The sequence below is a fragment of the Sebastes umbrosus genome, chromosome 14 (assembly GCF_015220745.1).
Source record: "Sebastes umbrosus isolate fSebUmb1 chromosome 14, fSebUmb1.pri, whole genome shotgun sequence".
NCBI lineage: Eukaryota > Metazoa > Chordata > Actinopteri > Perciformes > Sebastidae > Sebastes > Sebastes umbrosus.
The window spans coordinates 14,825,786-14,886,733 of record NC_051282.1 but is presented as its reverse complement, the minus strand read 5'-3'; the positions used below and the strand labels follow the sequence as shown (position 1 = coordinate 14,886,733).

The following is a 60,948-nucleotide window of genomic DNA, read 5'->3' as shown; positions in this document are numbered from 1 at the left end:
AACATGTCTAATAATTATTTTGCGATCTTGCCTGAACCTCAACGTTCGCAATACCTTAATAAGTTAATGTTAATCGTCGTCATGCCCCTCCAACACGTTCTCACTCCCAACTCGTCAAATACCATCGCTTAGTCAGTGCCCCTCGGCATCGGAGACCGACGCACGGGGTACCCCTCCTGCGTTACTTTTGGACGGACCAGGGACGGCGTGTCAATATACGCTCGTTACATGCATAATGTCCTTTCAAAATAAACTTCCATTTTTACCTGAAGTTAGGTTTAGGCAACACAACCACTTCGGTAGGGTTAGGAAACGGTCGTGGTTGACGTTAACTTCACTGACTAGCGACTCACAGGACTCAGACACTGACGATACCGACGAGTCACGTGACTAACGACTGATGTGACAAAATAATTTGTTACTTTTAGTTTCACACCGGACACGAACACGGTCTCCTGATTGAAAGTCTTGTGTTTGTTTGACCCATCCACCGTCCCTCTCACCCGCCCTGAACGGACTCTCACCCTATTAATACTACGTCACTTGCTTCGACCGTTGAATAACGCCGCGGTTGGGTTTACATTGGAGTTATTTGAAAGCCCAGTTTGTCACATACTGTTGCTAAAGGGTGCGTCGGTATCCGATGCCGAGGGGCACTGACCAAGCGGTGGTATTTGACAATTTGACTTGCAAACATGGATGTACTTTAAACAAAGCAGATGTCAATGTTTTATGAGGAAGGAAACGCATCCAGTACATTTGTTAGACCTCAATGGGAAACACTGAATATAAACACAGTGTTTGTTAGAGAAAGACTCCACAGAGCACCTTCTGAGTGAATTTTCTTACCGGTTATTCCTGCATGAAGCCCAGTGTGTTGTAACTGTTTCAGTCAGCAGAGTGATAGATATTGTCCCATAACCACAATGTTGCCATTATGTGCCTTTTTTCAAATAATCTGCAACTGCAATTGCATTTTGAACTCGTGTTGAACAAATCTTACAGTTGTTTAACAGTTGTCAAATGGCTAGAGGCAAACATTCACACTCATAAAGTGCACTATTAGAGTAGCAGAAAGAGCAACAGACTGATCTGTGTTTTGCTCTCAGGAAGTGAAGCTTTGGAATGAAATATGAAAACCATCCCAAAGCTGCTGAGGACTGAAAGAGCACGCTGTCATTCAAACATTTTGTCGTTATGCTCCAGTTTTCACCAACAGGATCAACACAGATGAAAAAAACAGACATGTAGCTTTTAATAATAACTCTTAACACTAGTTTTCACATTCAGCGTCATAAATAGGGCTTGGCCTGTATAACAGTGCTATGTGTAGTATTTTGTGTTTGTCAAGAGGTTTTCCAGATCATGCTCCTTCCTCGTTCCCAACTTCTCTACCTCTGAATCAGTCTCTGTTTGTTTTGAAGAACCAGAGGAAGGATTAGAGACAATAATGGATCAAACTCAGTCAGTAAGCTGCGGTTCTTCTAATGGTCACAAGATGCTGGTTAAAAAGAAGTGACGCATGTTCCTGTAGTTTACTAACCATATTCGTATCTCCATCAAAACTTAGTTTTACCTAAACAGTTGGTTACTCTCTGTTATCCATGATATCCACCCACGCTCCCCTCTAATGTCAACTTTCTAACTTTTTCTGTGTAATCTGCGTCTAAAATATATCTATGACATAAAAACAAACATATTCCACCTGTTACAAATACAAAGTTTAATTAAAAAACAATAAAACACACCCAACTAAGTTCAGTACTCTGAGGGGTTTTGCTGCTATAGTACAGCCTTAAAGGACCAGACACACAAACCCAACATCAAAAAACCAGCAGCGATGAAGGCCGCCAGTTGCGTCGCATCACGTCGCCTTTGTCTTGGCCAAAAAATTGCATTTGAACACACCGCAATGACTACAGCCGACGGACGTTTTACGCCTGCGTGAGATGAAATAACCCTCCACACCAGCAGGCAGCGGTAGTCTGTATTCATCGTTCAAAAAGGGAAACTGGAAGACCGAGGACGGCGGATATACAAGCCGTTGCTATGATACGTACATGAAAAAAAAACATTTTCCGACCATTTTCATATCACTCTCACTCACCACTTAGCTTCAATCCAGATGACCATGTTGTTGTGAGAATATCTGTGTATTAGAATGATCAGATGAGATGAAGATGAAAAATGAGAAGAGCCTTCTGTGTTTTTCCTCTTGACTTTACTCGTTGGCTTGCTTTCCTCACTTCCGTTTCTCTTCTCGAGCACTGATTCGTTTAAGCTGAACAGCCAATCAGAGTGATTTCTCTCACCGACGATCTCCGCTGCCGACTCAACATGCTGAATCTGCCAAAAAACCTCCAACACTGGTAGACTAGAGCCAACGGTGCAGAACACACCGCAAAAACTAGGCCGACAGACGCTCACCAACGGCTCCCAACTGTCGGCCAGCGTTTTTTTCTGTGTGATTAATCCGCAAGTCGATATATTTTTTCAAACTGTTGTTGCAAATATTACGCTGCGAAAAGCGAAATTTTTTCAGAACAAAGTAAATTTTTTTGACCGCAAATAAAAGCATCAACCAACCACGTTGTGCGGAACGGGTTGAGTTGCGTCTATATTTATGAAACAACAACACGGAGGTTCCATGGTCCGAACCAGGATGGCAAACTTTTTTACTCATTTCAACCTTGACAAAGGCGGCGGAGACCAGATCGTCTTATTCCGTCCTGACCTTTCACAATAAAAGCCCTAGACATATTATAATCCCAAGTGAGTGTTTTGTGTTGTTTATGCGTCATGCCCCCGGTGTGTAAAGACCTTTACTTGCACACTAGCAGCTTATAGAGAGGTGAAGTCCCGTCCCTTCCGGTGGACCACCATGGGACCTTATTTCTTAAATAAGTTCCCATGGTGGTCCACCGGAAGGGGCGTGACTTCACCTCTCTATGGAGGCTGATGGTAAACTTAAGGTACAGTGGATATTCCTGTGTAACCGACATTTTAATGGTTCTCTACTTGTGTTGCTGTCACTTTTCAGAAGCCACCATTATTTTGTAATTGCCACTTCTGGCCATAAAGGTTCCAGTGGCCCACTTGAATATGTCACAACTGATAATATCGATGTTGAAAATACTACACATAGCACTTTGAAATATGCTGGAGAACATCTGCTTTCTGTCCACGAAGATCTCAGAGTCAAAGATCTCAGTCTGTTTTTCACACTTTATATTGATTATCATTTAATATATAAATAACACATTCGTCTAATTTTATTAATTTCACTGACTCTGTCTTTTCTCATCAAGATAATAATCTTCTTCAAACAGAAAATAAGAGCTGCTGTGCTTTTGAGTTCGATGGCAGAACCAGTTCAGACCTAAAGGAGCAGTTTGCCCGGTCGATGCTCAGCACTGCTCCTCCCCCAGCGAGTCTGTGTTCTCTCCCAGGTCTATGGAGGCTGACGTCGCTCTCATCTTGCCCCGTCCGGGACCCGGACCCGGACCCGGTCCCGGACCGGGACCCGGGCCCCCGACGACGAGCCCAGCCCTGCCTCCGCCGTGGCCGGGGTAGACCTCCACAGAGCTGGAGATGGACTGGAGGGAGCGGTCCCGAAAGTAGTGGAAAGCCTCCTGGTCCAGGTAGTTCTGCTCCTCGCGCAGGCCCTGCTCAAACAGCTTACGTTTGTGTCTGAACTCGATCACCGTCTTGGTATAGGAGTTGAGGGTGGTGACGGAGGCCGCCATGCAGCAGGTGAAGGAACCCCAGGCCATGCTGGTTGGAGAGAGACAGGGAGGGGAAAAAAAGAAGAAGAAGAAGAAGAAGAAGAAGAAGCAGTGAATATACGGACATATGTGGTGCTCTATGGATGGCTGTTGGTCGCTCCACCACTTTGGTCCAGAATGAAATATCTTTACAGAAATTTGTGACGGATATTCATGTCCCCCAGAAAATTAATCTTGATGACTAATATTTTGTTTCTTCATTTCCTTCAGGCGGTCATTGTTGTGAAATAAATATCACATCAAATTTCACATTTATTTGTTCATTTATTTCTATATATATTTATTTCTGTATTTAAAATATATATTTATTTATTTTTGCATATAAATGGTCTTTTCTGTATATTTATTTATTTATTTTTATTCTTTTATTTTTCCTATTTCTTTTCCCTATTGCTTTTGTTTTTCCCTTATTGCTTTACCAATTCCTTGCAGGGCCAAGCTGTCGTTGGAGAGTTTTTGGCCGATTCAGCATGTTGAATCGGCGACGGAGCTCGTCGGTGAGAGAAGTCACTCTGATTGGCTGTTCAGTTCAAACAAATCAGTGCACGAAAAGAGAAACGGAAGTGAGGAAAGCAAGCCAACGAGTAAAGTCAAGAGGAAGAAGGCTCTTCTCATTTTTCATCTTCATCTCATCTCATCTCTGGCCGTCGGCTGTAGTCTTTGCGGTGTGTTTGAGTTCAACTTCTCGGCCTTCATCGCCGCTAGTTCTTTGATATCGGCTTGGTGTGTCTTGGCCTTTAGAGGTGGGCTGCACCTTTGACTCGAGAGAAAGCTTTTATGATCAAGGTCCTTAAATACCAAGCACTCCTAAATACCATCTCAGAGCTGGTTACAGCTACAGTAGACTACTTGTTTTCATATTTGACAGCTAAGGGACACACTCACAGGTTGGTCGTTAGACGGCTTCAACAGCTTGGGATGCCAAAAAAGGGGGCTTAACGGTCCATGATTTTGTAAATGCTCCTTTAATAGATGTGTCCTTGTATCATTCTTCTCTATACAGACATAAATAAATAGTTAAAATCTGTGCTTGTGTGTGTGTGTGTGTGTGTGTGTGTGTGTGTGTGTGTGTGTGCGTGTGTGTGTGTGTGTTTGTGTGGGTGTGTGGGGGTGGACTTACCAGAAGGACCAGCCGTAGTCCCAGCTGTGAGGCCTCCAGTCTTCAGGACCCAGACTGACTGTAATCTGGAACACCTGAGTGTACATCATGTGGGCCACCATACCCAGAAGACCTGCAACACACACACACACAATTTGCACTGACTTGCTTCTCTGTGAATCTGTGCATATATACCTAAATTAAACTCCCCTTTTGCCTGGAAGAGACTAGCAGTTAGGATAGGATGAGTGACAGTAAGCAGATGGCTTGGTGTACAGATCTCAACAAATAATTGCAACAGAATTTGTTATGAACTAGAGCAGTGCCCGTTCAAAATGTGCCTGTTCAGAACGGGCCTATTGCTTGGCCTGGGGTATTGCTGCTGGCAGCTTTCTTGAGAACCTCTCATCCAAACAACTTCACACTGGACTGTGCGCGTCCATCCTGAGCAATACACCTGCCAAGTGTGAGGTTGATCAAATGAACGGTTGTCGAGAAAATTACTAATAAATATGTCCCGTAGATCTCCGATTTCTCTTTCTTTATCTCTTCTTGAATGTACTGTAGAGAGTGACGGTAATATTGAAGCAAGCGACGCGTAATGCACTACTAATAAATATGACACTGCTCTTCCTTGGGTACTCAGCAATATACCCGCCAAGTGTGAAGTTGTTTGCATAAACGGTTGTCGAGAAAATCAAAGGACAGATAGATAGAGAATCCTTCCTTTTAATTAGATATGCATGATCCCAAGATGATGATCCCCAACTTGTCCTCCAGCGTCATCATCAGGTCAAAAGGATCCCTTCACCATGGAAAAGCATCTTAAAAACGAATAACTGGATTTCCATAACTGGTGCTATAGATACTCGTGTTCCCCAGAGGATGAATCACCCTATGACCTTTCCTCTAGCGCCATCATCAGGACGTTTTAACCCCACTAATCTCACGGCTCTAAAACAGTGCAGCTGCATCCTCAGTGGGCACTCAATAATCTGCCAGGATAATTAGCATTAACTAAACAACAGTAAATCACTTCACACCTAAGTTACAGCTCAGCATGTTATCAGTAATAAATCAGAAGATATGTAACTATAATAATTAGTCATTATACAGAACCAATTGATTTAACGTGAGACATGCGATCAATTAGAGATAGGGACGCAATCACTCACAAACATACAGCTAATCAAAACAATGTAAATGAGAGAGAATGACATTAATGCAGAGATGATACATCACCACCTTTCTCTGTGTGTGTGTGTGTGTGTGTGTGTGTGTGTGATAGGTTACAGCCACGTGTCTGTGTTTGTAATCAGTGTGTGTCAGTGTGCAGCAGTAAATAAAACTCAGCTGCTCCAGATTTATAGTTCACCATAAAGAGAGCAGCATTTCTCCTCGCAACCTTGACAACGTGACGACGGAGATTTCTAAGAAACGTGTGTGTGTGCGTGTGCGTGTGTGTGTGTGTGTGTGTGTGTGTGTCACATGACAGTAAGCGCTCGAGGTCCTTCATCTGCTTTACTGTATGTTTGGCTGTCAGTTAAACTACAAAATAAATGTCACAGTTATCCATTAGAATTACTGTTAAATTACAGTTACTAATCAAAACGTCTGTGATTACAAACATCCGAATATATTCTTTTCAGTAAAAAGCTTATATGTATAATACAATATTTTGTTGCTTTGCATCTTTTCGCTGTGCAGGAACGCCTTCTTTTGGCATATTTCTGGTAGGGCTGTCAAAGTTAATACAATAACAACAAGTTTTTTTGTTGTAGCCGGCTCAATTTTAAAGCTAGAGTGAAGATACTGGCATCGCATGAAACTAAAAACCTAACAAATCCATTGGTACCAACCACGTCATACTAGCTTGTCGTGAAGAAGGTTAAATAATGCTCCAAACTTACGCAAAATTTTGGTGAGGAAAAACTGGCATGGCCATTTTCAAAGTGGTCCCTTAACCTCTGACCTCGAGATAAGTGAATGAAAATGGGTTCTATGGGTACCCACGAGTCTCCCCTTTACAGACATGCCCACTTTATGATAATCACATGCAGTTTGGGGCAAGTCATAGTCAAGTCAGCCCACTGACACACTGACAGCTGTTGTTGCCTGTTGGGCTGCAGTTTGCCATGTTATGATTTGAGCATATTGTTTTATGCTAAATGCAGTACCTGTGAGGGTTTCTGGACAATATTTGTCATTGTTTTGTGTTGTTAAATGATTTCCAATAATAAATATATATATTTGCATAAAGCAGCATATTTTTCCACTGCCATGTTGATAAGAAATGTGTGATTCATTTGCAATTAATCGCGATTAACTATGGACAATCATGCAATTAATTGCGATTAAATATTCGAATTGAGTGACAGCCCTAATTTCCGGACAACACGTGTCAGCATAGCCGTTGAGACCAATTTGACGAACGCCAAAGTGTGAAAAACAGTTCCTCAAATGGCCACTTGAGGGCTTGAAGCGAGTCAATCCCCATTGACCGCCATGTTAAAATGCCCACTTTACAGCAAAAATAATCGTGTTGACTGCCTGGTACAAAAAAATTGTTTTGGTCTCTATAGCTTATTTCCCCGTTCATGGGAATCTATTTTCAAGCCATATGTGCTGTAGTGTGACGGGTAAAGAACAGTAAATGTGCTTTAAAAAGAGTCAGCGGTCAGTTGATGACGTCTTCAGAGAGAAGAGCATCACGGTGGACACAGAGCCAACTTCTTGTGTAAGAGGTTTAACATGAGCTGGCAGAAAAAGTCCTGCAATCCTACACAGCGAAGGCTTCCAGGGGATAACCTCTGACCTGGACGACCTCTCACAAATCTGCAACAGTCTTCCTCCTCCTGATCCTCAGCAGGGCTCTCCTCAATGTGGAAGTGTGTTGGAGAAGAAAGAGGAGAGGAGGAAATAGTCTGAACAGGTTTTGTGTGTCTTATCGGGTGTCCCGTCTTACCGGACAGCACGGTGAAGACGGCGGCGAAGGCGTTGAGTTTGAGTCCGTCGATGACGTTGCTGGAGTGGAAGAGCTCGAGACACATGAGGCTGAAGCCGACCACCAGCAGCAGGATGTAGAGCACCTCGGACACCACCGACAACCACAACACACCTGCAACACACAACACAACTCAGTTATACTCACAGAGTGATTGGAAATACGAACATTAACGCATAAATCAAACCTCTGTCTTGCTTGTACAAGTAGGTTTTTCTAAAGCAGACATTTAATCGCATTATGACAAATAACAACTAACATTACATTTATGATAGATAGATAGATAGATAGATAGATAGATAGATAGATTCTTTCCCCTTACTGCGTAACGGATCATTGAGAGATCACAGCAGAGATTAAAATAAAGAAACAATGTTCAGCATTACAGCTTACTTTAAAATGAACATGTTCTCAAATGAAATCTTAAGTAGGAGTGTGTGTGTGGGACAGGAGAGGAAATACATCAAACCGAATGCAGCAATGACTTGTGGGATAGCGCTCCTCCTATTCTGACTATATTTTCCCTTTCTGCTCTCCCGCTGATACAGAAGATCACAAAAAAAGCAACACAAAGTTGTGTTGAAAGAGCTCCTGGACTCTGGAGGGTTGCGACTTGTCAAACATCTGAAGCTTTTCCACGCGGCGCTCAGGGAGGAAAACCACCGAGACCGGCTGAAGAACCACCAGGCCAAATCTGTTTCAGAGACTGCAGGAGGTCGTTTGACAAATTATGGTTCATACTTAGGAGAAAAACACAATATGTCCTAAATTTTGCTGAGGAAAAACTGCCATTTTCAAAGGAGTCCCTTGACCACTGACCTCCAGATATGTGAATGAAAATGGGTTCTATGGGTACCCACGAGTCTCCACTTTACAGATATGCCCACTTTATGATAATCACATGCAGTTTGGGGCAAGTCATAGTCAAGTCAGCACACTGACACACTGACAGCTGTTGTTGCCTGTTGGGCTGCAGTTTGTCATGTTATGATTTGAGCATATTTTGTATGCTAAATGCAGTACCTGTGAGGGTTTCTGGACAATATTTGTCATTGTTTTGTGTTGTTAACTGATTTCCAATAATAAATATATACATACATTTGCATAAAGCAAACATATTTGTCCACTCCCATGTTGATAAGAGTGTTAAATACTTGAAAAATCTTCCTTCAAGGTAAATTCTGAACAGATACAAAATAAAGTGATTAATTTGCAATTAATCGTGATTAAGTATGGACAGTCATGCGATTAATTGCAATTACATATTTGAATCAATTGACAGCCATAAATGCATCATGTTTTGCATATTAAATGTGCTCTACAAGTAAACTTGCCTTGTTGTAACTTTTTCTCTAATAAAACGTCCGTGTCGACCTTCACTCCAGCTGCTCTCGTGCAGAGAAGGATGTGGATATTAGATTTCCATTTTTGTTGTATTTTTCGTCCTCCAGGCACAAACTGAGGGCGGGGACGTTGAATTGTTCCTCCATTTATTCTGAAACTACTGATGAGACTCTGATGAATCATCTCCTTTGCAGACAGGACGCGACACTCAGAGCTCAACACAAGGTGAAGTATTTGTTTCTGATTGGGGAATGGGAAGGTGTGTTTGATATCAACACCTGCTTGTTTGACACATACTGATTGGCTCTTTGCTGTGCCGGAGCCCTCCGGTCATACAGGGCAAAAAAAAAAAAAAAATCCCATCAGAGCAAAGAGAGACATTATGCAGGATGATGAACAAGTTTTACAGCCTACTGTACTTCTTCACGCTCTGGAAATGTGAACATTTTTAAAGCAGAGAGGAGCTGCCCTCAGGATCCACTCTCACCACTCAGACTCTTTCAGAAAGGCAGAAGCTCCTCTTGGATCGTCGAGGCTCACAACTCAGAATTAAACAGGATTATCTGCTCTGCTGCTCTGTGCCACATCCAGGCTGAGTTTTCAGTGGAGCTACAGGATCCCTGAACAGACAAAACTGATCACTAATTTTGTTTCACACTTCTCTCTAGGCAAGCTTATTTCTGTATTCAGAGCATAAGACATTGAGTGTAATAACAGAATATATAATGGTGGATTGCTAGAAGAAGAAAAATATGGTGCAGCCTCCAAAAATTGAATTAAAAGCAATGGCAAAGAGATGACAAATTAATCTCAAGCGTTTGTTCCAGACTTGTGCAGCTTCATCAGGTTGTGTTTTAATTCTAGGGATAATAAGCAGACCAGTGACAGATAATGTGAGATGTCTGGAGGGTTAATGTTGTAAAGATGTAAAGCAAGAAAAACAAAATAAAAGCATTAATCCACATTGGCAGAGCCAGAGTTTCCAAACTCAGGATTTCTGTATAAAATAGCATTACAGGCATGTTAAGGGGATTAAATCCATCTCTAAACTTGTGTTTAAAGTTCTTCCTAAGTTCCTAAGACTAAATACCAACTAGTTTCAAATTGGTGATTTAATAAATTAACCTGCATCATTAAAACTTACAATTACAGTTAATCTCGACAACACGTTCTCACTCCCAACTTGACCAGTAACGCTATCCCTCTTGCGTTACTTTTGGACAGACCGGGGACGGCGTGTCAATAGACTCTTGTTACATGCCAAGTGCCCTTTCAAAATAAACTTCCACTTTCACAGGAAGTTAGGTTTAGGCAACACAACCACTTAGGTATGGTTAGGAAACGGTTGTGGTTGATGTTAATTTCACTGACTAGCGACTTACGTGACTCAGACGATACTAATGACTGCCGTGACAAAACAAGTTTATGTTCCTTTTAGTTTCACACGGACCACGAACAGTGGTCTTGTGGTTGAAAGTCCTGCTTGTCACGCTATTACTACTACGTCACTCGCTCCGACTGTCGAATAACGTTGTAACGCGTTTACATTGGAGTTAAAAGGGTGCCTTCGCACGTTGGTATCTGATGCAGAGAGGCGCTGCCCAATCGGCAGTATTTGACAAGTTGGGAGTGAGAACGGGTTGATCTCGAAGATCTCCGGTTAGTTCTCTTTGGCGACACCTATGGCGATAAGCGGTAATTGCAGGTGTGTATTACTTCCCAGAGATCAAACAGTGTGCCAGCACCACAGACAGTTCGTAATACTGTAAACACAAGTAGCCTCATTTGGCAACAGATAGTGACTTAACAGACTGACATCTTTGAGATTATTACTTTAATAAGTAGCTAAGTATATCTTAGCTAAAGACTTTAGTAATTCGTACTTTGGTTGCTAAGAAACATCTGTAGAGCCATCCAATCAGAAGCAATCAAAACAGAAAGTCACTGTGGCGTCACAAGAATTTAAATTTGTTCAAAGCATTGGACAAAGTAGTTCAACTTTTTGACCCGATGATGGCCATACATGAAAAGTCCGGGGATCATCAACGTGCACAAAGACCGTGAATCTCTGCACCAAAATGCAACGTAATCCATCCAACAGTTACTGGGGCATAGGGAGCTCAAATGTACAGCGAGACTGTGAATGCAGCGTGAAAACAGACTTCCAAATGAAAGCAGACAGACAGTAAGAGGGAGCGGCGATGGATCTGAAACAGAAAAATCTCTTTCATGATACGATACAACAAAGTTGGGAGAAGAGATGGAAGAAACCAGTGAAACATGAAGCAGGAGAGAAGAAAGGATGAGCAGAAACCTTTGGGGGGCATCAGTGATAAAAGCAGCACTAACCACTTTACGATGCCAAGGTGCAAAATTAATGTGACGGCTGCTCAGATCATCTGAAGGAGAAACTACAGACCTGCAGCTGAAACCTTCAGGATGACAAACACTGAGCAGCGTTTCCTCATGATGTTGTTTTCTTTAAGAACATGTTCTGCCGCTGGCGGGTCTCTATGGATGGCTCTGTCGGTCCGTCCAGACTGAAATATCTCAACAACTATTGTTGAAATGTGCTTCATCATTCATGTTCCTCTCGGGATGACTTGTAATAACTTTGGTGATCCTCTCACTTTTCATTTAGCGCCATCATCAGGTCAAAACTTTAATGTGTCCAATACTTTGGTTTATGACCAAATACCTGCAGACAGGTACATCCAATAATGACATTCAATCAGCTTCAGCTGGACTCTGTGTTTACTGATAATCAGCAAATGTTAGCACTGTCATATCAATCCAATTTTTTACAACACGCTTAGTCAATACTTTATTAATGCCAATAAAGCAAATTTGAATTTGAAAGAAAGGATGACCTGCAGCAAAGATCTTGTTCCAGGTTTGAACCTGTGACTCTGCAAGTTACATGAAAGACATCTTTTACACCACTGACTATCAGGACGTCTATACACTATAGACATTATACCGGTGAATAGGGTAAATATTTTAACTACAGTAATAGATATCTCCATGAAACTACCCCAGTTGATTGCTTACATTAAGACAATGATCGTTTTGTATTACAAGTTTTCTGAAATTGTATGTGCATATGCAATATGCAAATGAGGCATTATCTTATGAAATATGTGCTAATTTGCATACATTTCCAGGACAGAAATGTGAACATTGGATGAAGCCAGGTTCAAAATTCTTGTTTCATTTTGTTGACATATATTAGAGTCAAAGGTTTTTTACAGAGGGGATTATGGATATCTCTTTTTATCACTCCATAAATCAGAAAATAGTTTTTAGGGATAAAATGTTCTATAAATCAACCTATGAATGATAAATGAACAAACCCCTCAGTAAAAACCTTCAGAATATAGATAGGAATGAAACTGGACAGTTTGGTGGATGTAAGTGCTGCTGAAGTGGAGGTTGATGGAGAAAACAGCCTTTAAAGATATGTATTGTTGGTGAATAAAAGATTTAACTAATATCAGCAAAAATTTCTCCAGTTGATTACTGACATTAAGATACTGATTTTTTTGTATTTCTGAAATGTTATGTTTAAATATGCAAATGACGCATTATCTAATGTTAACTTTTGGTGAATTTATCAGAAATCTACACACCCAAATAGACAAAGTAGTAAAAATAAACACCTAAATGTGTATTTTGGATGTTTTCTTTCTACTAGTCTGAAATTAGACATATTATGGATGCAAAATGGCCCAACATCTCTAAAATGATCAGTGTATGAAAATGTTATTGCCTGTAGTGTATCCTCTTAATAATCAAGCTTTTGAGTGAAGTATCACTCTGAAACACCAACATCACTCTCTGGTTTCTTGTTAGCTTCACCTTTAACTTCCAGCCAGTCGATGGAAACAAATTCCAGCGGTATAAGATGCCTTTAAGGGAATCTCACAATGCAACAATATTGACCAAAATCATGTTCTCCCCTGTTTCTGGTCTTATTGAATATGTATCAGAGTGAGACTTCATTAAACAGCAAATAAAACGTGTTTTGAGGGGCTGATAACAGGAAGCAAGGAGCTCATCAGACCGAGAGGCTCAAATAATTACATCTTTAATTACTCTCAGAGTGTGTGTGTGTGTGTGTGTGTGTGTGTGTGTGTGTGTGTGTGTGTGTGTGCGTGCGTGTGCGTGTGTGCGTGTGTGCGTGTGTGTGTGTGTGTGTGTGTGTGTGTGTTTAGCAGTGTGTCAGTGGTGTATGATGTTCTCTTATACATTTTTGACTCCATCTTTCAGAGTTTCTCAAAACATTTCCATGTTGAGAACATATTTATTCAGATTCAGACCCAAAGGAAACCTCAGTGACACGATTATTGATTAACTGATTAAGTGCTGGATGTAGTGCGAAAAATTAAATCAGAAGAATCATTTTAATTCACTTAAATAAGTTCTAGTGAATTAAATCAGGGCTGCAACTAATGATTTATGTCACTACGTATTAATATTTTAATTCATTTTGAAAAATGTCAAAGAAGGAAAAAGAAAGCCCAAACTATAACTCCTCGAATTGCTTCATTTCACCCCATTATAAAAACTCAAAGAGATTCAATGACAGAAAAAAAGAAAACTTGATAAATGAGAAGGAAAACCATGAATCAGGTCTTCAGACTGTCTTAGATTAATTTCCTAATTAGCTAATCGTATTAGCTCTAGATGAAATAACAGGGAAATGAGTTAATGCCGTGTCAGATACAAGCTGATTTAATGTCGTACTGGTTTTTATTGAATTAGATTTAGTTTTCTGGGTGACTTCCAACTTTAGTTTTTCTGATCACAGATGCACCAACATGAAGACATTAAACACTTATTTTGTTACTGTGATCTCTAGTTTGTGTTCAGTCAACATGTCAGCTGTCGTATTGATAAAGAGATACAATTGCTGCCACTTCTTCCTCTCGTTTGCCTCCACCTGCAGTCCAGTCGCCAAGGAAACATGCTGGCATTGTACGTTTCTGCAAACCATGGTGTAGTATATCAAGCGACTGTTATTGGAGGTTACATCGTATAATAACGAGTATAACAAGCAAGAAGGTCTGCTAAGGGCGATTGTTGATTTTTTAGTAGTGACAGTTGTTACGTTACATTGTTACATTACATTGTTACATTATATTGTTACGTTACATTGTCAAGTTACGCTGTTACATTGTTACGTTAGGTTGTTATATTATGTTGTTACGTTATGTTACATTGTTACATTACACTGTTACATTATATTGTTATGTTACATTGTCAAGTTACGCTGTTACATTGTTACGTTAGGTTGTTATATTATGTTGTTACGTTATGTTACATTGTTACATTACATTGTTACATTACATTGTTATGTTACATTGTTAAGTTACGCTGTTACATTGTTTAGTGAGGTTGTTACATTACGTTGTTCCGTTACGTTGTTACGTCATGTTACGCTATGTTACGTTATGTTATGTTATGTTACGTTGTTACGTTACATTGTTACGTTATGCTGTTACGTTACGTTACGTTATGTTACAAACGTTGTAACATTAATATTTTAACACAAACTATGATGTTTTTCTAACCTTAAGAAGTAGTTTTGTTGCCTGTAAGCCTAACCAATTGTTTCAAAACATTAACCATGTGTCATTGTGCAATTCTGCAAGCGTGATACAAGTCTGAAACATATTTTTGGTTTAGAAACATCGACATTCAGCGTATCCGTGGTTTGCAGAAACGTAAAATGCCAGCATTATTTCTGGCAACTGGGCTGCCACATGTGTTCGCTCCACAATGGATGGATACATCTTTGGTTTGATTTTGGATTATCTGATAATCATTTTAACTAAATTTTAGTGCTGACACAAAAGTTTTCCATCTTGTTTTGAAAATCAGATTAACTCAAAGTTTGGTGAGAAGAGAAGCTGAGGTAAAAGTGATTGTTTATGGTGAGAATCTACAAGCCAGGGCCTCTACACACCGGGGGCATGATGAATAAATGACATGGAAATGCAAAATACTTGACTGCGAATATTGGGAATATTGGGCTACTTAAGTACTAAGAAAATTACACAGAGTTTGGTTGGTGGCTAGTCATGCATTTTTCAGGTGGGTCTAGTTCTGCGGGGGGACTTTGCACTCATGACCACAGCACTTCTAAAATTCTATCTATGACTCTCTGAGTGTTTTCATGTAATCAAATTGGATTTTCTTGTTTGTTTTTTGTTGTTTAACTTTTCATTAAGAACAAACTTGGATCTGACTGAGGAGCAGTTGTGTGTTATAAAACACAGCAGTGAGCATGTAGGGCTCAAAGGAAGGCAGATTAACATATTGCATCCTTGTGAGAGGCAAGGTCGCCCCGCTCGATACATCATATCATCCGCCACTGCTCTTCTTCCAGATGGCATTAACAGATGAAACCATCATTTCATTATTAACTACCTGCTCGGCATGAAACAGCGAATTAGAGGCTACGCCCACCTGCACCAAAATATTCCCTTTCTTCTGGACGCTCAAATATTCCTTTTAAGAGCTGCATAATATAAACACCAAGAGCTGTCAGAAATAAGCTGCTCTTATCTGCAGTTAGGAGGAGATGTTCTCTCATTATCCAGCTCCTAATACATACAAATTTATTCTGTCTGTTTTACATTAAGGATCATATTAAAAAACAAACAAAGAGAAGATGTAATAAAGGCCAAAGCAAACAGCTTTTTTAAAAACATTAAAGAGGTCCTATTATGCTTTGTGCTCTTTCCCTTTCCTTTGTGCATGAAAAAGGGTCTGCAAAGTTACAAAGCCCAAAGTCTTTGCCAAAGGGAGTTACTCTCCCCCACAGAAACCCTGCTCCTGAACTGCCTGAAACGCCTGGCTTGAAGTCCCGCCTTTTCTTCTGTAACATGCTGACAAAGTCCTTGTAGGGAGGAGGTCAGGGAGGACGGACGGGTCAAACAAACACAGGACTTTCACCCAGAAGACCGCTTATCAAGTGAAACTAAAATTCAATACATTGAGTTATTTTAAGGACTGGAGTTATTTTAAGATACGCACATAACTACATTAGAACGTAACCATGTCACGTATACGTCACGTAGGCTACTTATTTTAACCCAAACCATGATTTTTTCCTAAACGTAACCAAGCAGTTCTTTTTCACCATGTCAAAAAGAATGGTCATACAGTATATGTCGTTTTAGGAGTCATTGGCAAACAACCTGTTCCGTTGTTTATATAAGAGGACATGCTGCCAATGAAAGACTTTATGTAAAGGAGGTAAATTGTTGTTCTGTATATTGATGATGGAAACACAACGATTTTCTTGTGACAACTCTGGGAAATTGGCTTAAACTCTGGATGTGAACATAAAGCGTCATCCTAATTTTAGTGAGGTAACAGGTCCCTATAACTTCCATAAATCAAACCTGACAACACACCGGAAAAGACTGAGCTTGTTTCATATCAATTAATCCATGTCACTTTTACTTCTACTCCCTCCTCCGTCAGTATAATCACAATGAAGGCTTTACGATGCTTCAGACGAAGAGCTTCTGAAACCACCGTTCTGATGACGGAATCAGAGTCTACGTGAGAACGTTCGATCCTCTTATTGGTCTTATTGAGACCACATTCTCTAAAGGGTCTCGGTGGTTGTTTTGGGCTGTGCCTGAGTATGATTGCTGTGTTCAGATCTGCCCAAACATTTGTATTGTATCAAGGGGGAAACCAAACACGAGTCCGATTCAACCGGACTAAATAACTCCCAGAAACACTTTTGGACGACGTGTTGAACAAACTAGTTTGTTTAAAGAATACTGAGGCCTTAAGGTGACATCATCTTCTCTTTGTCCTCTAAGATGAGGACAAACAGGAAAGCAGCAGCGGACTGATCCTGTATAGTCTGGACAGTTGGTGGTTCAGAGACTGTTCTCACCAGAAAACCGACAGCATTAGTTGTTTCTTCAAATGCCGAAGATGGAAACTGTCCTTCCAAATGCCCAAAACGACATGTTTTGGTTCAAGTGACAAAGACATCTTGCGGCTTTAGGAAGTATGAGTTATGAGGTCGGGTTGGAAGGATGGGTCAACAAAGCATTCAACTTTAACCCCTTACTATTCCGTCCTCTTTTTTAGAGAGGTAGGAGTGGAGGACAGGGGATGTTGAGGGGTAGATAAATAGTCAACAATAGAGCTGGGAACCTGAAGATTAATTTGAGATGCAGCTCATCACTGTGTCAAGTTGTTCTAGTTATTAATGAGAAATAAAAATTATCGAATAAATGAATGAATCAATTAAAAAAAATTGTGTATAAGTAAGTGCATAAGAGCGTAGAACATGATAATAAGTATATGATGGTCATTCCCATGCTCTATTATGTCTCATAAGTTGTTGCAGCAATTTTTGAGTTGAAACCATTTCTTACACAGATTTGGTGTTAAATTTAACATTTTTTACCACTCGAGAATTGATAAAAATGATCAATAATCCCTCCAAAATACCACATTAAGACACCAAGACCTTGAGGAACACTGTAGAAAAAGCCATGCTGTGATTTGGTATCAAAAACTTTTAACATTTGGAGATTTCTGCAAGAATTGCATTTTTCGGCAATTAGATGGCAAGCACTTCTGTTTTGGAAACTGCTCAGAAACCCCCTTATTGTCAATCTAGCTAAGAAAGCCATCCATCCTCTGAATGCTCTAGGTCTCTAGTTTGTGGCTGTAAAGTTTCATGAGGCTGTGATTATCCTAGAGGTCACCACAGGTCATTGTATACAGTGAGGTCAAGTTTCATAAAAATGTTCTCACTACAATGAAATGGCAACTATGGGGACTAACATCATCACACATGAATACAGTTGGGCTCATTGGATCCATAAGAGTCTCAGCTTTACAGTGATACCCAATTCATGTAAATCTTTCTAAACCTAATCAAAGTCATTGTGTTGAAAAATGACCTATTCTTAAGTTTTCCTGACAAGTGCCACTTTGACTGAACAAACTAAAACTGCTGTCTGTCAACAAAGCATGTCAATTTCTTTAATCATGGCCACCATCTTTCGCTGACCTTCCCCATAGTTTGTTTATAACCACAATCTGTCCTTGAAATCGTCCATCTTCTCACTTTAAACTCATTTCTTGTTGGAGCGGATCACCATGACCTTGGTTTCAATTACACGTCACACCATTTTCTTTATAATTAGACGTCCTTCTTACAGCCAGACACAAAACTACAGTACCCACGACTGAATCTAGATCTGTCTGATCTCTAGAATATTTAAAAAGAAAGCTTCATGTGAACTCTGTGTTACAGAAGAGAATCCAAAATCAAACAATGAGAAGATGTGTGTATATATTTTTTAGTTTTTTTGAGTTCCTAACGAACAGGTGGGGAGCGGTGGGGAGTGGCGGCGAGGCCTAATGACGGACATTACTCACCTCTCTCCGACGCCGGGGCCAGATCAATGAAGCTCCGACACTTCTCACCTGAGAGAGGGGAGACGGAGGGGGGAGGAAGAGAGGGATGCAAAGAGGAAACGAGGTGAAGAGCACAAGGTGAAATGAAGCAGAGAGGGAGGATGAGAAAAGAGAGGGAGGGGAGGAAGGAAGGTAGAGAGGATGAGGTGATTAATGAGAAGGAGAAAAGGATGAAAATGAATGCACAAGGTGGAGAGAAAAGGAAGAAAGGAGCGTTAGTGTCAGTGCGTCAAACCGATAATAGTAGCTAATAATGTGTCAGGCTAGTAGACAGGGACACAATGAGTCATTCAGTATCAACACAGGAGTTTGTCAGTGTCTCCTTTACTGACTTTATGTGACGATAGCGTCTTCAGCCATGACGCCAGAATAACTGGACAGATGATAATAGAAGTTGGTTAGCAGTCGTTTGGTCGTTCTACCACTTTGGTCCAGACTGAAATATGTCAACAACTATGGGATGGATTGCCATGAAAGTTTGTTCAAACATTCATGTTCCCCAGAGGACGAATCCATCTTACTTTGGTGATCCTCTGACTTTTCATCTAGCGCCACTATGAGGTTGACATTTGTGGTTTTGAATGAAATGTCTCAAGAACTATTGAATGGACTGCCAGGTCAACATTTTCATTCCCAAAAAACACAAGTCTTTCATCCTGGAGACTGCCGTTTGTGTCCCGTGCATCATGTTTCACTTTCACGTTACAATCAGCTGTTCATTCGTGTCCCGTGTTCACAACGTCAAGTCACATTTAGGCCCCAATCAGACAGTCTGGGGGGGGCTTTTTGTAATCTTTTTCAATGACAGTAAAGCGTTTTGCACACTGCTTTTGCGTTGGTGAGCGCCTCGTGTTTTTACATTAGCGCCCTGAATGCACTGAGTTGAAAAAAATTCAACTCAGATTCACCCCATAATAAAATTTGCCAAGAAATGATCAAGACATTAGAATTACCTTAAAATATCTGGTAGCATTAGTTACGTTACAGTAACCGTGTCACAGTGTTTATATTTAGTGGGTTCATCAAACTTTATATCCACACCTGTAACACACTCCACAGTTGTATTTAATAGTGACTTCATGCTATTTTTAGTACAATATTCATGTAGGGAGTGTTTTGCATAATGCATTATCATCTTGGCTTTCATTCCATATTTCCCGGCACGCTCCGCCTGCAGAGAGTTGATCGGAGCTCGGAGGGACCTTGCAGGTCACAGATCAGCGGCTACAACACGAGCCATAACTCAGCCTCTGCAGTGTCACAGGTAGCAGGCAGGCCCATCCATAATCAGCTCCCTCACACTGAAGCCCAAACAATAGATGAAGATACTGAGGAGGATGATTTGAGTTTCAGAGGCTGAAATAGACTTGAGCTGAAACTTGAGTCTATGGTGTCCAAGCTCCAAACTACAAACTAATTAGGAGGTTTTGAGTATAAAGTACACCAGAAAACTGACAACATAAACATACTGGTGAGCAGCTTCACGTTGATCTCAGATGGTGCTTGTACTCTATCATTTATTTTTGTACAAAGCAGTAATGTGTTGTTCATATTATCTGGGAAGAAAGATAGAGATGAGAAAGTAGTTATATAATAGTTGTTTTGATGTAAAACTAAAGTGACGCCAAGGAGCGTGACAAAGCGACGAGTTGGGATGAGAACGTGTTGGACATGAACGCAGCACAAGTCACGTTCAAATACCATGAAAACTCACGTAGACTTTTGTGAGATCGACCCTTCAGGGACCGAGGGAGCGAATGAAAAATGAATGGGACTCATACTGTGCATGCTACCCAGCATGCATCGCAAGAACCACTATCTGTTACTGCCTGTACTTAACCATCTGTGCACACAGTTTCAGGATTCATCACTGGTGTTTCTGGAGTCTGCAGAGGTCAAACGTGTTCCATATTAAATCTTCTTTTAAGTGGACAGTTGGTGCCGAGGCAAAGTGATGGAGAACCAAACGATTATTGAAACACACCGCTTGTCACGTCACATTTGACCTCTGGTTTCCCTCAGAGGTCCAATCCCAATGTCCACACTCACAAACTCACAGAATTTGTGGCGTGTTCCCATGAAGTCCGTAAGGGTTTAAGGCTGACCCACCGTCAAATCATCAAGTCCTTGAGGGCTCTCTCGCAGACATTTTGAGCCCATTATGTTTCCTCACCGTCACATCTCTAATCGTGATATGTCACTGCAAAGTGCCGTCCAATTCATATTTATACCTTTTCAAGTCCTTGGAGCCTCTCACACTCAACCATTTACCATGTGACCTCAGTCAGGTCCCTGAGGGTTCAGGGCTGAAGGCCTTAGTCGGGAAATTGACTGGGCTAGTAAGTTTCCTTCACCTGAAGATGATCTGACCTCTGACCTTCCAGCTCCGCTGTCCGTCATCCCCTCATCAACCTGTTGCTGATTCTTCTCTTTGTTTGTCTGATTCCACCTGTCTGCCAGGTGCAGACTGTTATCCTAAAGGTCATCCAGTAAACCACCTTTAACCATCTGATGTGTCTAAATCCTTTCTGCATTTGAGTCCTCCTCTTTGTTTGCCAGTTCCACAACTTTAAAATAAAATAAATTGATAATACCTGCAGCTAAAAGTTGCTCCATGACTCCCCTGTTATAAATGCAGCATGCTATTTGATAAATCCTGCCCAGAAACTCTTCTGAAGTATTATAATTCATCTTTTCCAAGGTTAAAACTCGAGGGAATAGAGAGAGAGAGAGAGAGAGAGAGAGAGAGAGAGAGAGAGAGAGAGAGAGAAGGAGGGAGGAGGCAACAGATGAATGTGTTCATGACTCGGTGAGCTGCAGTCAAAGAGTGCCTCAGCCAAAAGGTGACTAGCTCAGCGTCTGATTGGGACATGAATCTAAAATGTAATTAAAGAGTGAACGGGCTTGTCTGTGACCTGACGACAGCACTAACTAACAGCACAATCAGTATTCCTACGCCTTCCCACATGCTCATGGGAGAAAACGGCACTCTAATATGTCAATTAACCAAAAAAAGATCCCAGTTATCATCACGCTCCCAGTCCATCGGGTTGCAACGGAACGGATTCATTTTAAAGAGGCTTCAGGTGCTTTTTAAATGTCTCTAGTTTCACATCACTCCTTCATTATTCCCTCACCCTGCAGCCGGCACCTCCGCAGTCTGTTTAATCACTGATCCGATGTCATTTGGGGCTAATTGCAGCTCTAATGAGTATGAATGGTGCTGTGAAACAACGGTTAACGTACCATCACTTCTACAGTGGTGACTCTGTCTACATTATTCAGCCGAATCAGGTGCAGACCGCACAGAGAGAACCCACTTTAATAAGAAGTACCTTCATTTATTCACACACAAATGAAAGTAACTAAGTACATGTATTCAACTGCTGTAAGTATTTTTATTTTCTTCTACTTTATACTTCTACTCCATTAAAATTCAGAGGCAAATATTGTACTTTTTACTACATTACATTTATTTCAACCTATCCTCATACAACCAGTATGATGTCTTCTTCTTCCTCCTTTTTCATTCGTTTTCCAACGAATGTCCAGCAACACGTGTCAATTTACCCTCGTTACATGTTTTACAAGTAGAGATAAGTATGATATAAAATAGCCTGAACTTTGTTTTCCAGCCCAGTATCCTATGAATTATGCCCAGATAGAACAATTCTAACTCTCAACATTTAATTTCAGTGACAACTTTATTTTGTAGAGTGAAATATAGGATTAGATTTGGGTGTGGACGGTTGTGAATGTTGTTAACCATCAAACAATCTTCAGTTATTTTAACTCCATATGCAGCCCCGTCTCCTAGAAGTTCTATTTATGTACTAATTTGTTTTCCCAGTTACGTTGTGGACCATTAATTATAATGTTGTCATGGAGAGAGGAGCAGGTGGACCCAAATGCAGGAGACTCCAGACAACATGAAGCTGGAGAAAATCATTCAAATGCACGACTCAAAGCAGGCAAAGCAAAACTGAAACTCTCATAACTAAATGATCCAACAAAGACTGAGCTGAAAACCAGCAAACAACAAACGTATCTGACGAGAGGGTGAAGTGCAGGTGGGGAGAAGCTCAGGTGAGGGGAATGAGGTGATTAGGCAGGAGAACGGGCCGGGAGCTGATTGGCAGGGAAAAACACTGGGGAACAGGAGAGGAGCTGATTGGTTGGGAAGAACTAAGGAGGCTGATTCAGAGGAGGTGTCGACAGGTGAAACTAATCAGGGCAGAGCAGACGATCAAAACTGGCAGGAATACACACAAAGCCAGGAAGTAAAACCAAACATGACACATGAGGAGAGTGGCTTATAAAAAAAATAAAACAGGAAACACTAAACAAATGCACGAAAAAGGGAATACAACAGAAAACCCCGAAACCTGGAAAGCAAAATCCTCTTCTAGACAAATCAGAACTAATATAGAGCACTAAAAATGTGACAAGTGTAGTTGCTACAGGTGGATATTGTATTGAAAGATCAGATATTTTGGTGGACGCGACAAACATATTTGTTGTTGCAAATTAGTTAAACATAATTTCTAGGAGACAGGGTTGCCATATGGAGTTAACCACTCTGCAATATCAGATCTGATATCAAATCAGAAACACTCCAAAAACGTAAAACAGCAACAACAACTCAATTATCAATCATCCAGTTAATACACTTTCAATTTAATTGCATTCATTTGGGGAAATTCATGACAGAAACAATTAAACAGCAACTACTGCTGACACACACACACACACACACACACACACACACACACACACACACACACACACACGTTAATTAAATGTTACCTCTGAAAGAACTGAGTTTATAAAAAACTCAGTTTGATGTCAAAATGAACTTTTGGTCTCATTACTGCTGTTAAACAGAATGGAGCTGAGCTGCTTACGAGTCTCTCCGCCCGTCCTGCCAGATTGTAGTGATGTAATGAAGTTAGTAAGCCTCACTGAAGTCACCATGTGTTTTTGATTTAACCTTTAATTCCCCAGGTGGCCCTGTCGATGTCTCTCAGCACAGATGTGACAGCAGCAGGATAAATGATATCACAATCAAACCATCGATGTGTGATTACAGTAACAAAGGTTAAAGAGTTGAGAGAAGTCAGAGAAACTCGACTTGTTTAATCATCCCTTTAAATGCTTGAATGTGAAGCTGTTTTCACAGCAGGCTGTCGGTAGAAGAGGAGAACAGGGACTCTGAAGAGCAGCACAGTGAGACGGATGAATAGAGGCAAGTTGTACAAAACTGACCAGCACTGAGACACTGAAAAAGATGCAGAGACTGAAACAATGTCTGGATGTTGGTGCCTGAGGCCAAATATCATGGGTGGCCTTTTATGTACGCACCCAGAAAGTGTGAGGTGAACATTTTAGGTAGTAATTTCAACTCTAATACAGTTTTTGTGGTATAAGGGCGTAGGTTTGCATATAGGAGACAGAATTGTGCCTACCAATATTTGAGCAAACTCAGTGGCATCTTTGGAGTGAACAGACACAAAGAAAGAAAGAGAGAGAGAGAGAGAGAGAGAGAGAGAGAGAGAGAGAGAGAGAGAGAGAGAGAGAGAGAGAGAGACCTCAGTTTTGGACATCTAATTAGAAAAAAATGATGAAGCTGATCTGCACCAAGCCCCCAGGAAGAGCGCCGGTCGTTGATCCCAATTTTCGTACAACTACAACTTCTGTGTCCGTCACATGATGCCATTAGGCCCAAAAATACTTTTTCCCACATGTGAAAGTAGAACTAGGTGACATGTTTTAGACCAGACAGTCTATAAAAATCAAATATTCTGTATGCAGGAACCTTCCAACCTCTGGTTCCTTCTCACTGTTCAGTAAAATGTCAGCCATCTGTTGTCTTCTGTCCCATAACACCTTGTGTCTGTCTCTGTGGGATGCTGATGAGCAACAATATCCAACCAGTCCCCTTCATACTGGGAGACTCTGGCCCAATTCCAATCCACCCTCTCCCTACCTGCTTCCACTCCGTTTGCACGATCGCGTGGAGGGTCCGCCATATTTAGTCCCATCTCAAATAGGGGTGTAAGAAAATATTGGAAATATTGAATTTCGGGATATTATGATTTGTGATACTGTATCGATTCTCAAAAACACTGTATCGATTTTTAACTAACTAGGTTTACATGCAAAGATTAACTCAGTCAATACTTTATTTCATTTGCAAAGATATGCATAATCTCAAAGTAATGCTATGATGTTGGATGTTACAGGGACTGTTATATTGTATATGCAAATCCCACTGCTCTGACTGCATAAAATCATAAACATGTTTTACTCAGATTGTATGCATATGGTGGTGTGTTCTTTATACTATGACAGCTTTCCTAAAATTATATATAAAAAAATCGCAATATATCGCCTTGCTTACAGTATCGCAATATATCGCAATCGTAATCGTTACCCCTGTATCGTGATGTGTATCGTATCGTCAGATTCATGACAATACACAGCCCTAAAACCCCAAACCAAAAAGCAGGGAGTGGAAGTCGGTTATAAAACCCTTCGATGCCGACTTAACCAGTTGCCCTTACTGACGACGTGCAACGCCGCTTTGTGTTCCTCATGGGACACGCTCCGTACAAATGGTTCCGTGCGACTACCGGTACAAACATTTACTGTAAACTGCTCAAACTAAGACAGACATTTATATTGTCATACAGACGTTAACAACTTAAAGGTTATTTAATTATCCATAGTCTAGTCTAGAATATGGTAGACATGTTCATTCACACTAATTAAGATGTGCAATAATGGTTTATTCTGGCATTTATTTATACAATACATTTAAACTAATATTCTTATTTATTTGTACTATTTTGCATTTTTACACACTCAATGATAGAGCCCATTTTTCAGCATTATTATTTGCACTGTTGTTATATATTATTGATATTTTTCCATTGGTATAGTATTTATATTGTAGTATAATGCACATTTTTTACATACTTATTTCTTATTTATATTTTCTTATGTATTATGTATCTTAAGTATTTCTTATTCTGATTGAGAGAGGGAAGTTCGTTCCAAAGCTTCCCGCTTTATTTATACCCTACGAGTTATTAAAGAGATGAACTAGGGGATTAAACCGTGAACTCTTTAGACTTAGATCTGAACTCACTGAAAATACAAACTTTCAAACTTCAAACACTCAACACTTTCTGAGATCCTTTACATTGTCAGCTTTAAAAAATCACAAATCTCTTTTGGTATAGGAGTAAATTAATCAGTAAAATGATGTCCAAAATTCTATTTGCTTGATACTGCACTATTAGATTAAGTGCAACACTGGTACTGTACTGCTTGTGTTGTAATATTGAGTTTAATTGCTCTTGTAGTTCGTTTTAATTTTTATTCTTAATTAAATTTTACATACTTCTACTATTTATCTGCTTATTTCTGTTCTTGTGCTGCTGCAACGCCTGAATTTCTCCTCTGTGGATCAATAAAGGCTTCTTATCCTAAACATCCATCACACCACGTCATACTTCAACTGTGACCTGCTGTAGTCGTGTTCACAATGTTTCACATAATGAAGGATTATTTATGACATTTTTCTTTCAGTTTGACCTCCAAATCTAGTGATTTAGGTGGTTTATTTACAGCCTGTTTGACCGTCTCATTTCGCTTTTTAGCAAAGTCACCGTGTTCCCAGATTTGAGATGTTACAGCCTGGTCTCACTAATATCAACACACAAGAAAGAAGTTGTAGTTTTGTTGCCAAAACCTAAAAAAGTATTTTTGTTTGTGTTCAAAAGGTGACGTTTCATTCAGTTTTTCAACATGTTAGAACGTGTTGCCTCTAAGTTTCACTTTAACTTTTACAATGTAGTAGGCGTAGTAGGCCCCTAATGACCCACATCTATGGTGCTTATAGTGACTGATAACGTCTATCTAATGGCCTGATAACAGTCGATCCGGTCAAAAGTTGATTGATGGATGGATCTCATGATGTTATCGGTTGAAATTGGTTGGTACAAGCTGATGTAAGCACACATTATATTTTGTTTAACAGGAAGAAAGATGACTGGATTTCATACAAAAACTATGATTTTTTTTTTTTTTTTGCACAATATGACCAGGATGTGATCTAAAAGGGTTAAAAAGGCATTTTTCATTTCATCTCGACTTTAACTTATGTAACAAGCATATTAATTTAAGCCAACCCATGATGTTTTTTCTAACCCTAACCAAGTAGTTTTGTTGCCTAAACCTAACCGCCACGTTTCACAATGTTAACTATGTGTTACAACGTTAACCACGGAACTTTTGCCTAAGTGGCAAAATATGACGAGTAGGGATGAGATCATGTTGGATATTAACTTGGTGGGTACAATGTTAGCATTACTGATAGAAAATAATGGACAAAACTATAAAAATAAGAGCCAAGTTGTGATAAACTTTGAGGCACCAACATTTCTCCTGTACCGTAATGTAACTGTAATTCAACCTCTCAACTGATTCTCTCTTGATCGTCTATGATTTACTGCTTTGTGACATCTCATGAAGTAATTTATAATGTTCTGAGTTCTGATGTTTATGAATTACTGAGGCTGATGTTTGTGAGTTAATGAATGTTTGATGGCTCTACATGTCTGTCATCTCCTCAGGATGAGCTGCTGCCTGTCATCATTACGGGGAACATAAGAGGTGGTTTAAATTCGGCTTATTGTTCTTTAAAGACAAACAGTAACAGAGAGAGCAGTCAGAGAGGACAAGATGAATGAATGAATGAATGAGAGTGAGAGTAGGAGGGAGTCTCACTGTAAAATGTTAATTAACATAACTCTCTGCTCGGTGATATATGTGACATCCAAACCGTCTTTATCCTGCAGAGGCAGAAACACAAAACAGTAATAGAGACATTGAAGAATGCTGCATACATGAGAACTGACAGGTGCTTTATATTTATTAATTATTTATTTAATTTATTTAACTGAGCAAAAACTTTATTAAGACGGCAAAGTTGGTGTTAAAATAGAAATTCACAGTAATGTTACAAAAATAGTGCCATCAACGTGATCTCACAGAAATCCCTGAGATGACCACGATCTCTTAACAGCGTATTACGTGGTGGTGACATGTGACATGTAAAATGATGTGCCGGCACCGCGGAAACAATTTAACGTTAGGTTTGGGCAACAAAACTACTTGGTTAGGTTTAGGAAAGGAAAGACCATGGTTTGAGTTAAAATAAGTATGTTTGTCACGTAACAGTATGTAGCTTACGCAAGTTAAAATAAGTCAACGCTGACTTTTGGTTTCACACGAGACACAAACAGTGGTCTCAGGCTGTTTTTAAAAGATATTGTTAAAAAAACATGTGGTTGGTTTGTGTGGGATATTATCCTGTAAGCAATTACACAAGATGATTTGTCCTGATAAAATAGACGTAAAACATATCAAGGCCTTAAACAGTGATTTCATTTGAACAGAAAACCACAAATCCATTTTTAAACTTGTGCAAAACACTAATATGTGAAAAGACTTTACTTTACAACCACTTTTGCCAAGAAATAGGAACAACAGATCCTTTAATGAGTTGAGTAGAGTAAAGGCCACTTTACAAAAACAATGAATACATGTGTTTTCAATCTGCCAATGGAACAAGTGAAAATTCGCCTGTAAAATTTCTTTAAATAATATTTAAATAATAAGATAAAAAGAGGTCTTGAAATTAGCTGGGAAAACTCATTTTGAGCTATATTTTTCTAGTATTTGGAGATGTTGTGTGTATATTTTTACAAGATGCTTTGTCTAAAAACAAGTCACTGTATCTCACTGAAATGTTACTTGTTAAGTGATTCTGTCTTATGTTAGGTGTTATGAGATATTTTGACTAGTAATTAGATAAATATACTTGGTAAGGTTTTACAGTGAAAATAAAGGCATCAAAATGCCAGTAAAATAAACACTATCATTTAAAACATTAAGTTTTAATAATTGGTTCGATATCTTTTCACTTTTGATCTAAATCCACAAACGTCTGCTCCATTAAACTGAATTCATCACCGTAGTCCCTGGTCCTATCGGTGAGTGCATGTATAGTTTACCAGTCATGAGCTGGGCATGTATAAACAATATATAAACTATGTACACTGGCTTCAGTCCAGACACCCACCATCATACATTTTGATTTGGTTCCAAAACGAAGCAAACAGCTGAATAAAACATAGAGTGAAGCAGGAAATCCTCCATATTTTGTCCTGCTGGGCTTCCTGGAGAGTTCCTCACTCTCAAAGAGATGAGAGACAACACAACCACAATCATGATGTTTAACTCTAATAAATCTGATGTTTTTACTGGTAAATGTTGTTTAAAGGCCCTGAACAACACAGGTGTTCACACTTATTTTCTGGCTGATCTCGGGTTCACGTTGGAGCTGTGATGCTGATCGTGTCTGCGCTCTATTTGACCTGTTACGTAAAGGCAAGAGAAATGTGGTGCAGGTGGAATATGAGGCGGTAGGCCTGTAGGTGTGACGTTGAATCAGGTTAGGGCTGCACGATTATGGCCAAAGTGATTTGATTTTACTGACAAAATATTTGTATTTCACTTCCACAGCTAAACAAACAGACTGCTTTCACTTCCATGTTGTGCCACATTCCTGCTAATGTACAAATCTTTACATTAAAATAAACTTAAAATAAGGTTTTTTACCAGAATTCAGTGCACTTTAGTTTTGATGGGTTAAATGAGTAATATACAGTATATTAATTTTCTACTCTGGACAGCAGCCGCAACATTCAGGAAAGTCTTTCCCTGGCTGCTGCTGTAGGGTGCGCGTGCAGCGGCATGACGGCTCCCCAAAAGTGAAACCAAAATATCTCTATGGCCACCTGGTGGCCGGCTGATAGTTTCTAAACATCAACATTGCAGGGTCATATAAATTGTGGAATGCCAAAATTGTGATCGCGATTAATATTCGATTAATAGTGCAGCCCTAAATCAGGTGATAATGAAACGGCAGCAGGTGGTTCATCTTTAATCTTTCCACACAACAGAAGCCATGTGTAATATATTAGTATTAGTCGGTGTTGTTTACGGTGTCGTGCATGCGGTATTACTTTTGTGGTATTTTTTTTTTTTACAGTTGCTGGTCTGGTTTTGGAGTGCACCCAACGTGAGTTCACTCAACTCAATGCACCAATAAGATAACTGGAGAGTCAATCAGGCTCTGTCTGTACACCCCCACGCCGTCCTGACAACACGTCTAATCAGATTCTGAAAACAGTGCAGTGCACCGTTTTGCTTTGTGTTGAACGTTTCAGTGTGCAACGGCTTTGGCTATATAAACCCTGCTGTATTAAAAAAGGCCTAATACTCATAATAACATAATCAACTCATACAGATCGTAAACACAGTCTTAAAGGTAAGAAGATTATCCTTCACCTGAAATGTGAGGCAAATGTTGGATCACTATAATTAGGAAGCACAGTTTCCACATCGTCCTTGTTCTCTCGATTGGGATGTCCTCTGCTATTCTGGACGGCGAGGGCAGTGACTGTAATATCGAGCACACTTTGTAGTTTTAAACACATTTAAACTGATTTCATCAGGCGTCACACCTGCACACAGAGGATCAGGAACCTGGATACTGTTATGATCACGTATACATGGAGCTAAAACGTGCGAGGCTAACAGGTCACAGAGTCAAAAAGGATCATCCTATTTCTGAGTTAGGTCCGCTGCATGTTCTCACGACAGTCTTCACACATGCACCTGCAGCTGCTGTAGCTCTTGGTTGTTGATTGACTCGTTGGACTGTGGGACTCCCTGACCACTGACTTCCTCTACCGCCTCCTCTCTAAAAACACACCGGCCACCAACGTATTTTTTAAAAGACAAGAAGAACATGCCAAAATCCCCTCACAGCCCTGTGCTGTTTCTGGTGGGGTTTGGTTCTTCCTCTGAGGACCAGGATGTGGTAAATCTCACAGATACTCATTATCAGCACAAATGTGCCCAGTCGGAAACATCAGTATTTGTCTTCAAGACCTTAAACTGGTTAGAACAGAGTCAGTAACCCTTTATCTCGGTCTGCCTCACTAAGCTGTTTTGTCGTACTAACAATCCCAAACCAACAAATATCCATTTTATTATATTGCACGACATGAAAGCAGCAAATCCCCATATTTGAGAAGCTGTAACCAGAACATATTTGGTACTTTTGCTTGAAGAATTATCAAAATAGCTGCCAATTAATTTCATGCAAATCAACTAATCGATTAATCTTGTCAGCTTTAATGAGAAGCTTCCATTCCTGAGAGTAATTTACAGGTGATCTATCCAACGACAGTGAATTACACACAGTGTTCAATGGACCTTAAACGCATCAGAACAACCTTTATACCCCTCCTGAACATGTTGAACAGACGAAACTAAAATAAACAACATTTTGGTTGACACGAACTGAGATGGTGTGGATTTTACGCACAGAGATTAGCGCGTAATTGCGCTTAATTACTGACCTGTTAAAGCTTCATTGATTCAGGCGGGACAACGTGCTCTGATTTAAAGGGACTGTTTGTTACTTCTTACAGGTATAAATCTACCGGGTCGGTGTCCCATGCACGCTCGCATATGCGCGCTCGCGTGTGGCTATAGGCTGTTCAGACAGCTCCTCTGCTTGCTCGCCTTCACTAACACAACGCGCGCGTTCTCGCTCCACCTCGCGTGCATGCGCGCACACCACACACTGCAGAAGAGTTAGTTTAGCTCTGAGAATATCTAGTGAATGTACAGTGGACGTTTGTGCAGAAATAACTGCTGCAGCTCCTCCAGACCAACAGAGGTTTTCCGTGTCTTGTGAAGTGACGGGGCTCCGCAACGAGAAACGTTGTCGTCTCCAACCGGGTGCCGGTGTCTACCCTGCTCCCTCCGGCCGCGGTCGGGAGGCTGAAGCAGGAAAAGCCAACACTAGGATCAGCACTGATTCATGGAGAGACCTTCGTCTGGTCAGCTAACATTACTGTTAGAGTGATATTGTGGTTTTAGCTGACGTGTGTCGCCTCACTGTTTTGAGCGATGCTCGTTCATGTCTATGTAGAGCGAGCAAGCGCGAGCCCGACGCTGACTTTCGTTGACTTAACGGCCACAGGTTTCGCTGTTAACAAGTGTGGTATATTTTCAAGTCTTGCACAAGACCGTGAGGCCCCTAATTGTAAACATGTGGGAAAGATAACATGAAGGACAAGGGATCCATACAGGGTCATGCGAAATGTCCAGGTGCTGAAAGATAAACATATAGGACAAAGGTGCCATGCATGGTCATGCGCTCAGCTCAGATGTTGCATGACATGAACCCGATATAAGGAGGCGCGAGAGCCCCGAAGTGCAGGACTTTCAGATTTGACTTGAGACCTCCGGACGTTCTAGACGTTCGTTATGACATTTGTTGCTTGTTTGTAATAAACTCTGTTATACCAGCAAGAACAGTGTCCGCGGAGCATCCTTCCTCATCACTTCAACAGCACTGTCGCAGGAAAGATACGACACAAGAAATTCTGAAAGTTACAAACAGTCCCTTTAATTTCATGTAAATCAACTAATTGATTAATCTAATCTAATGAGAAGCTCCATTCCTGAGAGTATGATTTCTTGTAGATCCAAATCTTACAGGTGATCTATCCAACGACAGTGAATTACACACAGTGTTCAATAAACCCTAAACGCATCAGAACAACCTTTATACCCCTCCTGAACATGTTGACCAGACGAAACTCAAATAAACAACATGTTGGATTAGATTAGGGCTTAATTGCGCGTAATTACTGACCTGTTATAGCTTCATTGATTCAGGCGGTGACAACGTGCTCTGATTTAAAAGCATATAAAGAAAACTTCTGAGGATAAAACCAACCAAGATGCTGAATCACATACTGTAAATCCCGCTATAGATTATTTTTTTTTAAGTGATCAACCTCTGGCCTGATGTGCCCACCTGCTTCGTGGATGTTCTCCTCGCAGGAGTACCAGATGCCGGTGTGGAAGCGGCGGAAGAGGAAGCGGTCGTCTCCGGTCTCCCAGCTGTAGTGCACCTTGTTCTGGTCCGTCTCGTTGACTCCGTAGTCGATGCAGTTGTGTCTCCGCTGCTTGCTGCAGTTTGGCTTGGGGACGCGCTGGGTGCCCTCGCACCAGTACGTGGTGATGAAGGCGGTGGTGGAGAAGAACAGAGCCACCAGGTTCAGAAACACAGACAGCAGGGCGCGACACTTCCGAGTCGTCTTCATGATGTGTCAGTGCTGCGAGCGGCAGCAAGTTTCACCCAAGAAGTTCATCCAAGAAGGAGGAAGAAAGAAGCAGGAGGCGGTCAGAGGAGGAGGAGGAGGAGGAGGAGGAGGAGAGGCATGGCGAGGTGGAAGACACACAGAGGAATTACGCGCGCCTCTGCCTCTTTTCTCCTCTTTGTGTGTCACTTTGTCCTCAGAAGAAGAAGTGACAGGTGGTCCGGACACCCCGACAGAGAGAAGAGAGAAACCTGTAGATTATAAATCATCTACTTCAGCATCACATCCCATAGACCTCCTCCTTTATATAGCATCACTGACACAACACCTTCAGTCAGAGAGCAGGACGCTCAGTGAGGACACCAGAGACTGAGAGAGAGAGAGAGAGAGAGAGGAGTCTCTCTCTCAGCCTCTCTCTCTCTGTTCCTCGTGCGTCATCACCGTGACCGGACTGTTCTTATAGCCAAATAAAAACAAAACTAGAAGGCACCCAGAGAGCAGTTACCAGAGACGGCTGGTGGAAATGTTTTCTAGGTATAGGGCTGTGCCACATTCAATCAATTTCAGCAAATATCCCGGTGTGATTTAATGCAAAAAAAGTGAAGGTATCAGAAAACACATTACTACTTTGCAGTTAAATATTAACAATTGTTTTATTCCAACAGGAAGAGTAAATAATGCTTTGAAAAACACAACAGTATAAAATGTACTCAGTGGTGGAATGTAACTAAGTACTTAAATACAATTTTGAGGTACTTGTATTTTTACTTGAGTATTTCCATGTTCTGCTACTTTCTACTTTCTACTCCACTACATCTCAGAGGGAAATATTAGACTTTTTACTCCACTACATTTATTTGACAACTTTAGTTACTTTACAGATTCAGATTATTAATACAAAATATAATCACATTAAAATCAAATTACATATATTACTGGGTGCATTCCACATTTAAAAAACACAAATATTGACAATTTGTATAATTTGAATTATTATTATTATTAGTAGTAGTAGTAGTAGTAATGTTTTTTTTGTGTGTGACTCAGGCAGGGCAGCACCCTTTATTGGCCAGCCTCCTCTGGCAGCTACAACTATTATAATCTATTTTTATAGAAAATACTAGAAAAATTCCCATCATGAGTTCCCAGTGATGTCACCCTCAGAATCAGACAAGCAGGATATTTAGTTTATTATTATAACAAAGACAAGCAGCAAATGTTCACTTATGAGGAACTGGAACCTGCAAATGTGCAACATTTTAACTTGAAAAGTGATTAAAAAGATGAATTGATTATCAAAAAGGCTATAATTTATTTTTTTATTGTCAACTAATCGACTAATAATTTCAGCTCTACTAATTTTAAAGCAGTAGTGGGTAGAATTGGAGCAAATATGATTAAAAAAAGTTAATTTTATAAAAACGGTCACTATATCCTGACAGTAGTGCATGAAAATCATGTGCCTCTTTGTCCTCCGGTGCTCCTAATGGCATCTGCAAGATTTCACAGACCGGAGGAAAACAATCAGAGACGAGCTGGAGCCTTGCCGTCTCTGAGCAACTGTCAATCACTCGTAAACTCCGATCAAACGGTCAAACTAGGCAGCGCTGATCAAATATGAATCAATATTCTGTTACTGTAATGCCTATTTCTCGCCTCAAATGTTTTCAGAAACATCTTGTAGTGTACTGTTTAGCTGTAAAATTAGAAAATGTGTAACCCGGCAGCCATGTTGAGATCAGTCGAGGAAATATCAAGCACCGCCCACCAGCCGGAGCACAGCCAATAGGAACGCAATCTCTCTGAAATTACCTGTGATTGGTCAAAGTGTTCCGTCACAGGCTAGATTTTTTAAAGCCTGAAAACAGAGTCATGAGGAGGTGCAGAAGTCTAATTATCTCTCAGAACACCTGAATTACAATATACTGCCTACTGAAGCTTTAATAGTAGAAATGCTCAGAAATGTGTGTGTACACCGGAATCAGTAACAAACTGGCTGGATGATATGAAGAAAATCAAATATCACAATATCTTTGACCAAATACCTCGATATTGACATGGAGACAATATAGGGTTGACTATTGGTGCTTTCACAAAATGAGATTTTTGCTAAATAACCATCAGTAATGTGGAAATAATGACAATAATAGAACAGTCTGTTCAGAAAATGACATCACTTTACAGTAATGCAGCCTTTAAAACCAGGAAAAGACAACACTTATGCCATATTATGATATCACAATATCCTAAATTTAAGACGATATCTAATCTCATATCACGATATCGATATAATATCAATATATTGCCCAGACCTACAACAAACCACACAGTGACAGACAATTAAAGGACCTATACAGTATGTCACAGTATGTCACGGCCATGCACCTGTCTCTCCCTCGTGTTGATTGGGTTTTTTACTTATTTGTTACTTGTTTGACATAAATAAATAGAAATGAAGTGAAATTAAATGGTTGTCACTGCCCACTCATATTTATCAATATGAATCCCAATTAGTATATGACTGTCTGGAAATATTACACAAGATAAGTTTGTTTTCATGAATGGCCGAATGTTGCGTCGCTATAAAAGTTGCAGCCGCAAGGAGTTGTGGGGCGGCATTATCTCCTTTCCTTTGGTAAAGGATGCTCCAGTGCATCCTATGCTAAATGAGATAATACAGGAAGCATTGAAACACCTTTCCTCAGCATTTAGAGGATTCAAACAGCTCTTATCATGGCTGTCAGTTAGATACTTCCGGGTCATTTCACTCCGTTATGAACCTTCCTGAGAGACCTTTTTGTCGGCAGCCCTGATTTTCCTACTCTGTGTGCGTTCTCTCCTGGTTCCTGGTCCCTGCTCAACCAACACGGCTGCCAACAATCTGCTCGTCACCTCTCTCACTCTCCCAGCACACCTGCCTGCTATCACCTGGCTCTTCTCCCTCTCGGTGCCGGGTCATTATCACAACTACTGTGGTCGTCTCACTCTCCAGGCCCCGACAACTATTCTGTGTGTTGTTGTTTTTTGCTGGAGACTGACCGCTTTTTCTCTTGTGCCTCAGGATCATCTACCCGCTTCTTAGCCCTCATCCAACATCAGCCCACCCACGCCACTCACCCACGACCACCTGTAAAGCCACCGTTCACCATCTCAACTCTTCTCTCTGCCCCAGAGGAATGAAGTGAAGTGTTGAATGAACTATGTGTTTTCCTGCAAACTAACAAAACAGTTAACATCTGTTGATATTCATAGCATTATATTTCAGTTCACATTGCTTTCACATCCTCAAAATATGTCATTTTCTAACAAAACCGTCTTTTTCTTTTAATATAGCCACCTTACTATGCATATGACGACGTTTGGGGCCTCTACCGACAGATAACAGCGGGTCTTTATACTTTATGTCTTGTTTTAATAATAATACCAACATGCGACGTTTGTGCTCAAATACATCAATGAAATGATGACAAATCTCTCCCAGAACGAGGATGAATGATGTTTCTAGTTATTAGTGAACCACCATGACAGACTCTTGTGTGTCTATTGTAATGGAGCACATCTCTCTGCTGTTTGTTTTTCCAGGTGTGACGTGCCGGAGGAACGTGTAGATATGGGCCGGCCCTCTTTATCGATCAGCCAGCACAGAGCTCACGTCTGCAGGCATGAAAATCAGCAGCGACAAGGCCGAGCCGCCCACCGCACCGATCCATCACCTCTCGTTTTATGGCTCCCACCTCCAGATCAATACTGTGTGTGTGGGTGTGTGTGTGCGCGTGTGTGTGTGTGTGTGTGTGTGTGTGTGTGTGTGTGCGTGTGTGTGAGTGATGTATGGCAGCTCAGTCTGATTCAGAGTGACAAAGCACTTCAGGAGAGTCAATAAACAGAGCGGGAAACGGAGCGTTGATAAATGTGTGATAACGCTGTTGGATTTATCTGAACAGTTCAAATATTAACACGTATATATACGTATAATGACTGCAGTCCTCTCAGCTCACTGTGACACCAGTTTAAACACGCTGAGTCCAGACCTGGACTTCAGGGAAATAAACTGAGATATTCTCTGGATCAGAGCGTTTAGGAGCGTTCAACTAGAAAGTTCAGCTTCTACTTTATTGTGATTGCACAGTATCCAGGTACTGGGACAACGAAACACAGTTTAATATCTAACCAGAAGTACAAAAAGAGCAGACGAATGTACAGAATAAAATATAGAATAAATAGGAATATACAGTATGAACATAGCAGGCGGTGCAGGTATAGGATAAAATTTACAGACATACACAAAATATACTAAATACACTGTTTATCAGCCAACTTGAGGGTACCCATAGAATCGTTTTCATTCACATATCTTGAGGTCAGATGTCAAGAGACCCCTTTGAAAATGGCCATGACAGTTTTTTCCTCGCCAAAATTTAGCGCAAGTTTGGAACGTTATTTAACCTCCTTAGCAACAAGCTAGTATGACATGTTTAGGGCAGATGGATTTCTTAGGTTTTCTAGTTTAATATGAAGCCACTATCTTCACTCTAGCTTTAAAACTGAGCTACAACCTAAAAGTCTCAAGCTGCGTTAAAGAAATTAGTGACATTAAAACGAATTAGCATTAATGCGTTATTATCACGTTAACTTTGACAGCCCTAATAAATATCTGAATTTCAGTTCAGTAGACTCAAAACAAAACACCAACGACAACAAAGTAAAACATGTTCTGGATTTAATCCTTCTATCCCCGACAAAGTCTGATATGTTTTAATAAATATATATCAGGATTTCGTCAATAAACCAAACCATCTTCTGGCTGTGTGGTTCAACAATATCTGCTGCTGCAAACTATCAACTTACATTTTTTTTCCATTTTCCCAAACAGAAGAAATCCACTCCTAAACAATACAGACTTTGAATTTCACATATGTATCTTGTATATTTCTGGCTGCGTTTTGCAATCATGAAGCCAACATACAGTATCCCTTTACCGATAATACCTTGCTTCCATCTTAGCCTGAATTTGACCTGACCTGACCAAGCCCCCAGAAAGAGCGCTGGGCTTTGAAGCACATTTTCGTAGTGGCCAAACGGTGGTAATACAACTTCCATGTCTGTCACCTGATGACATAGAGAGGCGAAGTCCCGCCCCCTTCCGGTGGATCCCATGGGACCTTATTTCAGAGACAAATATTTTTTTGATCCCGTTTGAATTGCGCCATGAATCACACATATGATGTTTGTCAATTTAAAAGATAATTTTTCAGGTCAAGAAAGTCTCAGTTTGTCGTAGTATCATTTAGTTTTGTGTGAAACCGCTCAGTGAACTACATCTCTCGTCTCGCACGACATACGTCATCAACACTAGCTAGCTAACTAACTGAGCTTTGTTCCTCACACAAATGAAACGTTATCTGACCTGATGTGTTTTATCCAGCGACTCCTGGTCTTTTTATCAGCCGGGAAGAGAAAGAACGATCAGACCGGTTGCTGGTGTGAGTACATCCCAGTACGAAACACACAGGCATCGTAGCTTCAGAGAGAGAGACGTCACTATGACACTTTTGGGTGTGTAGTCTTTCTAATTACGTATTTTCAGTCTGATACTTAAACAGTTTTACAACAAACTGCAACTTTCTTAACTTGCAAAATGATGTTTTAAATTGACAAACATCATATGTGTGATTCATTCATTTTGGCTCCACTGAGCAACTCTCCGCCTCCAACGCTCTTTCCAGTTCTCTTTATACATCCATGGAGCTGACTCTCACGAAAGCTTTATTACGCTGCTAATATTGTGATAAAACTTATCAAATAAATTCATGTTAAGAGTTAAATTAGAACATTAGAATACAATCAAACAATCCACTTCACGACAAATCAAATATTTCATTATTTTAAACTAAGACAGTGGGGAATAAAAAATATTTTTGTTGGTTTCTATTTTTACATCAGAATATAATTTGTTGGCTTTAAAGAGCTGTGAATCACTTTGTCTGTGTGACGGTTAAATCCTCTTTCTGGCTTGAAAACACACACACACACACACACACACACACACACACACACACTCCTCTTCTTTGCCGTGTTGTTGGATAGATGCCCCTGACAAGATTTCCCTTTGGATATATGGGACCATCTGTGGGTTCGCCCTGGCTTTGTTTGCAGTCTGAATTAAATCCCGGCACCAGCCAGTAGATCACGATGTCCGAGTTACCACAGCTCGCTGCAGCAGCCGCCTGTAACACGATACACCCCAGGCAACAACAACAAAAACAACAACAACACACACACCAGCTAACTTATCTTCCAGTGCTCATGAACAACAGACTTGAAGCACCTCTTACTATACAGGCTTTGTTCTGTGCAGAGGATTTATATCTAAACATAGTCCGGGTCTCTTCGGTTCCTGTTTGCAGAGTTGCAGAAAAAAGGGCAGATTTTCATCCTGACAAAGTCATCAGGCTGAATTATGTTTGTAGCAGCCGTTTCCCTGCACACTGACTTATAGTTCAGAGGAGGATTTAAAGGGAAACACCACTAAAATCCATCTTTTGAGCGTCAAACCCTCATCTACTGTTGTCTTGAGAGGTGAAAGTTTGTAGCCAAGACAACAACTTTGATGATGATACACCCCAGATAAGGTCCATTGTCAGTGTTTTTAAATTATACAATATCTGTGAGTGGCAACTACAGTATGGCAACACATTCTCACTCCCAACCATAGGCACAGTTTGCTTTGGTTCAGGGGGGGGTCACTGAACCCCTTAGAAATGCATCTTATATTTCATTTCAACTTCACCAATCAGCCGTTCCTCGTCCGTTGCGATGCTTTCAATGCAAGCGACAGGAATAAATAGAAACAGCCCTTTTCTGCATGTCTATAATAGCAGCCGGCCAAAAACAGCAGTGCCACACCGTCGGTGAGGGAAAAGGCAGAAGAAGCGGGGCCAGTAAATAGCGAAGCGGTCCGTTTCATTACTTTGTATTCATGTAATAAATATTCAAATGTCAATTAGATGTAATCTGAATGAGAAATGATGCATAGCAACAAAAATTCTGTTATAATAATCACCCGCTTATAGTGATCAATTTGACCCAGACAGACGTGATCACTATAAGCGGTTTCCACTGCATCACGCTCCAGGTACCTCTCAAGCATCAATTTAGGACAGGGACGGCATGTCAGTGTCCACTCTTTACATGCATAGTGTCTTTTCAAAATATACTTCGTCTTGTGTTGCCGTGCACAGATATTGTAGAAAGTACGAATTTTAAAATTGAAAGTAATCAGGGGTTTTGCAGAATTGTCTTTTTGTGTCTGTGAGGTAGAGAGAGTGAACTCCCTCCAGCTGTTCCTCAGTGTGCACTGTGGGCTGTTAAAGGACTCTGCTGATCCTATTAGGACTCAGTTTATACACACACACACTCATTAGAGGGGAAAATGACTCCACTCTCCACATTAAACGCACACACACTGAATATGGTCTCTTAGCCAAATTAAAGTTGACATTTTTCATCAAATACAGCCTCACACTGAGATAAAGGTGCCTGAACGTGTGCACCACGTTTCACGTTTGGGAGAAATTCAGCTGGTTATTAATATTATAAATTGGACCAATAAATGAAAACAAAAAGTCTGAGGAGAAAATAGATATATAATGTTATTAGATATTTGCCCATAGATGTCCTGTGATTATCAAACTACTGCGTGGTCATTAAAATAAATACACATGATGCTAACGAGAGCTGTCTGCCAGCCACAAGGTGTGCTTTTGTTTTAAGATGTCAAGAAAAAAAAAATGCAGCTGTCAGAAAAAGGGCTGCAGGTGAATATCTACATCATAATTACTGTGTTCAATAAAGACTACAGAAAATAAATAAAAACCACAGAAAAGTCTACATCAAATCTTTGCTTTATCTTATAGGACTTCTTGAAGGCGCTCTACAATCACACAGTTATTCTAAAAGGAGATCAGGATGAAGTTTGGTGGAGTTATACATGATATAATTAGTCAGTGGTGGAAACAGACCAACAGCCTGTAAACATACAATATATTTATCTGCAGCATTTCTGAAATAACCAGCAGCCTCTTGTGCAACACGTCGGCACAGAGCGATTTAATTAAACACAAGTTATAAGTTCAACAGGCAGTCTGGATAAAGGAAATTACTTTTGATCCATTATGCGGGATGTTATGGGACCGCCGAGTCTGGATCAGCTTCAAATACAAGCAAAACAAAAACTCATACGCTGTTTTAACAATCTGACACATCGATCTTTATTTATTAACCTGAACAAGTTTCAAAGCTTCAAAGAGTCCAATCTAATAAAGACCCACACTGGCAGTATAGAGACGAACTGAATCTATCAAGAGTACTGTTCATTTTATTGTTGCTGTAATAAAACCAGTTTGAATCCAAGTAAACTGAAACTAAAACTGTGCAGTGTTTAGGATGTGGCATCGTCTAGCGGTGAGGTTGCAGATTGCAACCAACTGAAACTTTTCCCATGTGCCAAACGTGTAGGAGAACTAACGTGTCCGACGCAAAAATGTGAAAACATGAATGTCCCTATCTTGAGCCAGTGTTTGGTTTGTCCGTTCTGGGCTACTGTAGAAACATGGCAGCCGGCTCCGTGAAGAGAACCAGCTCCCTATGCAGATATAAACAGCTCATTCTAAGGTAACGAAAACACAATGATTCTTATTCTCAGGTGATTATGCACTAATGAAAACATAGTTATGAATATTATATTCCCTAATAGATCCGCCAAAATGTTACACACTGGTCCTTTAAGATGAGGGTCATTAGGTAATAACGTTGGAACCACTACTTTAGTAAATATGTAAGCTGTATACTTTGATTTACTGTATAATTTACTCTCTGTACTGTATATTCTGTGTATCTTGTGTACATTGTATTCAGTATTTTCAGGTTCACAGTGTCGAGTCATGAAAGCCGATGTCAGAGTCACAGAGCTGAACCACCGACTCTGATTAAACACAACAGACACTTCAGTTCACAGGATGCAGGCAATTTCAGACAAGGTCGCTCTCACATATCAGCCCTGAGTGTGTGTGTGTGCGTGTGTGTGTGTGACAGGTAGAAATGTGACACCTGAGTAGAGTAAGAAGCAGTCAGTGTGTTTCCTCACCTCTGACGTCTCCAGCAGGGAGTCCAGATGTTGATCACTTCCTGTTGGAGGCGTTCGTCTGAGGTGAAGATGTCTGTGTGACAGGCGGCATTTTCCCCATGAGCCCCATCACCTACAGCCAAACCCCCACCTGCTGTCTGCCCTCCTGTCTGTCTGAAACACACTACGCAACTTTTTCACAATAACTTTGAAGGGAAGAGGAAATCAGCTGGGTTTTTTTGCACTGACAATCTTCACTGACAATTAATTGCTGTTGATCAGTAGTCAGTCAGCTCCTGCAGCAATCTGTGATCTTTCAATGCCAAGATTTCATGCTAGTTCAACCCAGTCCTGCAACCGTGGTTTTAAGAGAATCCGATTGCACTTACACTTACACTCCGTAATTATGATGCGACAGCGGCGGAAGTCAGTGACGCGGGTCTGCCGTGGTGAAACTACAATGTTCTGAAGATGGACTACAAAAGCCGCACGCTCGCCCCAGCATTTAGAGAATTCGACCAGCTCTTATCATTGGCTGCTACTCAGATACTTCCGGGTCATTTCACTCCGTTAGGAACCTTCTTAAAAGAAAAAATACTTTTCGACTGCAGCCTCATTATTTATTCCTCTAGGTGCAAAAACAACCTTGCTCCGTGTCGCAAACGCAACACATACAGTAAGTCCCTACTATTACTGTCAACCTTGCGCTCTCATTGGCTGTAGCTCGTGGCCAGAGTCCCGGACAGCGCCAGATATTTAGCATGCTTGATATCTGGAATGCGTCTGCGAGTCTCTCGGCGAGTGTCGGTGAGCAGTTCACACATGACGCTCGAGCACCGATGTGCGAGCCGCGAGCCAAGACTGATTTGCCTCTGATCTGGGGCTTTTGTCGGGGACATATAAAAACTGTCGGGGAGCGGAAAATCAGGGCTAAAGTGGTGTAGTGTGAACTAGGCATTAGGAAATTTGGTGTGTCAAAGGTCGCAATGTTACAGCCCTACAGAGCGGTAATAGAAAGTGTGCTCACCTTCTCAATAACTTTATGGTACGGCAATTCTACAGCCCACCAGAAAAAAAACTGATGGACAGAGTCGTGCGCACAACTTAAAAAATGACTGGCTGTCTACTCCCCACCATGTCTGAACTATACTGTAACCGCATCCAGCGGAAAGGGTTGATCATTTTAAAGGACTTCTCACACCCTGCAACCTCTCTATTCAGTCTTCTACCCTCGGGTAAAAGACACGCAGTATAAGGACTAAAACATCTCGCTTCAACAATAACACTTATTCAGAAGCTTCACCGGCAGTATAAACAAGCACATGCACTCTAACTTGTCACTTTAAGGGCATGAGCATCTGGTTGCACTATATATTGTATGGTTACTGTATCGTTATTGTGGCAGTATGTTTTGTTTTGTGTGTTATGTGATTATATGTTTTGTTGTTGAGAGCACACAAAAAAACTTCTAATCAACTACGGTCGATGTGCCAATAAATGATTGAATTCAGTATTTCACTGCTAATACTGCTTTACTTTTATTATGAATGCAGCACTTTTACTTTTCTTTATTGTTGTTGGTCACCTTGTTGGGTACGATACCCCTCTCACTTTCAGCAGCCGTCATATAATAAATAAAAAATTAAATGAACAGCATTTTGCAGTAAAAATAACCTGCGAATCAATTCCACGCTCAGCAGATTCTTCCTGGTTGTGTTTTTCCAATTAAGTGTCAGGATGGAGGGGGGTAGGTGGGGTGCGGAGAGGTAAGTTGTTTATTTTGGCCGGTAAATGACATTTATGCAAATTCCCTGAGGATGGATTGCTGACAGAGGTGTGCGGCGTGTCGATGCAGACGTTTTAACAATCAGTCCGCTCCTCTGGACCTCACAATAACTGGCTGGATTAAGTGACGGAGCGCCGGCGATGCTGAGTCTTCAACTACACGACTACAGGAGCTGAATGAACCACATGATGAAGTTGGAGACTGACGATGAAAGGACCACGTTCAGCAGAAATGACACTTCTGAAAGCTATTAGGATTGTACTTAAAAAAACACTTCTATTCTGTGGTATCAGCAGTGATAAAATACTCTTTGAATACACTTCTGCTCTACATTAATAATAAAATACCATTATTCTTGAAGTATAAAAAAAGTACATTGAAGTAGACTTACTTTATGTACACTTAAGAGTATACTCATAATTAATGTACTAAAATGTGCTATTTTCAAGTGTAGATATACAGTATATTAGTATCAGATATATCACCGCACTTCAATATACCTTAAGTATAACTTTTTTCAACTAATAGGTACTTTTTAAAAATGTATAAATACACTTTATTGTATTTCAATTCTATTTTAAGTGAACATGAAAGTCATTCCAAATTGTAATAAATTATATTTAAAATGTATTATCCACACATTTGAATTAAATTAAAGATATATTTTTTATACACTATAAGTGTGTTAACAGTTATCTGAAAAGTGAATTACAATATACCTTGAGTATAAAAAATTAATTAAAATAATTACATCATCAGTAAAAGATGAGATGAGATGTACTTAAAGGGAGTTAGTTTGCTCTGAGAATATCTAGTGAATGTTCAGTGGACGTTTGTGCAGAAATAACTGCTGCAGGTTCACCAGACCAACAGAGGTTTCCCGTGTCTTGGGAAGTCACGGGGCTTTTCAGAGAGAAACGTTGTTGTCTCGTTACCGACCGGGTGCCGGTGTCTCCCTGTTCACTCCGGCTGCGGGCGGAGGGAGACGAGTTTCTCGCTGCAGAGAGGAGAAGCAAACACAGTATCAGCAGTGATTCATGGAGACCTCCATCTGGTCAGCTAACATTACTGGCAAGCAGCTGAAATATAGAGTGATATTGTGGTTTTAGCTGGCGTGTGTCGCGTCACTGTTTTGAGCGATGCTCGTTCATGTCTATTTAGAGCGAGCACAAGCTCGAGCCCGACGCTGACTTTCGTTGATTTCACGGCCACAGGTGTCGCTGTTAAGAAGCATTTCTGAAAGTTACAAATAGTCCCTTAAAGTATATTTAAGTGCATCTTAATGGTGTGTCAAAATAGTACACTTAGTACACTTAATTGTGTTTTTGTATATCTAAGTAGCACAAACGAAATATCATTAGTATACAGTATTAGTACATCGTTAGTACACTCGAAAATAGCACACTTTAGTACACTAATCACATGTGCACATGGAAGTATACTAAGCGTATTTAAATTAAGTTAACCACTAATTTTTTGTATTTTAATATCCTTTTGTGAAAGGAAAATCGAATGACCAAAAGATACACTGACCCGTATCCTGTAAAGATTTTAAAGCCCCCTGAGACAAATTTGTGATTTGTGATTTTGGGCTATACAATTAAAATTGACTTGACTTGTACAGCCTGTTTGAGAGAGAGGGTGGGACTGACCGCTGAGGTAGGAGTATGTCGTCTACTGATCCAGCCCGTTTACACAAAAAGGTGTATGAATGCAAAATAAACTTCAGTTTCCACAGGAAGTTAGGTCTAGGCAACACAACCACTTCAGTAGGGTTAGGAAATGGTTGTGGTCGTGACGTTAACTTCACTGACTAACGACTCGTGACAAAGTAAGTCAACGTTACTTTTAGTTTCACAACACCAACACCGTTCTCCTGGTTGAAAATCTTGTGTTTGTTAATTTGACCTAAACCTAACTAAGGGGTTTTGTTGTCTAAATCTAACTGTGGACATTACTGTAGTTTTGTTGCGTGGCGTACAAATGACACGAGGAACGCCTAAATGTCAAAGTGTCCTTGGGCAAGACACTGAACCCCAAACTGCTCCCGACGGTCATCCTGCGTGGTAGCCTGCTGCCACCTCTGTGTGAGTGTGTTTGTGTGTGAATGGGTAAATGTGCAGCAACAACCTTGTAAAGTGCTTTGGATAAAGGCGCTATATAAATTTACCATTTACTCAGGGAATATGTTTTGTTTATACTCTTCTTTTATAACTGCAGGTGAAGAGGAGAGAAGCTGATGCTGCAGTGAGTGTGAGGACGGTGACGGAGGTTAAAGATGGGAAAAGAATTGATAAAAAGCTGTATAATGAACAAATGTGTAGCCTAGCTCCTTTAGTTTATTTTTACAACCTTTACCCACCACACAAGCACATTTTGTCAGTCTGCAGTTTAATTTTCAGCAGAAGAGCTCAGCATATTAAGTTTTGTACCTCGCATCATCTCACCACATCTAACCTATTTCTGCCTCAATTGCAGGTGTCTGTTTATAGTGTGTCATTTACTGCGTTATGCTGCTACAGAGGTTATAAATTTGAGTTTGAAAGCATCTCCCAACGTCTTCACTGCAAAAACTGACCAAAGACTGAATCAGTCAAGCAGCTGAAAATAACAGCTCACACAAATAACTGTTGAGGCGAAGAGCTTCTTCTTTGAAAACAATCAGAAAAACCTTTTTCAGAAAGCCTGATGGGAGAGTAGAGTGTGACTGATCAATGAGTCAGCTGCACCTGAAAACCTGCACCTGAAAACCTGCACCTGAAAACCTGCACCTGGCTGAGCTACACAAGGTTTGTTTAATGGAAGTCTTTCATCTCGGAGAGACTTTCCCGAAAGGACTGAAAAAGTGTGTCTTATCTTCAAAGTCGGGCGTTGGAAAAAGGCCGGTCAGTACGATATCTAAATCATCAGTCCATCCTGTCTATCCAGTGAGTGCTGGCAGAAAGATCGCCTGTGATTCATGGTGCTGCGCTCATTTGTAAACAGAACAGGTGAAGGTGGTAGTTGTGTGAAAAATGAAAAAAGAGAGAGAAAGTTCAGTCTAATTGTTAGTTTTGGGAAGTTTCAAAAAGTTGGTGCACACAGCCCCTCTGAGTCTGACGTCGCAGAGCTGTGGGGGTTTCAGACGCTGTACGATGATCTGACAAACACTTTGTTTGGTCGGTATCTAACGCCAACGGCCGTGACAAGGTGACGTATTTGATGCTCTGAGAACGAGCTGGAACGGCGTATGTAAGAGAGGATTAAAGGTTGGTAGAGAGACGAAAAGACATGAACAGTATTTCTGCACATTGAAGTCAAAAATATCTTGAACAAGCAGTTGCCATAAATTGAATTTTTTTTGTGTTTTATCTTCATTCTGCATATGACCCCAGAATCCTCCACTAGGAATGTAGGGCAGTCTGCATGAAGCCTGAAGCAAAACCCCAAAACCCAGGCCACAACAAGTCTCTGAGTACACGGTAATACTGTAACTGAAAGTGACTCTGTTGAGCTTCTCGAACATTTTTATCAACTCCTCTATTCTCTTATCTACATTATTATGGTGGTTGGACAATTAGAGGACAATATTTAGAGAGATTTTTGTACGATCCACAATAAAAGTGAACTCCCCTCCATCCCCAGTGGAAATCACACTCTGACTTACATTCATACACTCAAGCTAATGTCTGCTAGATGTATAAATAGGCAACAGTTTGATTGTTTATCTGCCCCCTAGTGGCCAAAGAAGCTCTTAATGCAGCATTAAAGTTAAGAGCAGTTGTTTACTGTGAGAAACAGCTGCTGAACCTGAATGTTTTTAAAGAGAGAATGAGATTAAAAAAGAGAAACAGAGCGACGGCTTGTTAATCCTCTCTGTGACTGACTTCTGTAAACTGCAGAGGAGCTGTGTGTGCCTGCATGAATATCAGTCCATCTGTCTGTCTGTTGGCCTCTCAACACACTGTATTCAGTATGTGTGTGTGTGTGAGTTTGCAGCCAACACCCGGCTCATCCCCACGTTTCCTGATTTCCCCTCGGTAAAGAGCTGTGGCTGTGTGCTGACCTGCAGCTCATTATACCCTCTGCTGAAGCTCCTCTTCATGCCTCCCTCTGCTAATCTAATGGGACTCTCTGTCTGTCTGTCTATCTGTCTCCGCCAGCCATCCATATCACGCTTCCACCAAAATGACTTTCTGAAGGCCAATGCCAGTATTTTCATTATCTTAAGCCATTATCTGTTACTGGTTTTTATGCCAAAAGTTCCCCCAAATTACAAATATGTTTCTCTGAGAATTTCTGTTCTTTTGGAGGAGGAGAAGGTCTCTGAATATGAATTCAAACCATAATATATTAATATATTAATATATGTATCAGTGTAACTGGGGGGCTTGTGCAAGGACATTAACGTCTGCATGGAGGAAGTTAAATTGAATCAGTGCAACACAAACAAATGTAAACTAACGATGCACACTAAATGCTGCTGCCTGCTGTGTTTTGATACCAAACAGACCGTATTGATGGTTTTAATTGGTTCCACAGAACTTTTATTAGCTTTAAAAAGGTTGATGGGAGTTGCAGACACACAGTGCAATGAGTTTAGAAACATTTAATAGTGTGTAATTCAGGATCATTAGAGTTATGGTCAGGTTTACACATAGGCTTCAATGGATTAGGTAACACTTCATTTTACAGGTCCGCAAGTTTCATGGTAATTAGGTGATAAATAGCAAGTAACCTATTTGAAATTTCTTTGGAATTACTGCCAAATTACCCCCAATATTTACCTCAAACTTTATCAAAAATTACTTTATTATAAACATTATTTAATAATTATATTCCGCTATTTCCCAATAGTTGGTAATTTATTTAATACATTTAATAATATAATACTTTCGCCCAGGAGACCGGCGTTAGTGTCCCTTTCTGAAACCAGAACGTTGATTTATTTGTCGTAACGTAACTTCCGTACTTAAGTTACGCCACTTCCGTAGTTATTTTAACCTGAACCACGATCTTTCCCAAAAGCTAACTAAGTTGTATCCTGTGAAGATGGAAGTTTATTTTGTAAAGACTGTATGCATGTAACTTGCGGAAATTGCAGCCCCAAAAGGCATATGAATGACATGATAATGCACAAGGCAGCTTGCAATAGGAACATCTTATTGCTTTTGGCATGTCATTTGTAGGCTACGCCATGTAGACTGCAGGAGATCGCTGTTCGAGACCGCTGTTTTGATTTGTTAGTTACGTGAGTGACGCTTGTGACCTGTTTTCTTTACTTATGTTACATTGTTTCTGTTCTTATTTTACTTGGTTTACGTACTAATTTTAAGCCCAACCATGATGTTTTTGGTTTTGTTGCCTAAACCTATCTGCGGATGTTACCATAGTTTGTTGCGTGGCGTACAAATGACACACAAAATGCCATGCGTCCTCATGACATGCGGAATGTCCTTGTAATGTCGCCTTCCCGTGAGATGGGGTTGGGAAATTGACACGTGTTGCTGTACATTCATAGGAGAATGCACGAAAAATGAGGACTAACTTTTCGTAAGATACCATACGAATCGTTGTATGAGGATACGTTGGAGAACGTGTTTGCAAACAGTGGTTTATGCCTTTTCTAGTTGTAATATTGTTCAGTCAGTTTCCTTTTCTTTGTGGGTGGCCTGTTGGCTCAGTGGTTAGCACTGTAACCTCACAGCACAAAGCCTTAAATCCACCTTCATGTCTCAGCAGGACGAGCGTGTTAAAAAATGTTTGGTGTCACTTTTTTTCCGATGCTGTTATCTCAGTTTTGATGACTTGGTGCTTCGGGGCACAATGTGCGTTGTTTGGCAGCTTACAACCTGCCACATAATGAGGCGGTTGTGTAGTGACGCAAGCGCCGTGGTGTTCGTGTAACTCCGGCAATCAATCCAGCCACGTAGACTACCTTCAGAGAGCGCAGCGGCTCAACAGGCCCGTGCTTGTACTTCAAATCACTGAAGTCATAATTTAATTTCACACCTGCTCCGGCTTTCATGGGATACAGACGAGCTGCTTCTCACTGAGCTGGAAACTCTGCGTCGATACTGTTTGAAATAACAGCAGAGCAAGAAGCACTCAAAGCCTTATCAGATCAGATACTAAACTCTAAACTTTTACTAAAGTTAATGTAGACAAAAGCACAACAATATCTCCCTTTTGCTGTGCTCATCATTTCAGTTCATCTTTCCTTATTTTATTATGTACTGGATGAACAAAATAAGAATGAAAACATGAGGGGTACATGAAAGAGATAGATATGAAATTTTAGTTTTTGCTCCCATTTGCTCCCAGAGTTAAAATAAAAGATCTGAAACTTTTTCTATGAACACAAAAGTCTTATTTCTCTCAAATTTTGGTCACCAGCCTGAGTAACACCTGTGTATAATCATGCTGTTTAATCAGCGTCTTGATGTGCCATACCTGTCAGGTGGACGGATGATCTTGACGAAGTAGAAGTCCTCACTAACACGGATTTTAACAAATCTGTGACCAAAACTTAAGAGAAAAAAAGTCTTTTGTGTGCAAAGAAAAAGTCTTAAATCTTACATCTTATCTTGGAGCAAAAATTAAAATTAAAAAAAATAAAAATAAAATAAAAGCATGCCATAATATATATATATATATATATATATGTATATATATATATGTATATATACATATATACATATATATATGTATATACGTATATATATGTATATATATATATATATATACATATATACAGTATATGCATGTTCTGAAGTGAAACTGAAGTATTTCTACACACAGAAATATCTTGAACAAGCAATTAAATTTTTTTATTTTATTTGTGTATTATTTCCGTGTTTGAATCTTATTTTTTAGTTTAGATTAGTTTACTTCTGTTATTGAGATACAAGACAGTTGTGTCTTTTTATTTGAAATGGGAGTGAAAGATAAGTAGTGATTTGACCTGCTGTCTGCAGTGTTTCCGCTGCAAATGTCTACTTTCTTTTTAAATATAATGACTGTATCAAATTATCTGAAGGTTGTTGTGGTCCAGGAAGTATCTTCAGCAGCATTGTATGAAAACGTACCTTTTAGATTAAGGTTTTGTTTTGCTAAATGACAAATGAGGTGAATGACAGGATGAATTCATCAGTCAGAAGCAGGGTTGGATGGATGGAGTGTAAAACTATTATAGTAAAACAGAGTGTTAACTCCTCAGAGATGATGGACTGCACTAAACGACAGGGAAACAACATTCATTTTAATTACCGGGCATTTAGACAGCTGAGTCAGATTAAAGCTGCAAACAGCACAATATGAATTTATGAGGACTAAGATGTGCAACTGGATCCACACACTGCATCCGTGGTGGAGGAAGTATTCACAGCCTTTACTTAAGTAAAAGTAGTAATACCAGGTTATAAAAATACTTCAATACAAGAACAAGTCCTGCATTCAAAATCCTAAGTGAAAGTACAAAAGTAAAAATGCACCATATTTTACAAACTGTAAGACTGTGTTGAGTGACCAGGCTGTTGTTGCTCTTTATACTACATCACCTGTCCTGGTTCACGATTACGTGGATTACATACAAATTGATTACGTGGGATATACACAAATCATAGTGCATTACTTTTGGTAGGTATAGCTATGAACAATGTTTGAGAACAACCTGCACGGATATGATAAGATGTAGTATACAGATATGAGTATTAACTATTTGTCTCAGGTTACTCATGAATGTTCAGCAGGATATTTCAACAACTACTCGACAGATTTTCATGAAACTTGCTCAGCCTGAACTGCAAAACTAGCATTAAAGAAAGTGGTGATTTTCAGATCAGATACACATACTGTATGTGTATGTATAGAGAAAGCGTCTGAAGCTCGGACAGCAAGGCTGAAATAGTAAATCTGCAGCCTCCACACAGAAAGTCGGCCATTCTAGTGGAGGCAGGTGTGATTGATGGCTGCAGCTGGAGGAGGAGGAGGAGGGAGACAGAGACAGACAGCGGGAACAGGAAACCAGATAAATCGTCCTTCTGTCTCTCCATCTTTATTCCCGGAGCTCTGCAGAGACACAGGAGGCTCACCTCACGGGAGTCAGGACATCTTCACCTTCACATGTGACCTTGACATTTCTCAACTTTTTCCTTTGTAATATAGTTTGATTTAGGCACTGAGACACGTGAAAATACTTTTGATTCTGGCTGTTAAAACACAACAACAATGTGTTGCTTTGACATCTTTTAGAGGGGAAAGATTAAGTCTTCTCAGAACATTGTTTAGTATCTTAAAGAAAACCCATAGTACACCCACACTGGTGTTTTCACTTATGTATTCACTTTAGAAATACTTGTAAACAGGTAAAGTCATGCATTAAATATTTTAATCATGTATGAATGTACTTCAATGTTGCAGTAGGTGAAGGTGAAGCTTTAAATACTTAATAAATCTGGGTAGCTTAATCTCAGCCCTGTCTCCTAAAAATTACATTCCCATACTAAACTGCATTCTTAATTACATTTTAAACAGTTAACATGTGGTTAACGTTGTAAATTGAAACAAAATAAATAAATAAAAACGCAACAAAACTACCTAGTTAGGGTTAGTAAAAAACGTCATGGTTTGGCTGACAACACGGGACACAAACAGTCGTGCTTAGAAGGTAACCAACTTATTGCGAAATCTGACCTGAGATCTACAAAACCTCTCGCGAGAGAAAAACACAATCTTTTTCTCATCCCGTCCGTCTGAATATACCTGTATTCACCCTCAGTCTGAAATGAAGAATATGGCGCACCTTTGCAAAGGTAGTTCTCAAGCTGTGGGCGGTATATTCAAATGAGGCTGCATGTCACATAGGAAGGGGAGCCAAATCTGAATGGGTTGTTGAATCACATGTTTTCTGATCCAGGCAGCCCTCAAACAAAAACTGACTGAGTTGTCTTATTTCACAGTTTGTGGGTCGGCACTCCAGATACCCAAATGTATGAGCACAAGCACTGAAAAAGCGAGTTTTTCATGATATGTCCCCTTTAAAATTACAACTTTTACTCATAAAATTATGAATGAAATATTTCAAGTTTGATCCCCTAACAGTGGCTCTAATACTCTGTTCACGTTCTCATAGATTATAGATGTGTATTTGGGTAGAAACATGTGTTCGGTGTTAAAGCATCAGTCAGATTGCTGTGAGTCTCTCTCACGAGAAAGCAAACTGGAGAAAGTCTCAGCTCTTTCCTAATCCTTTGAGCTTCGATTGAAATTCACAGGGTCCATTAACGCCCGCGGGTTTCGTCCAATTCACAATCCGAGCGCCCCGCCGGGGACCCCGGCGTGAAGTCGGGCCATCCTTCTTTTCTGAGAGCCCCTCTGTCATATGTCAGGATTAGTCAGGCGTTGAGGTGGACCTTGTTATTGAAAAGCTCACCTGTCTGGCTCACCTCACTCTCTCCCTACCTGATCTCCAGGAGAGGGAAATGTCCAATTTCTCTGATATTTTACTTTGTAATGAAAGTGTCAAGGAGATGTGAAAAGGAGGAGATGCACCATAAATCTCCACCTTGGGGAAACAGGGTGGAGGTGGAGGGCACGGGCGTCTGTGCTGCTCGGAGAGTCGATGTTTTATTCAGTCTGTCTGCGTTCACGTCTCTGCTGTCTGACGTGGACGACCCGGTCCTTCAGCTGCAGGTAGAGAGAGACAGACAGTCCATGATCCACCTCGAAATACTGTTCAGACAATTATTCTGATCTTTTTTGCTTTTTTGCGTTTGCTCTAACTTATTCCGGGTACACACTACACGAGAGTCAAGACGATTTTAAGCCTGATTCTCGACAACGGTCAGTAAAGCACTGATTTTTTGATGGTTCGAAAGATTATCTTTCCAGATATTCCTGTAGTGTGAGGTATGTTAAGAGTGGTTTTTACATCCACCGATCAGCTCAGAAGTCCATCCTGGCCGCACTGATTTCAAATCATAAATATTAAACATTCAATATTTACGATGGGATATCCTTTTGTGTGACAGACGATGACGCAGTCACGTGGGAAAGAACAATAGCCAATTGAGAATCAAGCTAACTGAAGTAGAAGGACAACACGCTGCGTCATGGCGGCCTCGGTTAATGCATGAGCTAATGCAAAATGCAAAGCATAATGTTGTAGTAAGATGGACTTCAGAAATGGAGGACAAACTTGTTGATTTGTGGCAACGACACAAGTGTTTATTTAACGTGTCTCCATGACTTCACCCATTATTTTTATTTTTTCTACGTGAATGTTCAGTACAAAGTAGTGCAAAAACTAAAATCGCTAATTCTTCCTGTCCATCGTCCACCATGTTTGTTTACACTAAAGTCACGTTTGATCACGAGAGATTTTGCGAGATTTCCGGTTTTTTTAGTCGGGACTCTTGTTGTTCATGGATGAATCTGTCAGTGTGTGATGTGCTGTTTTGGCCAAATAGTTCTCCACACACTATAGGAACAACCCTGTTAAATTTATCATAACGTGTCGTTATGTGTGGGGTCTCTCACATTTTCAACATCCGTTAAGATTTGAAAAATCTTTTAGTGTGGGCCAGCCTTTAGCCAGTTTACTCCTCTCTCCATGTGCTTTGTTTGGTTCCTTTATCATTTACCCATCAACACCTGCACACCGCTGACTTCTACTGCCATCCACATCTCATCTCTTTTGCAATTTAATTTAGGTTTTTGTAAATCAATTTTTTTGTGTTTTTGGTGTCTCTCCTTTTATTCGACAGCAGTCTTGAGTATATCATAACTTTATCATGTCTTCTGCTTCTCTTCAATGTTTGCTTGTTGAAAAAAACTCTCAGAATGAAGTATTGGACAGAGTTAAAGAAACAAAGAATACAAAATAATTTGTTTTTTATACATGAAAGTTAAATAATTGAGTTTTTATTCTAAAGTGCTTTATATTTTGAAAACTAATAAGGGGTTGCTTTGCTCATGGCAGCTACATTTTCACCAAATTCCATAGCTGTTGAGCAGTTTTAGATCTGTAAACAAGAAAATCAAACAAATGGGACTAAAAATGATTTGCTTTTTGTGCAATGCATGCTGGGAGCCTGACGATGAGCAGCAGAAAGCAGGTAAATCTCTGCTCTGCTCCATAATGACCCCGTCTGAGCTTCAACCCAGCAGAAGGCCAATTGGTCAATTTCAATTACAGCCTTCCTTATCAGCCTCCAGAGAGATGGATCTCTGCTGCTGATTGGACAGGACGTGGCTTCAGTAGCTGATGGGAGACACGATCAGTCCTCTTTTTTTTCTGTGATGTGTCAGTGTGAAACTGGACTGGAAGCAGCGAAATATGAGAGAACTGAGAAAGGGAAAATGTGGGTTTGCATGAAAGGATCGATAGCTAATCCTGAGCTTAATCTGGTGTCTCTGGTTCACGGCGTGTCCGTCCTCCCTCCCTGCTGCCGGCTCCTTCCTCATGAAGACAACAACAACATGTTTGTGTCTGACAAAAAGCTCCAGTGATTTAGGAGAAAGTGGCTCCACTAGAGAGGAGGAACAGGAGAACGGCTTATCTCAGAGATCTGTGGAGAAAATGAACCTCTATGAGTTTCTATTATACATTCACACTGTGAGCAAGCTGAACACGTCACCTGTTTTCAACACATCTGGATGTCCAGTGACCCAACAAACACCAGACTTTTAACCCGGAGACTCGCGTTCAAGAGTGTTGTTGACCGGTTAAAAAAAAGTTTTCTGGCTTTCGGGTTTACTTCTGGGTTATTCCTGCTCTGCCCATAGACTTTAAACATTTATAAACATTTAGTGCTTTTCGATTATGAAGCATATTAGCCCGGGATCTTTGAATCTCATTTTCTGTTGTATATTTAGACACTTATACTCTCTACTATACTCTCTGATGGAGTCGCTGATAATGTGGCAGTTAAAAGTCATTTTGTTTGTTTACCAAATACCAAAATGTGCATGTAGGGGGGGGGCTGAAAAATACAGTGTGCCTATAGTGTAATCTATCCATTTAATTCAGCTGTGCCGCCAAGGCCAATCTGCTCCAACATTTAATGGGATCTTCATTGGCCCATGCTACACCCTTCCCCCAAGTGTAGTGAAAATCATGCCAGTAGTTTTTCCGTAATCCTGCTGACAAATAGCCAAATAAACAAACCGATCCAAAAACATAACCTCTTTGAAAATATCTTGAACGCAGTTCTTTGACAGCAACCAGCAAGCGTAACTTCTCAGGTTTTAAAAAACAAAACTAATCTGTGCAAAGCACCTACAATATGGTTAAAGTTAAGGAAATCTTGTGGTTATGGCTGAGTCAGAAATACTTATGCCAATTAATCGAGCATAGAGTAAATTGTAATGCAGTTTTATTTGGTGGGAAAAAGCTCTCAGAGGAAGCTTTTAAAGGATCTGAGCGGCAGCGAGGGTTCAGCTGGAGAACTAATCCCCCTTAATGAACACAGACATGGACATTAAATCTCAGTTAAATCAGCGATACGATAATATATAGGCAGCACACGAGGAAGAGGAGGCTGAGCTGCAGCAGCATACCAGAGTAGAAAGCACACCTGCATGATTGGATGTTACTAGTCACCTGGCAGCCACACAGCAAACATAATTCCTGGCTGTTTCTTTCTCACACACACACGTATCTGTTTCTCCCTCTCATATTATCTTTGAGTCGGTCTCTCCTCAGATCCAATCCAGAGTCAACGCTCCAGTGCTCATCCTCATCCTCCTCCTCCTCCTCCGTCTGCAGCTGGGAGGAATAACTCACCCTGCGGCCCACAGTAATATCAGGCTGCCTATCGATTAGAGAGACATCGACTTCTTCAAACACAGACAGAGATGGAGCTGTTTTATGTGGATGTGTTGGAGGGACAGTGTCGAGGAAACAAAGCACAGAGTAGAAGTTAAATGAACTTCCCAACACACTGAGGTCCCATCCTCACGTGGATCTGGTCTCTTATTGACATGCCTCTTCATGGTCCTGTGTGGTTCTCTGAACAACAGCATCAAGGTTTTTCAAGCGAAAATGTACTGATTAAAACTCATTCAGCTTGTAATCGGCTCGTTCAGGACGTGCTTATTATTTGTCTGTTTAAGTCAACTAGTTTTCACAGTAAAAGTCTTACATAAATGCTGGACAGTTGGGGTTAGTGTAATGTATAAAGCCCGACGAGTTGTTGGGTCAACACATTCTCACTCCCAACTCAAATGCGGCAGCTTGGTCAGTCCTATGCTTCAAACTATGACGCTCTAGCATCAGTTGTGGATGGGCAATCCGATCTCACGGGAAGGCGTATGAATACCACGACGTTACACGGACATTCCACCTGTCATGAATACGCATTTTAGCCTTTTGCCTGTTATTTGTACGCCACACAAATGTCTGCAGTTAGGTTTACGCAAGAAAACCAGTTAGTTAGGGTAAGGAAAAACGTCATGGTTGGGCTTAAAATAAGTACGTGAACTAAGAAATAAACGTACAAAAACAATGTCACCCAACTACGGAAAACACGTCACAAACGTCAATAAAAAAAACATGTGACAAATGTCACTAACATAACTTACAAAACAAAACACCGGTCAACAACAGTCTCGAACACTGGTCTCCTGGTTAAAAGTCCAGTGTTTGTTGGAACCGCCCACTATAAGTGGTCTTTCTCGCTTTTTATACTACGTCACTAGCTCTTACTGTAGCATTTATATGCGTTTTCATTGCAGTCAGTACAGGATACATTGCATACAAATGACTCGGGGAAATTAAGAAAGGTGTACCTAATGCACGCTAAACGCCTTGCACTTTATCGTGGCATTTATCCGCCTTTCGTGCGAACAGGGTGGGACGTGTCAGGGATGGCGCGTCAGTCTCCGCTCGTTACATGCATAGAGTTTTTTCAAAATAAACTTTTGGTTCACAGGAAACGTACAGTTTCCTCTTGGGGGTATGGGGCTCCAAATCTGAATTTCGTCTAGGGCACCAAAAGGGCTAGAGCCGGCCCGGACTCCTCTTGTTTAGTTCATAATATGCCAGTGTGAATATGAAGTAGACGAGAACTAAAAGGCAACAGACAGATAAACACTTTTAATTTAGGAAACAACAAGAAATGAAAAGTGTCTCATGGTGTCTAATGAGCGTTACGGCCTTACAATGTCATTGTGTCACTAAATATGGAAGTTTTAATTCATTCCAGATAAAGTTACTCACCTGACGTATTCCTGAAACAAGTTCTTCAGGCGTCCATGTCACGTTTCCCTAAACACTAACAAAGTTGTTTTTGTGCCGACACTTCAAGGTGTCAAACCAAAGAACAGTCATATGAATCACTTTTCTAACAGTGATTTGTGATGTCTTTTGGAGGCGCTGACAAACGACGTCCTGCTGATAGAAGCGTTGTGTATCTCTTTAAATACGCTCTAAACCCGTCACTTGTCAGCCGTCACTGCAGGTTTGTATTTTTAAATCACTTCACCTGAATTAAACCTGAACGCTGTTTCTCTAATGTCATATTTTATTATGATTAACGGCTTAAACAGCGTCAGTCAGCCATTCACACACAGTTTTACTTCTGTAGTTTTTCCCAAACAGGTTCTCACAAAGTTTAATATTCCTCATAAAGATGTGGACACGCACACACTCCACAGGTTGCACAATAAGTTTTCAGACAAAGCTTCGATCGTGTTCAATCAGGATCACACGAGGCCCAATTGAATGTCATCGTTGTCCAATCCTGTATGAAGCGTCATTAACCTTGGTGGGTTTAAGCACAAAAACAAATCAATGGAGGTTGTCATCCTTCGCCGTCCGTCACCTTCCCTCTCTACGTCTCCACCGACGGCGAAGGAGACGCCAGAGTACAGACGACTGATTGTTTTCGGAGTGTGTGTGTGTGTGTGTGTGTGTGTGCTCGTATCCTTCCACCTCCCATTTCACCTTGTTTAGATGAGACCTTCCAATGCCACGGGGGCAAAATTAATCAAATTAGGGCCGAGATGTCCGCTGGACCAACGACCTCCACTTCATCTACACGCACACACACACACACACACAAACACACACAAACACACACATAAATATATACAGTCTATATATATATATATATACTCTGCTTACTTACAGTACCCCCCGCCCCCTCACACACACACACACACACACACACACACACACACACACACACACACACCTCCCCCCATCTCGTTCTCTCTCTAAATTAAATCAAGCTCCACTCTGATCATCAGTCCGGCCAAATTGAAGCTGGAGTGAAGGGGGATGGGATTAGACTTTTATTGAGTCTGAGCAGTGTGGCAGGTCATATTTAAGGTAACCACTATGTCTAAGGTGTTTTTTTTATTTTATTTTCTTCTCTCACTTTATTACTGACATTTGTGGATGGAGGACTGGAGTTTAGAAGAGCAGCGACGCCAGTGGCAAACCTCCAGGTCTGAGACGTGAAGCCAATGCTGAAGTGCCTTAAACATGCTTTCTTATAGCCAGCAGGAGGCGACTCCTCTGGATGCAAAAAGAAGTCTGATTGTATAGAAGTCTATGAGAAAATGAGCCTACTTCTCACTTGATTTATTACCTCAGTAAACATTGTAAACATGAGTTTATGGTCTCCCAGACCGGACGACGCTGTGGTAGCGACCTGTCAATCACAAGGTAGCCACGCCCTAAAGCATACCCTGCTTTATGGTCTACTTGACTCTAAATGGGACGATAATTTACTAAATGAACATCATGCTGTGTTGAAGAAGACTTGAGACTAGCGATTGAGGCGCTTTGAGCCTTTGCTGTTAGGTAGTTAAGTAACAAATCTACGGTATAAAATGGTTTCACACGGGACACAAACAGCGGTCTCCTGGGTGAAAGTCCTGTGTTTGTTTGACCACCGCATCCACAACAACCTCCTTCCTTAACAGACTTTCTTGCTCTTTTTTTACTACGTCAGTTGCTCTGAGCGTCTGCATCTTGGTGCGTCTCATACAGATGCTAAAGGGTGCCTCGGTGCGTCGGTATCAAGACGCTGAGGGGCGCTGACCAAGCGTCGGTATTTGACGAGTTGGGATTGAGAAAGGGTTGGAATATCCAGTTCTAATTTCACAGTTGGACAGACAGACTGACATTTAGTCATTTAGTGAAAAACACACACACACACGCCTAAAACAAGTCCCCCTCTACATTGCAGACACAGATTGGTAATTCTGTCTGCAGGTGATGAAGCAGCAGGAGGTGCGATGTCTGTCTTCACCCACCCTGAGGTGTTGGTGTTGGTGTTGTTGGGGGCAGCAGGACAGCAGGGTGCTGGGGCCCAGCGAGGGGTCCCAGCAGGGAAAGGTCGGGACCCTCCCTCCAACCGTAGCTGACTGACGTGAATCACGGACTCTCTGACGTCCACGAGGGATTCCCTCTCACAGCACGACACAAACACACAAAAGCTACCTGATCAAACCGCTGGCTGTTTGATTTCCACACTCAGCTGCTATACGACGCCTGAAGGGAATCATCTGCACTAAGAAGTTGGTGCATCGTTTAAAAGGTCAAATGTGCAAGATGAACAATGTTGTCTGTTTTTGATAATATGCTAGTTTGTCTGTTGCAACAAGAGTCCCGACCTCAAAGTGTGGTGTTGCAGTACATGTTTCAAATGTTGGACTATAAATTTCTTAAATTCAGAAACACATTTTACACTTATTTAGTTAGTTTGGTTTTCCTTTAACATTTTGTCAGATGTGTAAAGGTAACCTCATGGTGATAACCCAATAACCTGGAAGTTACTGACTTTACGAGACGGCAGGGACTACCTGAACGCACCATTAGTTTTGGGCTGCAGTCCAAAAGTCTTCTCTGCTTAGGAAGGTTCCTAATGGAGTGAAATGACCCGGAAGTATCTCAGTAGCAGCCATGATAAGAGCTGTTTGAATCCTCTAAATGCTAAGGAAAGGTGTTTCAATGTTTCCTTTCTTATCTCCTTTAGCGTAGGATTCACAGAAAAGACATTAGGATGTAATTTTTTGACTTCTCAACCGCAGCCTTGGTCTTTGTGAGGGTGCAGTAATTTAGTCTGTAGTTCATCTACTGGTAACCTGCACGTCT

General features: G+C 40.7%; 1 protein-coding gene and 1 long non-coding RNA gene across 3 annotated transcripts; one reads left to right on the top strand and one right to left on the bottom strand.

The window, feature by feature from the left end:
- Positions 1-3,120: 3,120 nt before the first annotated feature.
- Positions 3,121-33,306, bottom strand: gsg1l (gsg1-like). 2 transcript variants are annotated; one of them, XM_037793518.1, is made up of 5 exons: positions 32,670-33,306; positions 18,659-18,706; positions 7,850-8,002; positions 4,906-5,017; positions 3,121-3,774 (listed from the first exon to the last, which is right to left on the bottom strand). In XM_037793518.1, the coding sequence occupies exons 1-5, from the start codon at positions 32,956-32,958 to the stop codon at positions 3,408-3,410; spliced, it is 969 nt and encodes a 322-aa protein (XP_037649446.1). In that variant the 5' UTR covers positions 32,959-33,306; the 3' UTR covers positions 3,121-3,407. The 2 variants fall into 2 exon arrangements, with proteins under 2 accessions (XP_037649446.1, XP_037649447.1); XM_037793519.1 differs by lacking the exons at positions 18,659-18,706; positions 32,670-33,306 and adding an exon at positions 9,223-9,487.
- On the top strand, positions 27,902-35,632 carry LOC119502494. The gene is made up of 3 exons (XR_005210086.1): positions 27,902-27,913; positions 28,451-28,455; positions 35,504-35,632. It is a non-coding gene; the product is annotated as an uncharacterized LOC119502494 (long non-coding RNA).
- Positions 35,633-60,948: the final 25,316 nt, after the last annotated feature.

What these genes read in the sequence shown, in the direction of transcription:
- gsg1l (XM_037793518.1), bottom strand. Translation starts at nt 32,958, where the DNA reads ATGAAGACGACTCGGAAGTGTCGCGCCCTGCTGTCTGTGTTTCTGAAC. An exon ending in CGTCTTCACCGTGCTGTCCG is followed by an intron (nt 5,018 to 7,849) that starts GTAAGACGGGAC and finishes TGTGTGTTGCAG; the next exon opens with GTCTTCTGGGTATGGTGGCC. An exon ending in GACTACGGCTGGTCCTTCTG is followed by an intron (nt 3,775 to 4,905) that starts GTAAGTCCACCC and finishes CTCTCCAACCAG; the next exon opens with CATGGCCTGGGGTTCCTTCA.